Below are 60948 nucleotides of genomic sequence, written 5' to 3'. Positions count from 1 at the left end.
TACTATAAGTTCATTTAACATTAATTTGTTTGGATGGTGTAAAAGTCAGAATCAGTTAATTACTTTGATTCGTTTATAGGCGTTTTGGAGATATTGTTTAATATTTGCTATCTTAGTTCTTGTTATGTATTAGTAGTAATAACAAAGTGAGCAACAAGACAATTATAAAAGAGAACAAAAGCGTGTGCGTGAACTTGTACATCCTGAGATGTATTAAAATGCATAAGAACAAATAATATAACAAATTTATTACTTATACTACTTTGAATTTTTTAATAGAACTTTAATTAGAAATATAATGGTAACTAAAATAATTAAATGATGTTTTTATAAAAAATAATAATGCATAAATTACAGATATTTTAAGCATTGGATTTGGAAATTTGTGGTCTGTGGCGTTAGCGACTGACTTAGATTTAATTAATACCCACTCCACTCACTGTCATGGTGAGCTGTAATTTATAAGCAACCATTTTAATAGTCGATTTAATAATAATCCATAAATAAAAAAAAAAAAAAAAAAAAAAAGGAAGACTTCAAAGTCGTCGCCCTGCAAATTGTATTATTGCTTCTCTTTTCTCCTCCAAGCTAGCTATTGTTATTAGCCAGATCCAAACCAAACAACTTCTGCATCCTTCATCCGGAGCTATGGAAGCAGCTTTGGTAGGTGCTGCGTCTCGCTTCATGGTCGATAAGGTGGCAGTTCTCCTCAAACTCGACGAGAAACTCAAGACCATAACTGGTACCAAAAGGAAGATGGAGAAACTCAAGGAGCTGGCCCCGATCATTGACACGGTGATCCAACACATCGAGTCCCGCCCTTTGATGGAAGATGCTGTGAAGGAGTTGCTGAAGAAGCTCAAATACTTGGCCTACGATCTCGAGGATGTTGTGGATTACTATGACACCAAAGTCTTCCAGAAGAAGCAGAGATCAAAGTCTCTTTTAAGGCCGGTGAGTGATTTCTTCTCCGCTGATAATCAAGTTGCGTTTAAGAGTAGGGTAGGTGGCATGATAAAAGCTATAACAGACAGCCTGGATTCTATTTTGCTGCAAAACTCCATTCTTTCCAATTTGCTACAAGAACAAGGCAGCATCCCCATGTCGGAACCAAGTCTCAACAACAGAGAGACCCACTCCCGCAATGGCTTTGTTGTTATAGGGAGAGAACCAGAGAAGAATAAGATTGTCAACATGTTAACAAAGGATGATGACGATGATGATGAAAGCAACCATGGAATAGTGAAGGTCATTGCCATCGTTGGGACGGGTGGCCTAGGGAAGACTACACTTGCTCAACATGTTTACAATGATGCTAGGGTGCAAGACCATTTTGCAAGTCCAACAATGTGGAAAGTTGTTGGGGCTGAATTTAATCCCACAAAGATAATGAAGTCTTTATTAGAACTGGCTACTGGAGGTTCATCAGTCAACATCTCAGAAATTGATTTAGTGAAGCGGAAGCTAGAAGAAGCATTATCTGGGAAGAGATTTCTGCTGGTTCTTGACGATGTGTGGAACGAGGATGAGCTACAGTGGGGTGTACTGAAAGCAGCCCTAACATGTGGGGCGAGAGGAAGTAAAATTTTAGTGACAACCCGTAGTAAACGGGTCTCTTCAATTATGAGCTCATCCAATACCACTCACCAAATACAACAGTTGTCCAGAGGTGATTGTTTGTTCTTGTTTCAACAATTTGCATTTGGAGATCAAACAGTGGATCAAAACTTAATGGCAATTGGTGCAAAGATTGTTGAGAAATGTGGCGGTGTTCCCTTGGCTGCCATATCTCTCGGTAGCATGCTCCGTAGCACTCGAGAGGAAAATTACTGGTCCTCGGTGTTGAACAGTGAAATATGGAAGCTGGGAAATCAGGAAGATAAAGTGTTAGCTGTATTAAAGTTGAGCTATGACGCTCTCCCTCTACGGTCAAAGAAGTGTTTTGCATTTGCTTCCCTATTCTCAAAAGATGTTACGATGAAAAAGTATGAACTGATAAAACTGTGGATAGCAAATGGTTTCGTACGTTCAGAAGGAAATTTTGATGCTGAAACAGTGGGCGAGCATGTCTTTGATGATCTTGTGCTGAGATCATTCTTTCTCTTGGTACCTTCTCGATATGTAACCGAGTGCACGATGCATGATTTAATGCGTGATCTGGCACGATCAGTCTCTGCAGATGTATATTGGAATTCCTATCAAGACTCGGTGGAAAATTTTGGAAACAGAACATATCATTTGCAAATAGATGGAAGAAAGTTTCCAAACATGACTCAGGACTTAGGCAAGAAACCTTTGTACTTGCGCACCTTTATGCAGATATATACATTTTCACATTTGAGTATCAATCTGCTTGAACTCTTCTCAGAACTTAAACCATTGTACTTGCGGGCGTTAGATTTAACTAACGGTGGCATCAGGGAGGTGCCGACGTCAATAGGAATTCTGATACATTTGAGGTACCTCAACTTATCACAGAATCATATTGAAGTTCTACCGGACTCCATAACTCTTCTCCCTAATTTACAGTATCTCAATCTCAGATGTAATTACGAACTTCGAGAGCTACCAAAAGAGTTAGGGGAAATGAAAAACCTTCGGGATCTTGATTTACTAAGTAATTCTAGATTGACACACATGCCCTGTGGATTATCTCGACTAACTAATCTTCGAAGTTTACCTCTCTTTATTGCCGGTGGCAAGACTGGTGCATGCTCAATTATAGAGCTTGAGAATTTGAAGCTTCATGGAAAAATGAGAATTGAATTTTTAAAAGATTTTAAGAATTATTCTTGTGGTGGCAGAAAAATCTTGAAGAATAAAAATCTTAATGAACTGTGCATAGTGTTTAATGAAAGTTATGACAAGGACATGTTTGTTGATCTTTGCCCCAACACGAGCTTGAAGAGGTTAGAACTATGGGGCTATAGTAGCCCACAATTTCCAGTATGGTTGATGGAGTCACAGTTGCCAAATTTGGTTGAAGTTAGTCTTCGAAACTGCAGGGACTGTGAGCTTATTCCTCCGTTTGGAAATCTACAGTTTCTTAAGAAGCTTAACTTATACTCTATGAATGGCATTACACACTTGGGTGATGAGTTCCATGGTTACAGAGGCTTTCCTTCCCTTCGAGAACTCAGCTTGAATTGGATGTCTAATTTAGAGGAATGGTCAGAGTCTCATGTTGTCGATCAGTTGTTTCCTTTACTGCAAAAGTTGTTGATTTTCTGGTGTCCTAAATTAAAAAGTACACCGAGACTTCCTAGAATCCGAAGGCTTGAGATATCAAGCAGCGAGAGCATACTATCATGTATCGGAAGATTCACTTCTCTTTCTCTTCTCCAACTAACGGGGATGCCTGACATAGCATCTCTTCCAAGTGGCTGCATCAGAAACCTTACATCCTTGACAAACTTACAAATTATAAGTTGCAGACGACTCCAATCTCTTCCTAGGGATGAAATGCAATACCTAGAAATGCTTCGTTCATTGACCATTGACGAGTGTGATAATTTGGTATTCTTCCCGTCGGAAGTGGGGAGTCTCAGTTCTCTTTGTTTTCGACAGAATGGTGTGATATCGCAGCCAAAAGAACTCGTACAAATCTTGAATTCAGTAGATGAGTTCCGAATAGAGATTTGTGGCAACAAGGTCGATTTACGTGGGCAACTGCAATACTTACACACGCTCAAAATATTATCTCTATTTGGTTCACATCTTAACAATCAATTAATGTTTAAGTACGAAATCAGAGCATTAAGTATTTGTTGTTGTGATGAATTGGAGTCGTTCATGGCAGCAGAAGCAACAAACAGTACTAAACTAGAACAACTATACATAAATGGATTTTCCAATCTCACGACCATGCCTGACTGGCTGCAGCATCTCAAGTCTCTTCGTAGACTATCAATCCGGAACTGCCCACGATTAGAAAGGGTGCCAAGGGATTTGAAGAATTTACATATGTTGAAAACGTTGAAGATTGTCGGTTGCCCACGATTGAAAAGTAGATGCGCAAGGGAGACTGGTGAAGATTGGCCGATCATCTCAAATGTTCCAAATGTTGATATTGAATAGGCTCCGAAAGGTAAGTTAGAAAATCATTTGAGTTGAATAAAATAACAGATCATTATATGTATTTCTATAGTTGCACAGCTAAACTATGTCTTTGTTGGGATATAATATGATTTCTTTTTTTTTTTTGTAAAAAAGTTTATTTATTTTTATTTAATTTAGCTAATTATTGAAAAGTGATAGTGTTTATGAAACTCATCCACTTTATGCTAACCTTGATATTCTAATTTAGTAAGCAAGTTGTTCAATCCCATCATATACTCATTTTCAAAAAGATTTTCCATATATGGAATCCTTAGAGCTTTCAGAATTCTCATGAAAAAAAATTCTTGACAAAATTTAGACATTTAATATATATATTTCTTGATTAAGTGTATACTATCGAAAGGCCACATATATGCTTTGTTTGCAGCAACGGTTTTATAAGCAACACAATTGTATTTGTAATTCAAATGTGATAATAGTGATTGGAATACTTCTAAAATAACTGGTAATATTGAATTCTTTAATCTCTTGATTGTAGGATGAAAGTCGAGGGTGATGGCTGAGCATGCATAGATCATAGTTATTGTTTAAAGGTGCATCTCTCATGCCTTATGAAGTTCTTCACATATATGTGATTTATTTTATGTCACACCGCGATTTATTTTATTGTTGGATATACTATGATTTTTCTCTTTTTAAGGATTATTACTATGTTGTGTGAGAAATTTGTGTTGCTTTATGGTGTATATATAGTTTATGCAATAAATAAACAATTTGATATTGAGTGATAGTTGTAATATAAGTTTTCCTTCAATTTTTTTTTGTTATTGAGATTCTTGATACATCATGTACCTCCAAAAGTGAAAAGAAATATATTTTTTATTTCATCAAAAATCTTAAAAATGTATTGATTAATACACTTTAAAATAGTTCTATGTGAGTAATCTTTTAATTTTTTTGTGTCTGTCTATTTTATTTTCTTAATTTTTTTACATGTTTATTATTATCCATTATCCAATGAAAGTACTTAAAATTTTATATGGAATGTTATGCTTAAAAGAACTGCCTATATCTCTATATTGTCACTAGCTCTTAGCAATTATTATACTGACACTTTTTGCCGAGGCAGCTACATGCTTGGACAATAATGGGTCATTTGCAGTATCTTGTTCCTGTTGTCAAACTTATAATTTCTTAGATTTATGCACTCAATGGCTATGACAATACTTGGTTGTTTAACTGAACCATTGATCTTAACCTGGCTGGCTTATATGAGTCTCTTCAACTTATTGAACTATTTGATATTTGGAAACACCATAAACTCTCAGTCATCGTGCCGTACCATCCATTTGTTTGCTGAAATTCTTCAAATTCTGGCATCCTGCAATCTTGTTATGCGACTCTGACAGTGACTAGAATTCGTCTGTTTAAGTCTGGTTTGATACTGGTATTGACACTTTTCTCTGAATCCTAATTGTGGTCTTGTGCAATAGAAATGTCACCTTGTGAGCCGATTAAGTGAGGTTTAAGGCATCGAAGTAGCCTCATTACTCATGCTGGATTCTACTTGTATTTATCTTCATCATTCCCCATGGGTTGAAATGAATTGAAATTCCTGAGTTTCTCAAATCCATATCACACAGGAGCAGGATGGACGAGAAAGACTGATCTTAGTGATAGCACCAACACTAGATTTCTGGCACTATTCATCTTTGTGGCTGTTTGCATTTGATCAACTTCTATTTGCAATATATTAACTTAATCATTGTCCAATTCCCTCTGGTGCTGTGTCTAGAAGCTTACTAGAAGTCGCACCTTAGTGTATAATAATATTTATAATTATAGCAATGAATATGATAAATTTAAAAATATTGTCTTATGTTATTGACTCCCGCCGAATTTGATTATGATACCTGATATGGTTGAAATCAATTTAAGATTATTATCTATTATTATCTTCTTTGTTGTCATTACCCCTCGACAAATTCAATGGGAGTTCTTGGACATTAAGTTTGATTGCCAATTTGGTAAAGCATTGTCTGGACAATAGTTTGATGAATATATCAATAATTTGATCTTAAGTAGAGATGTAAAAAATAAAAAGTTGTGAGTTGTTACACGTTCACGATAAAATAAAAATCAATCTCAATATGCTTGGAATGAGCATGAAAATAGGATTTACAGTAAGGTATGCCCATTTAATATTGTCACACTATAATATAGGAGAAGCACAGTAGAAAGATGGAGTTCAGAGAGAATGGAGTTCAAGAGCTATTACCGTAATTTGTTGGAGGATATGAGCAAGATAGAAGTGGGACGGTTTCGTGTCCTGGCTATGATTCTTCTTCTTTTTGTGTGGAGTGGGATAGCGATTATGGCTATGAAACTATGAAGCAACCTTATTGCATCGGTAGGAAGAGGTCAGGGGCATGTGCATCGGATCAAGAAAGAAAAAAAAAGGAGTCCCTTGGACTGAAGAAGAGATACTATGTTCATTCAGTTTCATAAGATTAATTTGATTCACTAGCTTATTGTCATCTATGTGAGATATCAGAAAATTTAAATAATAGGGTTATTTGAGAAATAGCCTTATAAAATTTTTTCGGAATTTTTAGAGGTTTTCTGGGAATTTTTTGGAGCTCGTATGACGGGTTTTGAGGGGATTAATTTCGAGTACGGATAAAGCCTGTTTGGGATACCCGTTTAAGTGAGGAAATGTTTAATATACAAATTCATTTCCTTTATTTAATTCTTCCCCCAACCCTAAAACGTCGATTCTCCTTCCCCGATCTCCCCTCTACTCACGCGCTCTCGCTTTCTGTCGCGGACAGATCTGCGGCGATCGTCATCTTCGCCAGAGGAGCTCGTCGCCGAAACCTTGCCAGAGGTCGAACAAGGAGGCGGATCCTCCTGATCTCCTGTTATCAGGTCTTCCCCGAGCCTTCTTTCCGATACTACTGACTCTTTCTTTCCCGAACAACGCCACTGGTCGAGCGAGATCCACTCGATCGCCGGCGTGAAGGGTCAATTAGGGTTTCAAGGGTATGTATCTGAACCTTATTCTTCTATTTCTCTGATCTGTACCCTAGCTTCGGGCCTTGCTCTTCGATTCTTCCTTAGACATCTTGATTCCTCTGCCGGTGCTAGGTCTTGGCAGACGCTGGCTAGTTGAGGGTCAGTAGGTTCGGTACGTTGCATCATGGATCGGATTGGGAGACACCTTCTAGAGGTAACCGATTGTGGTAAGCTTAGGCTGTTAATTAGGTTGGTGTTTAGATCTATGATTCCCATGGCTTGATCTCTGTTTTTGTTCTGATCATTGATATTCCTGCTTGATATCATTTTGATCTGTTTCGTGGGAAGAATTCCAGTAGGTGATGTTCTGTGGATTGATTGGTTCCAGCATCAATAATAGGTTGGTCTGTTCTATGGGGTATTCTTGTTTCGGCAGGATCTCCTTCCAGCAGTTGAGAATCAAGGTAAGGAGTAGAGTAATTGTTACATGTTGATGAATTAGATTCATGTATTGGATTAGGAATACATTGGATTAATCCATGATTAGTTGATACATGATGTGTAGATTTGAATTAGGGTTATGTTGATTGTGATTAGATTAATTGCTTAGATTAATCTAATGGAATAATAGGGTTAAGACAATTAACCCTAGTCAACTATTAGATTTAATCTAAGTTTAGATTTCTAATCTATTGGTGATTAGGGATTAGGTAGCTAACCCTAATTGACCGTTAGATTTAATTATGTAGGTTGAGATTGTATTGATTAGGGTTTTGTCCTAATTTAGTTTTAGGGATTTTATTTAGCTATTCATTTGGATTTAACTAAATAAACTATATATATTGTTGTGTGATGCATGACTCTGATTCGAGATGGGCGTCTTGACTTAGGATTATTTGATTGTACCTTCTATTTGAGCCGGGTACCCTTTGACTTATCTTTTCGATATTGTCTTATGATATGTATAGTTTATATATAATTACTAGTGATTGGTAGAATTATCACTTCCCTGGGTATAGTTTATTCGATACCTCTAGGCGATTACTAGTGATTGGTAGTATAGCACTTTCCCTGGATTTAGTGTAGTTGATACCTGATACATGCTTCTACTGTTAGCTGCTATACATTAGTCTGACATGTTTTTATTTCTGGCTATGTTTATTGGTGTTCATAGAGATAGAGGTATTCATTGTGCTTCTTTCTATACTAGATTAGTTGCTATGCATGTTGTATATGTGTTCTTGGATGTATATTGTTTATATCATGGTTATATATTTGTTTACCTTTCTAGCACCGATGTATGGAGGAGGATATGTTCAGGTATGATATACTGTAGCCGCATGCACCATATTGCATGATTGCATGCTGGGCGATTGACGACTCCATTATTGTTGAGCTCGTCAGCCAGCTACATCGGCCTGCACACAACGTGATCATTGCATGGGCAATGGCACAGCACTCAGGGTGTGTATGGTAGGTTGCTCGGTGGTGCTCCTGTAAAATACCGAAAAATGGCGAATAATGATAAGTGAATTTTCTGGAATTTTTAGAAATTTTTATGGAATTTTTCGGAGCTCGTAAGACGGGTTTTGAGGGGATCAATTTCGGATTCGGATTAAGCCTATTTGGGATACCCGTTTAATGAAGGAAATGTTTTATTTATAAAACCTTTTCCTTTTCTTTTTATTTCCCCCAAACCGCCGATCCCGACTCTTCTTCCTCTCTTCCCCGACGCGACCTCTCTTCTTCCTCTTCTATACTTCTCCCTCGCCAAGCCTTTCCTTCTTCCCCACCGAATTTGTGCCCTAGCCGTCAGCCACCCGAGCCTAACACCGCCGGGAGCCACCCCTTCTATAGTCATCACCTGTGCCCTAGCGCCGGCAGCCGGCCTTTCCTTCTCCTCTTCTCCTCTCCTCGCCCGCCACCACAGCGACGCCGTGCCCTAATTGGGTTGTGCCGCCGCCGAGAATTTCTTCACCGCCACCGACCTAGTGCTGCCGCCGGCCTTCCTTCGCCCTACAGCCGACTTCCACTGGTGTCCTGGCCACCTTCTTCCCTTCACTGTCGCCGGCCATCAGGTACAGCCGAGCCTTAGTTGGTTTTGGAGGTAAGTTGTGTGGTGTGGAATTTGGGTTATGGCTTGATCTGTGTTCATAATCTCAGTTTTTGATCTTGCTTGGACCAGTTGGTGGATTTCTTCTCTCTGTGTTGCTGCTGTGCCCTGGTTCACCACTGCTGGTGTCACTCTGTTCTTTACAGCAGAGTGGTGATTTTAGTTAGGGGTAAGGGGAATAGGGAGGACTTGCTGTGGTTTTCTTGGTTACGGCAGAAATTCCAACTAGTAGCACTCCTGTTTCAACAATCAACAGGGCTGTGACTTCAAGGTATGTTGTAGGAATTTAGCTACGTGTGGTAGTTAAATAATGAATCATGTGTTGATGGGTTATATGAATCTGGAATTCGTTAATGTTAACAAGAGGTGCTAATTTAGTGGATTAACTGTGTTTAGTTGTAGATCAAGGATTAAATTGGATATTGTGGTTAGTTGTTTATTTATGGTTGGGTTATCTGGTGGTAAGTTGAAGATTGAATTGCCACTAGAATTGATTTAAGTATAGACTTAGATTTAAATGGAATTGATACTCTAGCTTCCTAATCGGATCAGGATTTAGTTTAGCTATTTTTGTTTATAATAAAAATTAGCTAAATTGTACGATTTATCACAGGACCTTGACGCGAGACGAGTATCTCGACGTCGGATTTGGACTGATTGGACTTTTCCTATTGGAGGCGGGTACTTTTGACTTTTTTGTCTTTGATATGCTTAGTAATGAAATTAACATGTTGCATTAATTGTGTTTCTTATCTGTTTCGGTTAATCACTACCCAAATCTTGGTACATGCTTGATTGATTGATTGGTTTGCATCTCATGTATATTTTACCTGTTTATACATGCTTATAGGGGGTAGTGATATACCATGCTTCACCGTGTTCAGGACCTAGGTTTTTATACCTTCTGTGTACCTTTGATTCGATATGATTCGTTGACCTAGGGTGCACTTTTCTATATATATGGATTAGGTCAGGATGTTTATATGGTTATTGCCATGCATCATTTGCATGATTGCATGCTGTGCGATAGTCCGCTCCATTATTGTTGAGCACATCGCCATGATTACATGGATCTGCACACCACCACTCATGGGTTAGTGGTCGATTTAGGCGAGAATGTGTTGCGGCGAGGGACTCTGCTAGCACCGTTGGTCCGCATGGGTAGTGTGACCAACGTGTTATCCGTGATTCCTCCCGTCATCGTGTCTGGGAGTTGAGCATTGTGCTCCCCATCTATGATTTGGGGTAGGAGGATAGGTGTACTCGACATCATCCGCCCACTCGGTCACTCATCGGGAGTAGTGACGTCCGAGTGCACGGTTGTCACTACCCACTAGGCCTCACTTTTGTATGAGATGATCGGTGGCGTCGGGGTGACCAGGACCATTCATATGCATGATGCATTTATTGCTGTGTTTGCTGCATTTATTTATATCTGCGTATTGTTTGGATACCTATGTTTGACATGCATACGAGATTTCTATACCCGGACTGTTTGACCTTATACTCGGGACCTGTTTAGTACAACTTTCTGTTTACTTGAAATGCATTTTATCTTTCTTATCAGATGATGCATGATTAGTGCTAGGTGTTGTTTCTTTACTTTGCATATCAATTGTACCTGCTGAGTGTTGGACTCACCCCGCCTCCATTGTTGTTATTTTCAGGTTGATGCTGTCAGGAGAGAGTTCCAGTCGCTAGTTCCCACAGCACGTAGTGCTACTCCTCTGCTGGTTTTTGAGTTGTTGTTTCATTTTAGCTTTTCGCTATCAGACTTTGTTTTAGTTTTGTTTTGGACTTACATATGGATATTGTATGGAATCTTTCCGTTGGATGGACTTTTAGTATGTTTTGGATTTACTCTACTACATGCCTGCCTGGACGGCAGAAGAGGTAAGAAAAAAATCGGATTTGGGCTTTACGAGTGTAGTTGAGTAGGGTTGATTTCGAGTCAGAGTATTACTATGTTGTTTATTTTTATTAATTGCGTGGTTGTGACAGCCAGAGGCTGAATACATATATAAACTGCGTGGTGATTGATTTTATTTACTGTTGTTATTCCAGGTATTTGTGAGATGTAGAAAAGTTTCAGATTGTCCACCGTACAGGGGAGATGTTGCCGAAATTTTCTCGGACAGGGACTCCTCTGGGGCGTGACAATTTAGTGGTATCAGAGCCAAGTTACGATACTTGCTATGTGTTTTGGATTTTCGAGATTTATCTGATATCAATTTATTTGGTATCAGAGATCGGCTTACGAGTCTTATTTTCTCGGTGTTTCGGATTTTCTGTTTTGGTCTTCTCGAGGTGACTTTTCGGGTTTTGGGACCTGGCAGCAGCAGGACATATCCAAGCTATAGGAGGTATGTTGGTATACTGTTATCCTACATTTTTGTTAGTATATGCACCGTTGACTATTATGGTTTATAACATGTATTAGCACTCTTTACTAGTACCTGTCTAGTTGAGATAGTAGATATTTTGTGTATTAGGTAAAACCCTGATGATGATCGACCTTGATAGAGATTAAGGGTTACAGTTTCTGGTGATTTATCATATCATACACCAGTAATTTTTAGCTTATGTTATTACTAGTTGGTAAGAAGATTGAGGCACATACCAGCCTCTGCTTTTATTAGCTGGGTAGTGGATAGTATCTATATCTTTATGTTGACCTAGCCAGTAATATACCAGGTTATCTTAGTTAATTTCATCCGTAGATAATTGATTTACTCTAGTTAGATCGGTCAGTAGAAGATAGATTGATGTTTGTTGACTTGGGTAGTCGTGATCGATTTACCTTAGATGCTTGTAGAGGCTTTATTTATTCTTGATTAGTTAGTAGATGACCGATTAGTTTTGTTGATCCGATCAGTAGGGGATTGACCTACTTTACTTTTAGATGTTTGAATCTTGGGTTATTCGTGCTTAGTTGGATATCTTGAGCACATCGAGTACCTAGCTTATACTGACGTGGGAAAGGACTGAATTAGCCATATACTATTGTCGTTTTGGTCAGTCGATAGAGGATCGATGTATCTTATTCCATGGGTACTTTAAATTTTGACTGTATGTACCTTGTAGGATAACTTAAAAGGTGGCGTAGGGTTTGTGTGGTAGATTGGATTTAAAATATGTTGATTATGCATGTTTATGTGGTGTGTAGATATGATTATTATGTGTTGTAGGAGTCCTGTGGTAGACTGGCCGATTGCATCATTGAGATTATGCTGATTGTAATATGGAAGGTATCATGTTGATTAAACCGGTGTTATGGTAGATGCAGATGTGTTCGATGTAATATTCGAGGTATCTTGTTGATTATATTTGATTTGTGAATACACTTGTGTCAATTAGACTTTATTGGAAGTATAAAAGTGATTATACTCATTTGGTATGTGTTAGGTGAGTATTATTGGAGGTGTATTGTTGATTATACTACGTTGATTATGCACACGTGTTCGGTATACATTGTTGGAGGTATCACGGTGATTTATACCTATGATGTGAGTATTTTTGGTGTGCACTAATTGGAGGATTATGTCGATCATACATATGTTGTGTGTACACGTGTGTCAGATGTATGGTTGGTAGCATCATGATGATTCTACGTATGTTAAATGTAGAATATTAAATGTCTACATTATGATATTGGTTGTTTTACCTTGTCAACTAATTCTCCCATTAGTGGGTGACCGACCCACTAGGAGGATGATAGAGTTGACTATGGATTTGATTTGCTTACTGGGTGGTTATACCCTAGGCTTACCCACAGTGATTTGTGGTAGAGAGATGTCTTGTGCAGTCTCTAGCTAGATAGTTAGGTGCCTTGGACACTTATGAATCGTTTGTGGTGGAGCGGAGCTCCCACATATACATATTTCGGATTGCTTGTAGCGGAGCATTGCTCCCATATCTATTGCAGATACATGTTATGGATTATTTGTAGTGGAGTGTTACTCCTACATATTGAGGATTTCTTGTGGTAGAGCGTTGCTCCCACATATGTGGTGTTTCTCTGTGATGGAGCGTTGCTCTCACCCTGGAGGATTTATTCTTTGGTGATTTATGTTATTGATGATCAGATTTTTCGATTTATTATTGGAGATCTTATGGATAGGAATGTCTGTGATACGGACATTATGTGTATTGGTTTTTGCCATATAGGCTTACAGTGCCTTAGATGTTTTCAGGGACTCGATGATCCTGGTATGTCGAGGATGTTTGGATAGGTGTCCATTATCTTTGTGGACGATGTTGTGATCTATTACGGATCCGAGGTGAGTCACATACACTACCTTTGCATAGATCTAGAGATGATTCGACGAGAACATCTATATGTGATTATCAGTAGTGCTGGTTTGGATTGTCTTTTATTATGATGTTTGGGACACACGGTCACTAGTAGGAGTGTACCGTGGTTCCACAGGAGATAGAGGTTGTTACCGTTGGGAGCAGCCGAAATCAGTGTAGGAGATCCGCAGTCTTTTGTGACTCGCAGGATATTACAGACTTTCGTCGAGGGTTTCTTCCGCATAGCTATGCTACTTTCACGCGTGACCATGAAAGGCGTGAAATTTACTTGGACTGAGGATTGCAAGATCAGCTTCTAGGAGCTGAAGGGGAGACTAGTGTCGGCTTTGATTTTTGGTTTTTACCATTTGGAGAGGACGGATATGTCCTCTACACCGACGCATCTATTCAGGGTTTGAGCGCTGTTCTGATGCAGCACGATATGGTAGTCTCTTATGTTTCTCGTCGGTTGAAGGAGCATGAGAAGGTCTACCCTGTACATGATCTGTAGATGACCGCTATTATTTTTTTCCTAAAGATTTGGCGGCATTACCTTTATGATATTACATTGAGATTCTCACTGACCATCAGAGTCTCAAATATATGTTCACTCAGAAGGAACTTAATCTTCGATAGAGGAGATGGATGAAGTTCCTGAAGGATTATGATTGTACCATTAGCTATCACCCGGGAAAAGCTAATGTGGTTGCTGATGCACTTAGCCGGAAGTCTAGAGGGACTTTAGCCTGCCATCGAGTTGTGGTCACAGACTTGATTCAGGGTTTCTCCGAGTTAGACCTTGAGGAGCAGCGACAGACCGAGCAGGGTATTCTTGTTACCATAGTTGCTCAGTCGTCGATCAGGACGAGAATCCGTGAGGCCCAGTTGTTGGGACCTCATAGAGCTCAGCATGAGGCAGAGTTGATCCGTATTATCAGACGGAGGATGTTAGAGGCATAGGATCGCCAGAAGTGTTATGCTGGTCGGAGACGCAGACTCTTAGCGTTCTCCATTTGCGACCATGTATTTCTGCGAGTTTCACCCATGGAAGTGGTGAAGAGATTGGCCTCAGAGGTAAGCTAGCTCCGCGGTACATTGGACTTTTCTGGATCTCGTGAAAAAAATTTTTTTTTTTTTTTATTAGAGCAGTAGCTTACAGTCTGGCACTACCACCAATCCGGACAGGTGTTTACGACATATTTCGTGTATCTATACTGAGGAGATACATATCAGACCTAGCTCACGTGTTGCCTGATAAACTCAGTTCCCATTTAGTCTGACGTCACCTATGAGGAGGTTCCGGTATGGATTGTAGACCGGAAAGAGCGTCAGATGCGGAACAAGACTATTTGGCTGGTTAATGTCGGATGACAGTATCATTCGGACGAGGAAGTTACTTGGGGAGCTCGAGAATACTATCCGAGCTCGATACCCCATCTTTTCCCTTGAGGTATGTGATTTAATTTACTATTCAGCATTTATACGCTTTACCTGTTGTTAGTGTTTGCTGATGGTAGATAACGAAATTTGGGGACCAAATTTTTATTAGTGGGGGAGAATGTAAAATACCGAAAAATGGCGAATAATGATAAGTGAATTTTCTGGAATTTTTAGAAATTTTTATGGAATTTTTCGGAGCTCGTAAGACGGGTTTTGAGGGGATCAATTTCGGATTCGGATTAAGCCTATTTGGGATACCCGTTTAATGAAGGAAATGTTTTATTTATAAAACCTTTTCCTTTTCTTTTTATTTCCCCCAAACCGCCGATCCCGACTCTTCTTCCTCTCTTCCCCGACGCGACCTCTCTTCTTCCTCTTCTATACTTCTCCCTCGCCAAGCCTTTCCTTCTTCCCCACCGAATTTGTGCCCTAGCCGTCAGCCACCCGAGCCTAACACCGCCGGGAGCCACCCCTTCTATAGTCATCACCTGTGCCCTAGCGCCGGCAGCCGGCCTTTCCTTCTCCTCTTCTCCTCTCCTCGGCCGCCACCACAGCGACGCCGTGCCCTAATTGGGTTGTGCCGCCGCCGAGAATTTCTTCACCGCCACCGACCTAGTGCTGCCGCCGGCCTTCCTTCGCCCTACAGCCGACTTCCACTGGTGTCCTGGCCACCTGCCGCGTGCCCTAGGCGACACCTTCTTCCCTTCACCGACGCCGATCCAGCCGAGCCCTAGGGCCGGCTGCCACCACTGTGCCGAGCCTTAGTTGGTTTTGGAGGTAAGTTGTGTGGTGTGGAATTTGGGTTATGGCTTGATCTGTGTTCATAATCTCAGTTTTTGATCTTGCTTGGACCAGTTGGTGGATTTCTTCTCTCTGTGTTGCTGCTGTGCCCTGGTTCACCACTGCTGGTGTCACTCTGTTCTTTACAGCAGAGTGGTGATTTTAGTTAGGGGTAAGGGGAATAGGGAGGACTTGTTGTGGTTTTCTTGGTTACGACAGAAATTTCAACTAGTAGCACTCCTGTTTCAACAATCAACAGGGCTGTGACTTCAAGGTATGTTGTAGGAATTTAGCTACGTGTGGTAGTTAAATAATGAATCATGTGTTGATGGGTTATATGAATCTGGAATTCGTTAATGTTAACAAGAGGTGCTAATTTAGTGGATTAACTATGTTTAGTTGTAGATCAAGGATTAAATTGGATATTGTGGTTAGTTGTTTATTTATGGTTGGGTTATCTGGTGGTAAGTTGAAGATTGAATTGCCACTAGAATTGATTTAAGTATAGACTTAGATTTAAATGGAATTGATACTCTAGCTTCCTAATCGGATCAGGATTTAGTTTAGCTATTTTTGTTTATAATAAAAATTAGCTAAATTGTACGATTTATCACAGGACCTTGACGCGAGACGAGTATCTCGACGTCGGATTTGGACTGATTGGACTTTTCCTATTGGAGGCGGGTACTTTTGACTTTTTTGTCTTTGATATGCTTAGTAATGAAATTAACATGTTGTATTAATTGTGTTTCTTATCTGTTTCGGTTAATCACTACCCAAATCTTGGTACATGCTTGATTGATTGATTGGTTTGCATCTCATGTATATTTTACCTGTTTATACATGCTTATAGGGGGTAGTGATATACCATGCTTCACCGTGTTCAGGACCTAGGTTTTTATACATTCTGTGTACCTTTGATTCGATATGATTCGTTGACCTAGGGTGCACTTTTCTATATATATATGGATTAGGTCAGGATGTTTATATGGTTATTGCCATGCATCATTTGCATGATTGCATGCTGTGCGATAGTCCGCTCCATTATTGTTGAGCACATCGCCAGTTACATGGATCTGCACACACCACCACTCATGGGTTAGTGGTCGATTTAGGCAGAATGTGTTGCAGCAGGGACTCTGTTAGGCACCGTTGGTCCGCTCATGGGTAGTGTGACACAACGTGTTATCCGGCAGGGATTCCTCCCCGTCATCGTGTACCGGGAGTTGAGAGCATTGTGCTCCCCCATCTATGATTTGGGGTAGGAGGATAGGTGTACTCAAACATCCCGCCCACTCGGTCACTCATCGGGAGTAGTGACGTCGAGTGCATGGTTGTCACACCCTACCCACTCGGCCTCACTTTTGTATGAGATGATCGACTGGCGTCAGGGTGACCAGGCATTGGCATCGTATGCATGATGCATTTATTGCTTGTGTTTGTGGTTCCTGCATTTATATCTGCGTATTATTAGGATACCTATGTTTGACATGCATAGGATTCCTATACCACCGGACTGTTTGACCTTATACTCGGGACCGGTTAGTACAGATTCTCCTGTTTACTTCAGATGCATTTTTATCTTTCTTATCAGGAGACTGTACGCATGATTAGTGCTAGGTGTTGTTTCTTTACTTTGCATATCAATTGTACCTGCTGAGTGTTGGACTCACCCCGCCTCCATTGTTGTTATTTTCAGGTTGATGCTGTCAGGAGGGAGTTCCAGTCGCTAGTTCCCACAGCACGTAGTGCTACTCCTCTGCTGGTTTTTGAGTTGTTGTTTCATTCTAGCTTTTCGCTATCAGACTTTGTTTTAGTTTTGTTTTGGACTTACATATGGATATTGTATGGAATCTTTCCGTTGGATGGACTTTTAGTATGTTTTGGATTTACTCTACTACATGCCTGCCTGGACGGCAGAAGAGGTAAGAAAAAAAATCGGATTTGGGCTTTACGAGTGTAGTTGAGTAGGGTTGATTTCGAGTCAGAGTATTACTATGTTGTTTATTTTTATTAACTGTGTGGTTGTGACAGCAGAGGCTGAATACATATATAAACTGCGTGGTGATTGATTTTATTTACTGTTGTTATTCCAGCCGCCTGTGGCTGAGGTATTTGTGAGATGTAGAAAAGTTTCAGATTGTCCACCGTACAGGGGAGATGCTGCCGAAATTTTCTCGGACAGGGACTCCTCTGGGGCGTGACAGCTCCGCTAGGACGCTCATGAGTAGCGTGACAGGAGCGTGGTAGCACGCCGGGGTCCCTCCCCGTCATTGCGTACCGGGAGATGAGAACATTGCGCTCCCTCACTATGTTTGAGGTAGGAGGATAGGTGTACTCCGACAGCATCCCGTCCACTCGGTCACTCTTCAGGGGTAGTGACGGAAGAGTGCACGGTGTCACATCCCTACCCACTCGGTCTCACCATTGTGTGTGAGATGGCTGACTGACGTCAGGGGTGATCAGGTTGCATTTATTGTGATTGTTGCATATCGGATGATGCATTTTGGTGACTGCATATGATTGACATGCATACAGGCTATATACTTATTTGCTCTGACTATTTTTATCTGTGTATGTTCACAGTCAGTTGCACAAGTCTCGCAGGTGAGTACAGTTTATTTCAGTTATGCATTTCTTATTATTCTTGCAGTAGACTGTATTACATGCTTATTGTTGGTTACTGCAGTTTATTCAGTTATGCATACCTGTTATACTGTTAAGAGATTGTACTATATGTTGTACTGTTAGGATAATGTACCGTAGGATTATTGCTGGTAGTTATATGTTGTTGTACATATCTATTGGATTACCCGCTGAGTTCTTTGGACTCACACCGTTATATTGCTATTTTTCAGGTTGAGGCCGTCAGGAGAGATTTCAGTCGCTAGCCTCCTTGTCGCGAGGATTTTCTGTAGTCGATCTCTATTTTCGTTAATACATTTTTACACTTGTGATATGAGTTTTGTATTGTGGACTTTATGTTAAACCTTTGGGTTTGCTACTTTTATTTTCCGCTGTGGATATTTTCATTACTTCGTGGATTTCGTTTTCTTCGTTGTAGTGGAGTAGGATGTTATACATATATTTGCGATGATTTATATATCGTCTTTTCTTCATATTAAATTGCGTGGATTGTTATATAAACTGCGTGGATTGTTATAGTGTTTGTATTGTATTGTTCCGGCCGTGTGGGCCGATGGATGGATGGATATATGTATTCTGAGATTCATATTGTCACCCGTACAGAGATGATGCTGCCGAAATTTCTTCTGGCAGGGACTACCTGGGGCGTGACAATATTTTTGGTATCAGAGCAGGTTACGATACTTGCTAGACATTCTGGATTTTCGGGATTTTATCTGATACCAATTTATTTGGTATCAAAGCAGGTTTGCGATACCTGTTCCGGATTTTTGAGTTTATTTGATACCAATTTATTTGGTATCAGAGCTAGGCTCCAATTTCGGATTTTTGTGTTCTGGAGTTTGTGAGCGTATTTGGATATTTTCGGATTGTATGGATTTCCATCGATTTTTCGATTCGGAATTCCGAGGTATGTTTTGTCGAGGTTTTATTTGGGAGACTAAGCAGCGACAGGACATCTCCAGACGGCAAACAGGTAAACTTAGGTAATTTTATAGTTATTATACCTGTAGTGATATCTCGGTAAAATTTTGTTTACATATATGACACATACACGTGTTCCGGTACCGAGACGTGGTCGTCCACGTAAGAGGGCGATAGATTCTCCGGAGACAGAGTCTCCAGAGATATCTGCTAGGGTCGAGCCTGCCCGTCAGGGACAGACTCGTCAGGATATTATAGGCACGTCGGATTATAAGATCCCGACGGTTCCGACTTCAGAGGTACATACCTCGACTGTACCACTAGTGGTATCACCTTCAGTATACCCGGTACCCCATCCAGTCATGCCTACTACTGCGTACTTGAGGTACGAGATGAGGCAGATCTAGTGGGACACGCAGCGCTCGATTATAGACGAGCAGCATATTACCTGGACGAGATTTAGGGAGGCATTCGAGAGTCAGTATTTTTCCTGGGCATATCAGATGACACGTCGGCAAGATTTCCTGAGTCTTCGACAAAGTAATCGCTCAGTGATGGAGTATAATGGCGAATTTAATCGGTTGACCAGATTCTGTCTTGAGTTAGTTGCCGAGGATAGATCTCGTATGCTTCAGTTTGTCCAAGGACTGGACGGGCATCTTCAGGTGAAGATTGCCGGTTTTGGTAGTTCATCATACACAGAGGCACTGGATAGAGCTCTTATGATTGAGTCTGCTCATTAGAGAGTGAACACAGACAAGAAGAGGAAGTCTGATCGGACTTCCGGACAGATCCAATAACTGCAGACTACGGGACAGCAGCAGAGCAATTGTATTCAGTCGGGTCAGGGTATTTCTGGGTTATTTGGACGACCCCAGAAGTCAGGGCGATATTCATCTGGATGTTTCCGGTCTGCTCAGCAGAATCGGAAACAGTCCACTGGTGACCTTTACTGCACCCGATGCGGATCCCGAGATCATATCACCTCTACATGCTCCTTGGGACAATCAGTTTGCTATTATTGCAAATTACCTGGACACATGAGCCGAGATTGTTCGCTGAAGGCTCAACATGTAGCTTCCAGAGTTTCTATTTCGGGAGGACCATTTGGTCAGACTGGGACTCAGCGAGGAGGGTCGAAAGCCCAATCTTCGCATCGTCAGCAGAGAACAACTCCTCCTGCAGAAGCTGCATATGGCATGCACAGGCAGGAGTATTCCTGTGTCCTTGTGGAGAACCCCACGGTATTACGCCTTAGTGTTCTCCTGTACTATTTGTCAAGAAGAAGGATGATACTCTGAGGTTGTGCATCGATTATAGGCAACTGAATGCAGTGACTATCAGAAATAAGTACCCATTGCCACGGATCGAGGATTTATTTGATTAACTCAGAGATACATCAGTATATTCTAAGATTGATTTGCGGTCTAGATATCATCAGCTGAGAGTCAAAGATTCTGATATTCAGAAGACATCATTTCGCACTAGATACGAACATTATGAGTTTTTGGTGATGCCATTTGGGCTTACCAATGCTCCCGTAGTATTTATGGATCTGATGAACTGTATCTTTCTGGAGTACCTAGATCAGTTTGTTATTGTGTTTATCAATGATATATTGATCTATTCGCGTTCTGAGGAGGAGCACGCGCAGCATCTTCGCATAGTCTCGGAGACTCTGCGACGACATCATCTGTATGCGAAGTTCAGTAAGTGTGCATTTTGGCTATCTTCAGTTGGTTTTCTGGGACAAGTGGTGTTAAGCTGAGGTATTTCAGTAGATCCTCAGAAGATCGAGGCTATCACTAGCTGGGAGTAGCCGAAGTTAGTCCAGGAGATCCGCAGTTTCTTGGGACTGGCTGGATATTACAGACGATTCGTTGAGGGTTTCTCCAGTATTGTTATGCCGTTGACACGTCTGACTAGGAAAGACGTGAAGTTCACGTGGTCAGAGGCTTGCGAGACCAGCTTTCAGGAGCTAAAGCGGAGATTAGTATCAGCACCAGTTTTGGTTTTACCTTCTGTGATGATGGATTCGTACTTTACACAGACGCATCTCTTCAGGGCTTGGGTGCTGTTTTGATGCAGCACGGTAGGGTAGTCTCCTATGTTTCTCGTCAGTTGAAGGAGCATGAGAAGAACTACCCAGTACATGATTTAGAGCTAGCTGCTATTATCTTTGCTTTGAAGATTTGGCGACATCATCTTTATGGTATTACTTTTGAGATTCTTACTGATCATAAGAGTCTCAAATATATTTTCACACAGAAGGAACTCAATCTCCGACAGAGGAGATGGATGGAGTTCCTGAAGGATTATGATTGTACTATTAGCTACCATCCGGGTAAAGCTAATGTGGTTGCTGATGCACTTAGCAGGAAGTCCAGAGGGACTTTAGCTTGTCACCGAGTTTTAGTCACGGACTTGATTCAGGGATTCTCCGAGTTGGGCCTTGAGGAGCAGGGACGGACAGAGCAGGGTATTCTTGTTACCATGGTTGCTCAATCGTCGATCAGGATGAGGATTCGAGATGCCCAGGTCGGAGATCAACATTTACAGTTCATTGGCAGTCAGATAGCTTCCGGACAGCAGACCGAGTTTACACGAGATGATGAGGGTATTGTTTATTTCTGAGACAGATTATGTGTACCTCAGTCTCACCCGGTCATGGAGGAGTTACTTCAGGAGGCTCATCGTTCTAGATTTGCTATCCACCCAGGTGGGACCCGTATGTATCGTGATTTGAGGCATTCCTATTGGTGGAACAGTATGAAGAAAGACATCGTGGAGTTTGTAGCTAGATGTCTTATCTGTCAGCAGGTGAAGGCTGAGCACTAGAGATCTGCTGATTTACTTCAGAGGATCCCTATTCCAGAGTGGAAGTGGGAGCACATTACTATGGCTTTTGTGGTAGGATTGCCTAGGACTCAACGAGGCCATGATGCGATTTGCGTAATCGTTGACCGATTAACCAAATCTGCACATTTTATAGCGATCCGGAAGACTGATTCTTTGGATCGATTAGCAGAGCTATACTGTTGTGAGATTATCAGGTTGCATGGTGTTCCTTTGAGCATTATATCGGATAGAGACCCACGGTTTACGTCCCGATTATAGCAGAGTCTGCAGCAAGCCTTGGGCACACAATTTCGTTTCAGTACATCATTCCATCCGCAGACAGATGGGCAGTCAGAGTGGACCATTCAGACTTTGGAGGACTTGCTGAGGTCTTGTGTTATGGACTTCGGAGGCAGTCGGGAGGACCACCTGCCCTTGGTGGAGTTCGCCTACAACAACAGCTATCATTCGGCTATCCAGATGACACCGTTTGAGGCGTTGTATGGTAGACCTTGTCGGACACCCACCCTCTGGGAGGAGGTTGGGGAGGCCTAGCTGATAGGATCTCAGAGAGCTCAGCAGGAGGCAGAGTTGGTTCGTACTATCAGATGGAGGATGTCAGAAGCTCAGGACCGTTAGAAGAGTTATGTTGATCGGCGACAGAGACCCCTGGAGTTCTCTATTGGTGATCATGTATTTTTGAGAGTTTCACCCACGAAAGGGATGAAGAGATTTGGACTTCGAGGTAAGTTAGTTTCACGATATATTGGGTCATTTCAGATCTTGGAGAGGATTAGAACAGTAGCTTACTGTCTGGCGCTACCACCATCTCTAGCTGGCATTTACGATGTATTCCATGTATCTATGCTGAGGAGATACGTATCCGACCCAGTACATGTTTTGTCAGATATATCAGTTCCCATTAAGCCTGACGTTACATATGAGGAGGTTCTTGTACGGATTTTGGACCACAGAGAGCGTCAACTGCGGAACAAGACGGTCCGGTTGGTTAAAGTCGGACGACAGCATCATTCTGACGAGGATGCTACTTGGGAGCTGGAGGATACGATCCGAGCTCGATACCCTCATATGTTTACTTGAGGTATGTGGGTTAGAGTTTCTTTCGGCATTTATACTATTTAGTTATATTCTAGTGTTTGCTGTTGGTTATAACGAAATTTGGGGACCAAATTTTTATTAGTAGGGGAGAATGTGAGATATCGGAAAATTTAAATAATAGGGTTATTTGAGAAATAGCCTTATAAAATTTTTTCAGAATTTTTAGAGGTTTTCTGGGAAATTTTCGGAGCTCATACAACGGGTTTTGAGGGGATTAATTTCGGGTACAGATAAAGCCTGTTTGGGATACCCGTTTAAGTGAAGAAATGTTTAATATATAAATTCATTTCCTTTATTTAATTCTTCCCCCAACCCTAAAACGCCGATTCTCCTTCCCCGATCTCCCCTCTGCTCACACGCTCTCTTTCTGTCGTGGACAGATCTGCGGCGATCGTCATCTTCGCCAGAGGAGCTCGTCGCCGGAACCTTGCCAGAGGTCGAACAAGGAGGCGGATCCTCCTGATCTCCTGTTATCATGTCTTCCCCGAGCCTTTTTTCGATTCTGCTGACGCTTTCTTTCTTGAACAACGCCACTGGTCGAGCGAGATCCACTCGATCGTCGACGTGAAGGGTCAATTAGGGTTTCAAGGGTATGTATCTGAACCTTATTCTTCTATTTCTCTGATCTGTACCCTAGCTTCGGGCCTTGCTCTTCGATTCTTCCTTAGACATCTTGATTCCTCTGCGGGTGCTAGGTCTTGGCAGACGCTGGCTAGTTGAGGGTCAGTAGGTTCGGTACGTTGCATCTTTGATCGGATTGGGCGACACCTTCTAGAGGTAACCGATTGTGGTAAGCTTAGGCTGTTAATTAGGTTGGTGTTTAGATCTATGATTCCCATGGCTTGATCTCTATTCTTGTTCTGATCAGTGATATTCCTTCTTGATATCATTTTGATCTGTTTCGTGGGAAGAATTCCAGCAAGGTGATGTTCTGTGGATTGATTGGTTCCAGCATCAACAGTAGGTTGGTCCGTTCTGTGGGGTATTCTTGTTTTGGCAGGATCTCCTTCCAGCAGTTGAGAATCAAGGTAAGGAGTAGAGTAATTGTTACATGTTGATGAATTAGATTCATGTATTGGATTAGGAATACATTGGATTAATCCATGATTAGTTGATACATGATGTGTAGATTTGAATTAGGGTTATGTTGATTGTGATTAGATTTAATTGCTTAGATTAATCTAATGGAATAATTAGGGTTAAGACAATTAACCCTAGTCAACTATTAGATTTAATCTAAGTTTAGATTTCTAATCTATTGGTGATTAGGGATTAGGTAGCTAACCCTAATTGACTGTTAGATTTAATTAGGTAGGTTGAGATTGTATTGATTAGGGTTTTGCCCTAATTTAGTTTTAGGGATTTTATTTAGCTATTCATTTGGATTTAACTAAATAAACTATATATATTGTTGTGTGATGCAGGACTCTGATTCAAGACGGGCGTCTTGACTTGGATTGTTTGATTGTACATTCTATTTGAGGCGGGTACCCTTTGACTTATCTTTTCGATATTGTCTTATGATATGTATAGTTTCTATATAATTACTAGTGATTGGTAGAATTATCACTTCCCTGGGTATAGTTTATTCGATACCTCTAGGCGATTACTAGTGATTGGTAGTATAACACTTTCCCTGGGTTTAGTGTAGTTGATACTTGATACATGCTTCTACTGTTAGCTGCTATACATTAGTCTGACATGTTTTTCTTTCTGGCTATTTTTATTGGTGTTCATAGAGACAGAGGTATTCATTGTGCTTCTTTCTATACTGGATTAGTTGTTATACATGTATTGCATGATTGCATGCTGGGCGATTGACGACTCCATTATTGTTGAGCTCGTTGGCCGGCTACATGCGCCTGCACACAACGTGATCACTGCATGGGTTGTGGCACAGCACTAAGGGTGTGTATGGTAGGTTGCTCGGTGGTGCTCCACTAAGACGCTCATGGGTAGCGTGACAGGAGCGTGGTAGCACGCCGGGGTCCCTCCCCGTCATTGCGTACCGGGAGATGAGAGCATTGCGCTCCCTCACTATGTTTGAGGTAGGAGGATAGGTGTACTCCGACAGCATCCCGTCCACTCGGTCACTCTTCAGGGGTAGTGACGGCAGAGTGCACGGTGTCACATCCCTACCCACTCGGTCTCACCATTGTGTGTGAGATGTTGGTTGCTACTCGGAAAACCTATAGGTTCCACTGTACAAAAATTTTGTACAAAGGTCTGAACCTTTTCCTAGCTACCATGTGTTCTTTTAAATTAAATTTTGGATCGCCTGCGGAACTTAACACGTTTGATCCAAAACTTAATCTATTTGTTCTTTTAGGTTTTGACTTGGATCTCCTGCGGAACTTAACACGTTCGACCCAAGTCTCCTTAAGTTATTAATTCCATTAAATATTAATTTCCATAAAAGGTTCCCAGTATTGACGTGGCGAGGCACATGACCTTCTTGGATATGGGAGCAACCACCACCGACTAGACAAAACCTTTAATAGAAAGCTAATATTTAATTTCCTAAAATAACTTTAGGTTAACCAAAGAGAACAATCAAATCACAAGGAAAAGAAAGAAACAAAAGAACACAACTTCGAAAAAACATATTCGAAATTCTAGAACGTAAGCCTCTTGTATTTGGTATTATTTCCATAAATAACTAGCATGATGCGGAAATAAAATTTACTAGTTATACCTTGTAGAAAAACCTCTTGATCTTCTACCGTATTCCTCTTCTAACCTCGGACGTTGTGTGGGCAACGATCTTCCGAGATGAGAAACCACCAACCACCTTCTTCTCCTCCAAGCAAGGTTCGGCCACAAAGGAAAAACTTCACCAAGGAGAAAAACCAAAATACTAACCAAGCTCCAAGAGATGCTAGCTTCCTCTCCTTCTTCTTCTTCTCCTAGTAGTATCCGGCCACCACAAGAGCTCCAAGGGAAGAGAGAGGTTCGGCCACCACAAGAGGAAGAGAAGGAGATGATGGCCGGCCACACCAAGGAACAAAAGAGGGAGAGAAATAATAGATGTTGTGTCTCATGAAGGCACCCTCACCCCTTCTTTTATATTCCTTGGCCTAGGCAAATTAGGAAATTTAATTACAATAAAATTTCCTTAATTTTCCTTGACATGAATTAATTGAGAAAATAAAATAAAATTTCCCAATCAACTTGTAATGGCGGCCACAATCAAAAGGAGCAAATTAGAGAGTTTCAATCAACAAATTAAAACTTCCTAATTTGTTTCCGGAAATTTTAAAAAATAAAATTTCTCTTTAAAAATCTCTTCATGGTTAATAAAAGGAAATTTCTATAACTTTAATTTTATTAACATGTGAATAATTTTAAAGAGAAAATAAAACATCTCTCCAATCTACAAATAAGGAAAGAGATCTAATCTCTTTCTTTAATCTTTTGTAGATCTTTTACAAGAGAGATATTTTAATTTTAATTCTCTTTAAATTATATCTTCCACATAATAATAAAAATTAAAATTAAATTTCTTTTTTAATTTAATTTGGCCGGCCCCCACTAGCTTGGGTTCAAGCTAGGGCCGACCACCCCTAGGCCGGCCCTAGCTTGATCCCAAGCTAGCTTGGCGGCCCCCTATGGGTGGGTATAGAAGGTGGGTATAGGTGGGTATAGAACTCTATAAATAAGAGGCTACGATAGGGACCGAGAGGAGGAATTGGTTTTGGTCTCCCGATAAAATTAAGCATCCCGTGTTCGCCCCGAACACACAACTTAATTTTATCAATAATAATTCATTCCACTAGAGAACTATTATTGAACTACCGCACCAATCCCAAATTACATTTTTGGGCTCCTTCTTATTATGAGTGTGTTAGTCTCCCTGTGTTTAAGATATCGAATGTCCACTAATTAAGTGAGTTACTGACAACTCATTTAATTAATATCTAAGTCCAAGAGTAGTACCACTCAACCTTATTATCATGTCGGACTAAGTCCACCTGCAGGGTTTAACATGACAATCTTTATGAGCTCCTCTTGAGGACATTATCAACCTAGTATCACTAGGACACAGTTTCCTTCTATAATCAACAACACACACTATAAGCGATATCATTTCCCAACTTATCGGGCTTATTGATTTATCGAACTAAATCTCACCCATTGATAAATTAAAGAAATAAATATCAAATATATGTGCTTGTTATTATATTAGGATTAAGAGTACACACTTCCATAATAACCGAGGTCTTTGTTTCTTTATAAAGCCAGTATAAAAGAAACGACCTCAAATGGTCCTACTCAATACACTCTAAGTGTACTAGTGTAATTATATAGTTAAGATAAACTAATACCTAATTACACTACGACCTTCCAATGGTTTGTTCCTTTCCATTATGGTCGTGAGTTACTGTTTATAATTTATAAGGTACTGATAACATGATCCTCTGTGTGTGACACCACACACCATGTTATCTACAATATAAATTAATTGAACAACTACATTTATCATAAATGTAGACATTTGACCAATGTGATTCTTATTTCTAGATAAATGTTTATACCAAAAGCTAGGCTTTTAGTATACACTCTAACATGAGATGGCTGACTGACGTCAGGGGTGATCAGGTCATATTGCATCATATGCACAGATTGCATTTATTGTGATTGTTGAATATCGGATGATGCATTTTGGTGACTCCATATGATTGACATGCATACATGCTACATACTTATTTGCTCTAACTATTTTTATCTGTGTATGTTCACAGTTAGTTGCACAAGCCTCGCAGGTGAGTACAATTTATTTCAGTTATGCATATCTTATTATTCTTGCAGTAGACTGTATTACATGCTTATTGTTGGTTACTGCAGTTTATTTAGTTATGCATACCTGTTATACTGTTAGGAGACTGTACTATATGTTGTACTGTTAGGATACTGTACCGTAGGATTGTTGCTGGTAGTTATATGTTGCTGTACATATCTATTGGATTATCTGCTGAGTTCTTTGGACTCACACCGTTATATTACTATTTTTCAGGTTGAGGCTGTCAGGAGAGATTCCAGTCGCTAGCCCCCTTATCGTGAGGATTTTCTGTAGTCGATCTCTATTTTCGTTAATATATTTTTACACTTGTGATGTGGGTTTTGTATTGTGGACTTTATGTTGAACCTTTGGGTTTGCCACTTTTATTTTCCGCTGCGGATATTTTCATTACTTCGTGGATTTCGTTTTCTTCGTTGTAGTTGAGTAGGATGTTATACATGTATCTGTGATGATTTCTATATCGTCTTTTCTTCATATTAAACTGCGTGGATTGTTATATAAACTGCGTGGATTGTTATAGTGTTTGTATTGTATTGTTCCGGCCGTGTGGGCCGATGGATGGATGGATATATGTATTCTGAGATTCATATTGTCACCCGTACAGGGGAGATGTTGCCCAAATTTTTTTCTGGCAGGGACTACCTGGGGCGTGACAATATTTTTGGTATAAGAGCAGGTTACGATACTTGCTAAGCATTTTGGATTTTTGGGATTTTATGTGATGCCAATTTATTTGGTATCAGAGCAGGTTTGCGATACCTGTTCCGGATTTTTGAGTTTATTTGATACCAATTTATTTGGTATCAGAGCTAGGCTCCGATTTCGGATTTTTGTGTTCTGGAGTTTGTGAGCGTATTTGGATATTTTCAGATTGTATGGATTTCCATCGATTTTTCAATTCGGAATTCCGAGGTATGTTTTGACGAGGTTTTATTTGGGAGACTAAGCAGCGACAGGACATCTCCAGAAGACAAACAGATAAAATTAGATAATTTTATAGGTCTTATACCTGTAGTGATATATAGGTAAAATTTTGTTTACATATGTGACACATACATGTGTTCCGGTACCGAGACGGTAAAATTAGTATGATACTGTTGTTTGTGGTGACTTAAAAAAGGATGAAAGTGAACAGACGGACTGACAAACAATGAACCACAAAAGGTTAGTCCACAAGAAAAAAAAAATGGCCATGTAATCATGTTCTTGCAACCAACGATAAGGGAGCAACTTTGTAATCATGTATTGCAACGATAGTCATGAAAACTCACTCCAATTGGAGCAATAAATTCATGAAAACCGCTCCAATTGGAGCAACTTTGTAAAATTGTTGCAACGATGTTGGACAAAGTGTGGTACACTTTTGATAATAATGATAATAAGGACGTCCTTTTAAATTTCTACCTTTTATATAAAAAAAATTCACACTTTCATAAGTATTAATATCTACACTTTTGTTATCATGTTATCCCATATTTTTAACAATTAAGGGGAGAATTAATAAAACTCATCTATGAAAGTGATCCTACCAAAGTATAAAGGTAAAATAATAATAGTGAACCTATTTTAAAAGGTAGTTAAAATACAAGAATAAGGGGGCGTTTGGTTCTTTCCTAGGAATAGGAATTGAAATGGAAATCATTGTAGTGTGGAATGGAAATTGGTATGAGCATGGATATCACTCTTAAAAGTAATGTTTGGTTAGTTGCATATTTTCTATCGGAATAAATCAAAATTTCCTTTTTTACCCTTAAAGGAAAATAAAAGAAAAAATTAGATGAGAGAGAAAGATGAATGAGAGAGAAAAATATGATGAAAGAGAATGATGAGAGAGAAAGTGTGATTAGAGAGAATGAGAAAAGAGAGTGTGATAGAAGAGAGCATGAGAGAAGCTGAGAGAGAAAATATAATGTGAGAGAAAGTATGATGGGAGAGGATGAAGAGAGAGAAAATGTAATGAGAAAAAATGAGGAGAGAGAACGTGATGAGAGAGATTGAGGAGAGAGAATGTATGGTGAGAGAGAAAGTGTGATGAGTAAAAAAAGAGAACAATGAGTGTGATGGGAGAAATTGAGGAAAGAGAATGTATGATGAGAGAGAAAGTATGATGAGAGATAAAGTGTGTTAAGGAAAAAAAAGGAGGGAGTGTGACAAGAGAGATTGAGGAGAGAGAATGTGTGATGAGAAAAAAAGATAAAAGAGTATATGATGGTAGAGGTTGAGGAGAGAGAAAGTATGATGAGAAAAAAGAAGGAAGAGAGTGCGATGGAAGAGATTGAGGAGAGAGAAAGTATGATGAGAGAGAAAGTGTAATGAGAAAAAAAGAGGAAAGAGAGTGTGATAGGAGAGATTAAGGAGAGAGAAAGTGTGTGATAAAATGATGAGAGAGAACAAGAAGAGAGAAGTGATATGAAAGAAAAAATAAATAAATAAATTTTGATATTTGATATTAAGGGAGAAAATTTAAATTTTAGGTCAAGGGTATTTTTGTAATAAGGGAATATTTTGATTGATGAAAATAGGGTAATGACTCATTGAAGGAGAGGTACATGAGAATGAATTATTATCCAATTTCAAGGATTCATACCCTTATTTGTATTCCTATTCCTATAATCCAAACATTAACAATGACAATCAATGATTCTCATTCCCATTCCTACTCTTATTCCCCTAAACCAAACACCCCCTAAAATGAAAATTTTCTCTTCGCTAAATGGCATCTGTATGAAAACTTACATTCTTGTGTTCCCAATTTATTAAAGTTAACTCTGACTTTCTAAACTTCCTTTGCAAGAAAATCTATGAGGTAGATCTCATGACTTTAGGTCTTAACAAAGTCAACTCTCTCCTTTCAATTTGACGCCAAGAATCTTGTTCAAAACCAATGGATTTGCCTTGCCCTTGGATTCCTTCATCACCTACAGAACCAAAAATCAGAGTTTCAGACTGCAGTAAAATCATCACTTTTCGACATTGTTGCTGTTTCATGCACCTGGCCGGCGAAAACCCCCTGCAACCTGGTTTTTCCTGCACGGTATTGTTCGAGCTGCTTGGGATTCGCAGCAAGGACTTTATCAACTACTGCTTCTATGGCTGCTGGATCTACAATCTGAAATTTCGCATATAAAGCGAGTTATACATTGTGGAAAACAAATTTACTGGATAACCAGCAACAAGCTCGATAATCAGTATCGATTTTCATGGTTGGAAAAGGAGCACAAACATAGAAAGCTTGGTCTCGTAAATTTTATGATACAAAAGCCTAAAATTGATGTTGCTCACTCCTGTTTAGATGAGTCAGAAGCTATCATGTCTCTTTCATTATGAATTGTTCTTCTGAGACTTCGAAATGGAGTTCTTTCAGCCGTAAGAATTGTCAGAAGATCCTTACGACTTATGCTGCTACTGCTGTTGTTATAATTTGTTGTAAAATAAAATAAAAAATGAGCAGAACAGTACATCTTCTTCTGCTTTAGATACAAATAAAAAGAATTAAGAAAATAACTTCCTAAGGAAATAACTTCCACTAACTGCTATAAACTACTATAACTTCCACTAACTGCAATAAACAGTTATGAACTACTTCTAAAGCATAGTTTTAACACTCCTCCTTGTTTTAGGAGCTACAAACATCAATTTCTTGTCTCAGAAACTCAAACTTGTTGACAGGAAGAGACTTTGTGAAAAGATCCGCCAACTGATCTTCAGATTTGCAATAAATTAACGTCACCGATTCTTCTTTCTGCACTTCTCTTAAAAAAAAAATAGCTTTATATTGAAATGCTTAGTTTTCCCATGAAACACAGGATTGTGGGAAATGGCAATAGCAGCTTGATTATCAACAAATATTTGAGTGCTTCCTTTTTTTTATCAAACTTGAGATCCATTAAAATCTTCCTTAGCTACAAAGCTTGATTAACAGAAGCTGTTGCAGCAACAAACTCTGCTTCTGCAGTAGATTGAGCCACTGTTTCTTGCTTCTTCGAACTCCAAGAGAAAACACCAGATCTGAGAGTAAAACAGTAGCCTGAAGTGCTCCTCATATCATCAATGGAACCTCCCCAATCACTGTCTGAAAAGCCAATAAGCTTGAATTCTTTGCTTCTTCTGAATTTGACTCCAAAGTCACTTGTCCCTTTGACATAACGAATTACTCTTTTGGCAGCCTTGAGATGCAATTCACTTGCACAATGCATGAACCGAGACAAAATGCTTGCAGCATTTAAAATATCAGGCCTTGTTGCTGTGAGATACATTAAGCAACCAATTAGGCTTCTGAAATACCCTTCATCAACCTTTTCAGCACCATCTTCTTTACACAGCTTCTCCTTTTGATTCATAGGAGTGCTTACTTCCTTGCATTCTTCAAGCTTAAACTTCTTTAATATCTCCTTTGCATACTTCTTCTGACAGATAAAAACTTCATGCTCAGCTTGTTTAATTTCCAATCCAAGAAAGGAAGTCATCAATCCAAGATCTGTCATCTCAAAAACTTTCATCATTTCAAGTTTGAACTCCTCAACCAGCTTTGCATCATTTCCTGTCAGTAGAAGATCATCAACATAGAGAGAAACTATGAGAAGATTACTGCTTTCATGTTTGACATAAAGAGTGGCCTCAGATAAGCTTTTCTCAAAGCCTAAACTTAGCAGATGATCATCAATCTTGCTATACCAAGCTCTTGGAGCTTGCTTCAAACCATAAAGAGCTTTCTTGAGAAGAAACACATTGTCTTCCTTCCCTTTCCTTTTAAAACCTTCACGCTGCTCAACATAGATTTCTTCTTGCAGAACACCATTTAAAAAGGCTGATTTTACATCAAGCTGATATACTCTCCAATTCTTGTGAGCAGCAACAACAAGCAACAATCTAATGGTGTCCAATCGAGCAACTGGTGCGAATGTGTCAGAGTAATCCACACCAAATGTTTGAGCATAGCCTTTCACCACAAGTCTTGCTTTGTGTCTGTTGACAGAGCCATCAGCATTGAGCTTGGTTCTGTACACCCACTTGACTCCAATTACTTTTCTATCTTGAGGCCTTTCCACTAGGATCCATGTCTTGTTCTTCTCAATCATGAACAGCTCCTCCTTCATTGCAACTATCCACTTTTGATCATTTTTAGCTTCCTCATAGTTTGCAGGTTCACACACGGCAATGTTACATTTTTCATAGATGTCAGAGAGCAGCCTAGTTCCTCTTACAGGAACATCATCTACTGCTTCATCCTGCAAACCTTCTTCATCTTCAGTGTTTAAACTAGAAAACTTGAATTTCAAGTCTGTCACAGTCTGATTTTTCTTCTTTGTATCCTCCCAGTTCCATGCTTCATTCTCGATGAAGTAAACATCCCTGCTTACTATAATATTTCCAGTCTGTGGCTAGAAAACTTTATAGGCTTTGCTGACATTACTATATCCTATAAAAATACCAGGTGCAGCTTTTCTATCCAGCTTATCACGCTTGTTTTGTGGAATATAAGTAAAGCATAAACAACCAAAGATTCTAAGAAATTTCAGAGTTGGTTTATAACCATACCAAGCTTCAAATGGTGTTTGATCTTTCACTGCTTTTGTGGGAAGTCTATTTTGAAGAAACACAGTCGTGTTTGCTGCTTCTGCCCAAAAACTTTTTGGCAAATTCTTCTCATGCAGCATACACCTTGACATTTCCATGATATATCTATTTCTCCTTTCACTAACTCCATTTTGCTGAGGAGTGTAGGGAGCTATAAGTTGATGTTCTATGCCTGCATCTTCACAAAACTTGTTAAATTCTGTAGAAGTATATTCTTTCCCATTATCAGATCTTATAGTCTGAATTTTGCAGCCACATTCATTTTCAACTCTTGCCTTAAATTTCAAAAAAACTTGAGCTACTTCTGATTTGAATTTCAAGAAGAAAATCCAGCACATTCTAGTGAAGTCATCAATAAAGGCAATCTAATAGAGACTACCCTTTAAAGAAGGTGTTCTTTGAGGCCCTGAAACATCCGTGTGAATCAATTGCAACTTCCTTGAAGTTCTTCCAGTTGACTTGGAGAATGGTTTTCTATTGAGCTTGCCGAATTGACATGCCCAACAATATGAAATCTGATCAGCAAATTATGGAAGCTCTTCTTGAATCATCTTGGATTTCATTTGCAGCATTCCTTGGTGATGATAATGCCCGAGTCTCTTGTGCCAAATCTCAGTGACATTTTCATGAATTGAGAAAGCAGTTTGCTCCTCCTCTAATGGTTTTAGAGCAAAGCTTTTGCCTTTCATCTTTATCTTAAAGATATCTTGATTGGCTGCATCTTTAATGAGGCAAAAATTGTTTTCGAAAACAACTTTAAATCCCTTTTCAATCAACTGACCAACACTCAACAAGTTTTGATGAATTTCAGGAACAAAAAGAACCTCAGAGATTAGTTTTGTACCTGAACAACTGGTTATGGCAACCGTTCCCTTTCCTTTGACTGAAATATAATCACCATTTCCTATTCTTACTTTGGTGATTTTAGTTGGGTGCAAGTCTTTGAACAGTTCCTTGTCATTGGTCATATGATTGGTGCAACCACTGTCAATTAGCCAACTCTCAGTTTCTACATTGCTTGCAAAACAAGTTGCTACAAAAAGTTGATCCTCGTCTTGATCACCAACTTCGTCTTGATCAGTAACTTTAGCCTCTTCTTCTTGCTGTGGATTCTTATTTTTGCAAATGATAGCTTCATGTCCCATTTGATTACATTTTCTGCATTTTGCATTGGGTCTTCTCCAACATTTGAAAGGTGGATGACCTTTTTTGCCACAATGATGATATGGAGGATAATTCACTTTTGCACCAGCTTTCTTGTCTCCTGCCTTGTTCTTATTGCCCATTAATGAACCTTCTCCTATTGCTTGAGGATTCTTGTTTTTCTATTTTCTGAAATTGCCAACATCATTATGCCTGGCTGGTAAAGCTCCTTCAATTTCTCCCTCTCGCCTCATTGCACGCCTCTGTTCTTGTGCTTGTAAGGCATTCAAGAGTTCTGCCAGTGTAATTTTGGTCAGATCCTTCGTATTTTCGAAAGTAGTGATGGTAGCCTCAAACCTTTCGGGCAGAGTTACAAGAATTTTCTCAACAATTCTTGAGTCTGTCAATGAAGAACCTAGTAATCGAACTCGATTTGCTATCCCAAGAAGTCTGTCAGCATACTCCTTGATGGTCTCTGTTTTCTTCATTTTCTGCATCTCAAAATCACGAATTAGATTCAACACCTGCATTCCACGAATTCTTTCATCTCCTTCATATTCTGACTTGAGATAATCCCAGATCTCCTTTGTCGTCTGAAGAGACATGATTCGAGAAAATATAGTGGCTGAAACTGCAGCAAACAAACAAGCTTTAGCCTTTGACTTCTTCGTCTTCTTCTCCTTATGTACTTTGATCTGAGCCATGGTAGGATTTGCAGGAAGTACAGGAATTTCGTAATCAACATCGAGTGCTTCCCAAAGATCCAAAGCATCCAAGTATGTCTCCATGCGTACTGCCCATATCTGGTAATTATCTCCATCGAACACTGGTGGAGAAATAGTAGAGAAACTTGCTTCTGCTTCCATGGTGTATTAAAGTTACACAGGTCCCTTAAGAAGAATGCTCTGATACCATCTGTTGTAAAATAAAATAAAAAATTAGCAGAACAGTACATCTTCTTCTGCTTTAGAAACAAATAAAAAGAACTAAGGAAATAACTTCCACTAACTGCTATAACTTCCACTAACTGCAATAAACAGTTATGAACTACTTCTAAAGCATAGTTTTAACATAATTCAAAGCCATGCTCAACATATTAACAACTACAACAAATGTTAATCTACTCTATTCACGGTTAACAGTTTACGAGTTTATCAGCTGCACTATAGTTAACATTTAGGTAGTTAGAAATCTGAAGATATTACTAAGAATTCACTTGGATACCATCGATCGATAAACAGAAGAATCCATGCATCAAATCATCACAATTCAATGTTCAGATCAACAATTATAAATTAAAATCCTTTGAGGACCGGAAGTATTAGACTTGCCTGAACTAGATCCTTTTCTTCTATCAGTGACTGGACAGTTTCACCTTTGGCCAGAAGATCAAAAAGTATCTGTCACAAAAGGGAAAAAAATGAGAATATAATGTCGAACCTCTGGTAGGGATGTTTAAGCATATGGTCTATAGCCTTTTCCAAACATTCTGCATAGAAGAACTATTAGTTCGTATAGTTTTCAAGTGACTCAGTAAGACAAAGAAGAGAGAAGAGAATAAAATGCTTTGCTTAGCTAAATAGAATTAACGACGTAACCCTGAGCTTTTAGAGTATACTTACAATGATGGCATATCGTATCATAATGAAAAAAAAACATAGTAATTGCCATTTATGATACCGTCAATTCCTAGGAAATTTATGACTTCATGATTGTTTCCCTGAAGTAGACTGAAGAATATGCTAACAAATAATAAGTTCAGCATGACATGTTGAGAGTTCGACAATTTCTTGATCGCAAAAAATGAGTTGGTTAATTTTACAGGTCAACAAATTTAATATTACCAAAACAACCATAACCAGATTATAGAAAGAAATTATCCGACACACGAAATCCAAACATTGACATACCTCCTTCCCAATCTTCCCACTGATGGTTCCATTTTTTATTGAAGCTATTAATTCAGAAAGCTCAAATGGTGTTAGTTTTATTTCAGTTATCGAAAGTCGCTCATTTTTCAGAAAAGCTGAAATATCTCCCATAATCCAGTTGGCCGATAATTTTGGATCAGCGCCGTTCTCAAAAGATGCATCAAAAAATTCAGCAACCTGCAAAATTCATCAGTTGTTACTGTTCCTGCAATGAAAGACATCTGTTTATCTCTGAAGTAACCTGAGATTTTGGCTATTTCCTACATGATTGTCATTAGCTAGAAAGAGGGCATCTTGCATTGCGAGACCCATTTTCTCATATCGTCTGCGCTTTGCTTCGGGAAGCTCAGGCAACCCTTGACTAAGTTTGTCGACGAATTCCTTTGTGAGAACAACTTCTGGTAGGTCAGGCTCCGGAAAATATCTATAATCTGCTAGCCCTTCCTTTTTCCTCATTGTAAAAGTTTTCTGGTCCATAAACAGGCAGAATGAAAAAAGAAAAATGAAGACTCATAATCTGAACTACATGGAGAATGGCAAACCTGAGCACCTTCTTCCCATAGACGAGTTTCTTGGAAAATCTGATCGTTTTGACCTTGACTATGTAGAAGAACCTGTCTCGAGATCTCGTAATCTATGGCTTTATTCATTGCAGAAAACGAATTCATATTCTTTATTTCTACATGTCGACAAAGCAAGTAAAAGCAGGAGCAACAATCACTATAAATGAAAAAGGTCTAACTTCTAATCGCTAAATTAATTCATCCAAAGTAATCCTGTAATGAATGCAGAAGAAAACACAATAAGGTGATCAATCATGACCACAATCAATTTAGCTATAGATATGTAGAAATTGATATGAGGAAAAGGTTGGCGTCTTGATTAATCCAAAAAGTGTGTCAGGAACATAGAGTACAAAACTTTATATAGTTAGATTAATAAAATATAAATCCTAAATTGAAAAGTTAAAAAACTAAATTACCTTAAAGGCTATTGATATGGTGCATAATGATAGGGTTTGGTCAAGGAGACGGGGCAGTCAGAAGTCAAGGAGATGGGACAGTCAGAAGTCAAGAGTACCTGGCAGTCAGAAGTTAAGGATACGTGGTAGTCAGAAGTTAAGGATACGTGACAGTCAGTAATCAAGGGTACGTGACAGTCAGAAGTTAAGGGGATAGGGTAGTCAGAAGGCCAAGAGATATGAGGAGAGAGCCTACACTGGGGCCATCTGATGTATATGACCAGGGCAGGGTCTTCTGAAATAGAGCTGAGGCAGGGGCGTGGTCAGGACCAAACTTGACTGGGATTTACCAAGCAAAAGTTGTCGGTCTGACATACATGGCAGGGGGTGTGGTCAGGACCAAACCTGACCGAGATTTATCGAGCAGGAGTTGTCGGGTTGACATACATGGCAGAAGATGCGGTCAGGACCAAACCCGACCGGGATTTACCAAGCAGGAGCTGTCAAGTTGACATACATGGCAGAAGACGTGGTCAGGACCAAACCTGATCGGGAAGGAGTTGTCAGACTGACATGCATGGCAGAGGACACGGTCAGGATCAACACCGACCTGGATTTACCGATCAGGAATTGTTAGGCTAACATATAGGAGCAAACTTATCACTTTCGATGAGATTAGAGGCATAAAGACCGACAGAAGTGGCCAGATCAGTTCACTCACCAGAACTCAACAAGCTAACCAGGGTCATTTCCATCACACCCGGGCGGGATGAAAGGCACTACACGACAACAGGTCAGGGAATCGTAACTACCTGTCAGAGAATATCTGCTGTAAGGCAGGGAATATTCTAGCGGTTGGGATCACTTATGAGAAAGAACCGTCTTCCCATTTATAGAGGAATGCCACGTGTCCTCCACCGCTTGACAAGCCCTGACACCCAACAACCTCTAACAAGGGTTAGCCTCTAGAAGGTACGTATTGTCATATAAAAAGGGGCGTTCTCTCCCTTGCGCAGGTACGTTTAAGAACTTTTTCGCATCTGTCTTTTACTTGGTTTTTTCTACTTTACTGTTCTTCTGGGGAAAAGTACTTGACTTGAGCGTCGGACGGCCTGCTCCGGGGACTTTTTCCCTAGTTCTTGGTCTCTAACGTTCCATGTGCTTGTCTGAGTGTGCGCAGAGAGCTCTCGCATCGTCATCCCTGTCATCACCTCCTGTTAGTGGTTCGTGAGTATAGGACCGTGATCGTTCGATAGAGGGGGGGGGTGAATATCGATTCGAGAATATCGAGTATAAGCGCAGCGGAAAAGTAAATGAACACAGTTGTTTTTACTTCGTTCGGAGCCTGTGACGACTCCTACTCGAAGGCCCGTGGTCCTTGACCACTTTCGTTGGGCAATCACTAGCAATTCGAATATAATTACAAGATAAATACAGGAAATGCTAATGAAACAAAGTAATACCGACAAAGAAATAAACTAAAAATCGAAGGAGCACTTTGTCGGAGCTTTGTCGGCGTCGCAGGAACGTAGAGCAGCAGGACCAGCAGTAGAAGAGTTCTCAGATTGATGATTGATTCTGAAGCTCCTGCCTGGGGCTTCTTTTATATGTTACTCCGGGCGCCTGGAATGCGACGTAGCTGCTCAAACCGAGATGCTCCACGTGGCGACGACTTGGCTGGATATAATTTACTTTCCGGGCGCCCGGACCACCTTGTTCCAGAAAACTCCCTTTTCCTGGAAAACAAAGTTAGTCCGAGGCAATATATATCCTGCAAAATATATTGTTAGCACATTTTATAATAGTATGAATTAGCACAAATAGTATGACTTAGATTCCGTCTTTCCAAGACCGGAATCTAGTCACGATCTCGACTTAGATATCCAAAATGGATCTAAGCCGGATCGACGCCTAATGTTCCCTTCCCGGGAACGCGTCCTCACAGTCACTCCCTTCCAGTGACTTACCTTTACTCACCTGTCAGACGTCCGGTCAGCCCTTCGACCCGTCTGGACTTCTCGCCAGCTATCCGGTCAGCCCATCGACCTAGCTGGACTTCTCGCCAAGCGTTCGGTCAGCCCGTCGACCCGCTTGGACTTCTCACCAGCTATCCGGTCAGCCCATCGACCTAGCTGGACTTCTCGCCAAGCGTCCGGTCAGCCCGTTGACCCGCTTGGACTTCTCGCCAGCTATCCAGTCAGCCCGTCGACCTAGCTGGGCTTCGTGCCAGATATCCGGTCAGCCCGTCGACCTGTCTGGACTTCTCCTGCACACTTGATCAAAGTGTCAGACAACAACAAAACTAACTTAACCTATTTGTCATTCATCAAAACCTAGGTTAGACCGTTAGTGCTACCCGCACCAACAATCTCCCCCTTTTTGATGGAATGACAACTTGGTTAAGTTAGTGAAAGAACGCAAAAAACAGGTACATTGGTTTTAAAGTTAGTTTCAGTGTTTTCAATTTGGTTTATCTAACTTATCCACCTAACCCTCCCCCTTTGGCATTCATCAAAAAAATAAGCAAGGGTAAACAATCATAGTGTAGAGTTACTGTAAAAAAAAATCACAGCTAATCTTGAAAAATATCTGAGTTTGGTTCAAAATTCAAAGATAAAAGTACAATTTTTAAATCCAAGTAAAAAAAATCAAGTTGACTTGGGGGAGACAAGTTGAATTTTGAAAAGTATAAATTTAAAGTTAATCCAGGTTTAACTTTTTAAGCGTGGAAAATTTTTAAATCAGGTTTTTCAACTTTTCAAAAGGTAAATTTTCTTTTCAGGTTTGAGTAATATTTACTTTCAAAAGGTAAATTTTTAACTTCAATTTTTCAAAACAAAGCAAAAATTAAACAAGTAAGATTAAATTTGCCAAAATAAATTTTTAAGGCTAATTTGATAAAAGCTAAATTTGGAAAGTTTAATTTTCAATAGTCAACTTTTTAAATCAGGTTTGAAAATTAGGTGGGATTAAACTTCCAAGTTTTTCAAACACTTAGTTAATTTTAACTTTTTGTAAACTAATGTTCAAACATAAGTTAGTTTTAAAAAGCATTTTTCAAACACACAAAATTTTAATTAATTTCTCCCCCTGAACTTGATACTTAAATTTAAACTGCTGTCTAACCAATTAGGTACTAACTAACTATCAGAAGATAGTAGCTTTCACTTGGTTAGTCAGATTAAGTTGATTATAAGGAGTCAGTGTTTGACTTGACTGATGAACTTAATCTGATTAATATCTGAGTTGTATTTAACATCCAGACTTATGCTGATGCACTGAAATAAGCATCTTAAGTCCAGACAGTTGGCCTATGCATCTCACCCCTTTCTATGTTTGTCAAACACAGGAAAGGTAAACCTAAGGTGTTGGTGAGATGCTCAAAAACTAGTCCTATGGGTACATGCTTTCTAAGGATTCAAAACTAGTCTAAGGCCAAAACTGTTTTTGAAAATCTAAAAATGGAAAGTTTTGAAAACAAACAAGTTTAACTTATAATTTGATAAAACCATTTTTGAAAGTATTTTTGAAAAATCCTAGTTTATTGAGCACATTCCTAATTTTCGACGTAAGTTGCTAAACTCACTTTCAGGGAGTGGTTTTATGAAAATGTCAGCTAAATTTGATTTGGACTCAATGTATTTGAGTTCAATATCACCTTTAGTAACATGATCCCTGATAAAGTGGTGCCTGATTTCAATATGTTTGGTTCTTGAATGATGCACAGGGTTTTTGGTTAAGTTGATTGAACTTATATTGTCAATTAATACTTTTACATTTGTAATGTTTAAGTTGAAATCTTTTAGAGTATGCATCATCTATAATAATTGTGCAACACATTCACCTATAGCTATGTATTCTGACTCAGTTGTAGATAGAGCAACACAATGTTGCTTTCTACTAAACCAGCTAACAAGTGATGAACCTAATAATTGGCATCCACCACTTGTGATTTTGCGGTCTAATTTACATCCAACATAATCTGAGTTAGAATACCCTATTAGTTCAAAATTATTGGTCCTAGGATGCCAAATTCCTACATTTGTTGTTCCTTTAAGATATCTAAAAATTCTTTTAACTTGTGTCAAATGAGATTCCTTAGCACAAGTTTGGTATCTAGCACACATACTAACCGCAAATAAAATATCTAGTCGGCTTGCAGTTAAGTACAGTAGGCTACCTATTGCACTCCTATAATATTTTAAGTCAACTGATTTTCCATTTGGGTCATTATCTAAGATTGTGTTTACTGCCATAGGTATTTTTATTTCTTTTGTATTTTCCATTCCGAATTTTTTAAGTAATTCTTTAGTGTATTTGTGTTGATAAATATAATTCCCTTCATTTGTTTGTTTAATTTGTAATCCTAAGAAATAAGTTAATTTTCCTACTAGGCTCATTTCAAATTCTTTTTCCATTAGATTAATAAATTCCTCTAAAAATCTGAATTTGTTGAACCAAATATTATATCATCTACATATATTTGTGCAATAAATATGTCTGTATTTAATGATTTAACAAACAAGGTTGGATCAATTTGACCTTGGTTGAATCCTTTAGATGTTAAGTAGGATGTTAGCCTTTCATACCATGCCCTGGGTGCTTGTTTAAGTCCATATAACGCTTTTTTTTAACTTAAATACATAATTAGGGTGTTCTAGACTTTCAAACCCAGGAGGTTGACCTACATAAACTTCTTCTTTAATTAGTCCATTAAGGAAGGCAGACTTAACATCCATTTGGTATAGTTTGAATCCCTTATGGGCTGCATAACTTAGTAACATTCTAATGGATTCTAATCTGGCTACTGGGGCATAGGTCTCATCATAGTCAAGTCCTTCAACCTGACTAAACCCTTTGGCAACTAGCCTAGCCTTATTTCTAGTAATTTCCCCAGTTCCACTTAATTTGTTTCTAAATACCCATTTTGTTTCTATTATTTTCTTATTCTTAGGTGGTGGTACTAGATCCCAAACTTCATTAAGCTCAAATTGGGTTAGTTCTTCTTGCATGGCTATAATCCAGTCTGGGTCTAGTAGGGATTCATCCACAGTTTTGGGTTCTATTTTTGAAATCAGGGAGATTTGACTCAAGTTCCTAAAAGATGATCTGGTTTGAACCCTTAGGTCTGGGTCACCAATTATTTGATCAGTTGGATGGTTGGGATTCACTCTTATAGTTCTAGGGGGTTCATTTTCTTGATATTGTTCCTCTTCTTCATGACTTAGAGTTTGATTGGTTTCTGGAACAAATTCAGGTGGTTGTGTAAGTTCTAAGTTTTGTTTAGTTTCTTCAAATTTTACATTAGTAGTTTCTTCAATTTTTAAGGTAACCTTATTGTAAATTCTATAGCCCCTACTATTTAGGGAATATCCTACAAAGATTTCATTTTCAATTTTAGAGGAGAATTTTCCTAAGTGTTCTCTTGTATTTAAGATGAAAACTGGGCACCCAAACACTTTAAAATATTTTATATTGGGTTGTTTATTATAAAATATTTCGAAGAAGGTTTTGTTATGGGTTTTATTTATTGTTGTTCTGTTCTGTACATAGCAGGCTGTACTAACAGCTTCTGCCCAAAAGTATTTAGGTAGGTTATACTCATTTAACATTGTTCTAGAGGCTTCAAGTAAGGTTCTATTTTTTCTTTCTACAATCCCATTCTGTTGGGGGGTTTTAGGGCATGAAAATTCATGATGGTAACCATTTTCAAGACAAAAACTGTTAAAGTTGTGATTTTTAAATTCTCCCCCGTTGTCACTCCTGATTCTTTTGATTTTAATATCTTTTTCATTTTCAATTTGTTTGCAGAAATTTATAAAAATTTCAAAAGTTTCATCTTTATGTTTTAAGAATTTTACCCAAGTAAACCTAGAATAATCATCTATAATTACTAAACAATATAAGTTTCCATTTATAGATTTGACTCCATGGGAGTCAAAAAGGTCTAAATGTAGAAGTTCTAATATTGAGTTAGTTTGTGGTTGATTTGTTTGTTTGTGAGTGGATTTAGTTTGTTTACCTTGTTGACAAGCATTACATAAGGTTGAATCTAAGTTAGGTAATTTTGGTAAGCCTTTCACAAATCCATTTAGTTTACTTATATTTCAAAAGTTGGTGTGAGACATTCTTCTATGCCATAACCATGTTTCTTCTTTTTGTGTTAAGTAACACTTAATGGAAGAAGTGGTTAAGTTGATGGCATAGATGTTGTCTTTTCTAAAACCTTTTAGGCTTATAGTGGGAGTATCTAGATGTTTGATTAAACACTCTGTGGATAGAAATTTAACCTTATACCTAGTATCACATAATTGACTTATACTCAGAAGATTGTATTTAAAATTTTCAACAAGTAAAACATTTGTAATTATAAAGTCTATTTTTAATTCAATATTACCTATACCAATTACCTTGAGTTTGCCGTTGTTTCCAAAGGCAACTGTTCCTAAGCTTTTGTAAGTGAGTTGAGTGAACTTGATGTGATCTCCAGTCATATGTTTGGAGCAACCACTGTCCAAAATCCACTTGGTTTCCTACAGTAAGTAGGATTTAACGTTAGTCTTTTTATTTATGACCAGACAAAATTTTAAGTTTAAAATTGGAGTTTTGACATTAATTTTTAGGTTTAAAATTAAAGTTTTGAAATTAATTTTTAAGTTTAAGATTAAAATTTTGAAATTAATTTTTAAGTTTAAAATTAGAATTTTGAAATTAATTTTTAAGTTTAAAATTGAAAATTTGAAATTAATTTTTAAGTTTAAAATTAAAATTTTGAAATTAATTTTTTAGTTTAAAATTAAAATTTTGAAATTAATTTTTAAGTTTAAAATTAAAATTTTGAAATTAATTTTTAAGTTTAAAATTAAAATTTTGAAAATAATTTTTTAAGTTTAAAATTGAAAATTTGAAATTAATTTTTAAGTTTAAAATTAAAATTTTGAAAATAATTTTTTTTTAGGTTTAAAATTAAAATTTGAAATTAATTTTTAAGTTTAAAATTAAAATTTTGAAATTAATTTTTAAGTTTAAAATTAGAATTTTGAAATTAATTTGTAAGTTTAAAATTAGAATTTTGAAATTAATTTTTAAGTTTAAAATTGAAATTTTGAAATTAATTTTTAAGTTTAAAATTAGAATTTTGAAATTAATTTGTAAGTTTAAAATTAGAATTTTGAAATTAATTTTTAAGTTTAAAATTGAAATTTTGAAATTAATTTTTAAGTTTAAAATTAAAATTTTGAAAATAATTTTTTAAGTTTAAAATTGAAATTAATTATTAAGTTTAAAATTAGAATTTTGAAATTAATTTTTAAGTTTAAAATTTTAAGCCTTATTCATCTCACCCGATCTATATTATCAATCAGGGAATCCTATGATTTTGTGAGATGAAATTGATTTGGTTACAGAGTTTGGTTTAACTAGCATTAGATTCAGGTTTAGTTTTGGTTTCCACAAATAGGCATTCTTCGGATAAACTTCTAAGCTTGGTGAGTCACATGAACATCATTAGAAGTAACCAACCTTTCAAGGTTTTCCGAATAGTCCTATCCACGGAACTTAGTGCTAAATCTTGGTCTAACTGGTTAGGATTCGTTTAAGGGTAGCTTCGGTCAGTTCTACTTGGCCAAATGCACCAGATCGAAACCATATCTTTCTAGACATGCGATGCCCAAGTTTCCCTAACGTACTATCATCCAAAAACTTCACCAGTACCATGATTCAAGTTAAACTTGGTCTCTTTTTAACTAGTCCTAATTACCCTGCCGAGTTGGTAAATTTTGGGTTACCCTGTCGGGTAAGTTAGTTTTTTTTGGAGGTGCCAGCTATTCTGGAGCCTCCCCTTGAATTATTGGCCATTCATTTAAATTTTGGTTTTAGGTTTGTGTCGATTCCTTTTATAGTTATGGTTAACTTGATGATAATTTTGTTGATTTTTAAGGTGTTCAAATTTTGAACTTGATTTAGTTTTGTATTTTGGATTTTAGTTTGGTTTATTCGATTTTATATAATGTATTTTTTCTTTAGGTATATAATATTGATTAAGTCCTATTTGCGTGGTTAAGCACGCTTTCGGAACCCAAGCTAGATTGGTTGATTTGTATTGGGTTATTAATGATTTGAAGGTTTTATTTGAATTTGACTTATATCCTAGTCCGGTTTTATTATAGCATGCTTTTTGATTATTTAGGATTAAGTCTAGATTTTTTGATCTTGTTGTGAATTTTTCTAACATTTCTTTTAAATTCTTGATCTCATTTTTTAATGACAAATTTTCCTCCTCAAGTGTTAGATCTTGAGTTGGATTTGAATTTTTTATTTGTTCCTTGAGGTCTTGATTTTTCTCAAGAAGTGATTTGTTTTCATTTTCTATTTTAATTAATTTACTATTTAAACAGGAAATAATTCTAAAAATTTTTTTGTTTAAATTAAAATATACCTCATTCGGGCCTTCGGAAACGAGTACGGACTCGTGGCTTGTTTCGGGTTCAGACCCGTCTTCATCTTCCGACTCGTTTTCTGTTTCGGGGCCATCAGTGCGAGGTGGCTCTGATGTTTCTGCTCTTCTTCCTCCGATTCGTCCGAGGAGTCGTCCCACGTTGCTTTGAGGGCCTTCTTTTTGGTTGGCTTCGGTTTGTCGAACTTCAGTTTTGGGCATTCGTTCTTGTAGTGTCCCTTTTTGTTGCAGCCGTAGCAAGTCACGTTCTTTTGTTCTGATGGAGAACTGATCTTTTGAAGGTCCTTTTTGCTGAAGCTCCTTTTTCTCCTGGTGAACATTTTTCTTACCAAGTTCACCAGGTGTTCTTCGTCTTCAGAATCTTGGTCGGAATTTTCTTCAAATTCAGGCTTGCTTTTCTTTTCTTTGGTGGAACCTGCAAATAAAGCTATACCTTTCTCGGCTCCAGCATTAGTTTGTTCATGTAATTCTAATTCACAGAAAAGCTCATCTAACTTTAACTTAGAAAGATTTTTAGAAATTTTGTAGGCATCCACTATTGATGCCCACAAACAATTACGTGGAAAAGCATTTAATGCTTACCTTATTAAGTCTCTATTTTCCATCTGGTGGCCTATCGCATGAAGCCCATTAAGGATGTCCTTGATTCTTGCGTGGAGCTGATTCGCCGTTTCACCTTCCTGCATTTTTATATTAAAAATTTTATTTAAAAGCAGGTCTCGTTTTGTTACCTTGGTGTCGCTCGTTCCTTCGTGCAGTTCGATCAATTTGTCCCATAGCTCTTTAGCGTTTTTGTGTGGACCGACTCTGTTCAGTTCTTCTCTTGTCAATCCGCACTGTAGAGTGTTGATCGCTTTATTTTCTGTTGATGCCTTCTTCTTCAAATCAGCTGTCCAGTCTTCAGGATCCAGTATATTCCCGGAAGTGTCTGTTGGAATTTTGTAGGGTCTCGTAACGCTCATCCATTGGTCGAAGTCTGTTTTGAGGTAGACCTCCATGCGCTTCTTCCAGTACGGAAAATCATCCCCGTTGAAGAGTGGAGGTCGTACTGTGCTGAAGCCTTCTTGTTGGACATCCTGTACACAGGTAAATAACCGAAAATATCCCAAGACTTGGTCTTGGATTAGTAGTGCGGGAAGAGAAAATAGAAGAAAAATCTAGATTGATGTTGCACCAATTTAGATTTAATTGCAACAAAAAAATATTAAAAAAATGATAAACCAGTTTGGAGTTTAAGTGTAAAACTGAAGACCGGAAAAAAAAAGAGAAAAAAAAATTTCACCCCCAGTCTGATTAGTGGTTGCACCAAATCAGAGCGGTACCTGCTCTGATACCACTTGTAGGACCGTGATCGTTCGATAGAGGGGGGGAGGGTGAATATCGATTCGAGAATATCGAGTATAAGCGCAGCGGAAAAGTAAATGAACACAGTTGTTTTTACTTCGTTTGGAGCCTGTGACGACTCCTACTCAAAGGCCCGTGGTCCTTGACCACTTTCGTTGGGCAATCACTAGCAATTCGAATATAATTACAAGATAAATACAGGAAATGCTAATGAAACAAAGTAATACCGACAAAGAAATAAACTAAAAACCGAAGGAGCACTTTGTCGGAGCTTTGTCGGCGTCGTAGGAACGTAGAGCAGCAGGACCAGCAGTAGAAGAGTTCTCAGATTGATGATTGATTCTGAAGCTCCTACCTGGGGCTTCTTTTATATGTTACTCCGGGCGCCTGGATTCCTTCCGGGCGCCTGGAATGCGACGTAGCTGCTCAAACCGAGATGCTCCACGTGGCGACGACTTGGCTGGATATAATTTGCTTTCTGGGCGCCCGGACTTCCGGGCGCCCGGACCACCTTGTTCCAGAAAACTCCATTTTCCTGCAAAATAAAGTTAGTCCGAGGCAATATATATCCTGCAAAATAGATTGTTAGCACATTTTATAATAGTATGAATTAGCACAAATAGTATGACTTAGATTCCGTCTTTCCAAGACCGGAATCTAGTCACGATCTCGACTTAGATATCCAAAATGGATCTAAGCCGGATCGACGCCTAATGTTCCCTTCCCGGGAACGCGTCCTCACAGTCACTCCCTTCCAGTGACTTACCTTTACTCACCTGCCAGACGTCCGGTCAGCCCTTCGACCCGTCTGGACTTCTCGCCAGCTATCCGGTCAGCCCATCGACCTAGCTGGACTTCTCGCCAAGCGTCCGGTCAGCCCGTCGACCCGCTTGGACTTCTCGCCAGCTATCCGGTCAGCCCATCGACCTAGCTGGACTTCTCGCCAAGCGTCCGGTCAGCCCGTCGACCCGCTTGGACTTCTCGCCAGCTGTCCAGTCAGCCCGTCGACCTAGCTGGGCTTCGTGCCAGACATCCGGTCAGCCCGTCGACCTGCCTGGACTTCTCCTGCACACTTGATCAAAGTGTCAGACAACAACAAAACTAACTTAACCTATTTGTCATTCATCAAAACCTAGGTTAGACCGTTAGTGCTACCCACACCAATAGTGAGAACTCCTCCCGAAGTACTGTGCCAGCGCAGGGTCTTAGTCACCCTCCGTCAACGCCAGCGTCAGCGTAGCCCGCCTTCGTCGGACTCAGATTCCGGACGGGATCAATTTGGCGCCATCTGTGGGAACACACTTACCTGTTTCGGAGTGTGAAGATGGAGGATACTATCAAAATCAACGTCACCATGATAGCCGGAGAGTACGAGCTCTTCAAGGAATCCAAGAGGCGGGCAGCCTCAGCAAAACAAACTACCGTTTCTCAACCACACAAGTTGCCTGAAGTTTCCAAAGACCCGATGAATATTTTCGACCGGGGATCGAAGAGGAAGCAGCTTGAGGAGTTTCCCCCGGCCTTCTATAGGGAGTCAGTTTTGGGTTATTATCCGCAGGACCCTGGGTGCTATAACAATAAGAAAGAACAACCGCAGGCTTCTATGGCGAAAAGTTCCCCTCCCAGGGACTCTAAGAAAGGAAAGGCTATTGTCCTCAGGGAAGAGCCTAGGATAGAGCTTAAAGAGCAAGTGCGCTTCTCCCTAAGGGTACTAGAAGAGCAGCTGCCTAAAGGGTACAAGCCCCCTGCTATCGGGGAATATGACGGCAGCAAGGATCCTTAAGATCATCTTCGTAAATTTAGTGATGCGGCGTTGTTGCATCAATATAGTGATGCCGTCAAGTGTCGAGTATTCCTGAACACTTTATCTGGCTCAGCACAGAAATAGTTTAATGGATTGCCACCTGGGTCCATCACCTGTTTCCTAGACTTCAAGACCGTTTTCCTGCGCCACTTCGCTAGTAGAAGGAAATATCAAAAGACTGACCATTGTTTCTTTGCCCTCAAGTTGGGGCCCACTGAACCCTTAAGGAGTTATATTAAGCACTTTAACCAAGTAGCTCAGGATGTGCCATCTGCCACTTCAGAGATATTGATAAGTGCCTTCTCCCATGGATTGGTAGAAGGGGAATTCTTCAGAGACCTCATCAGAAGTCCCATGAAGAATTTTGATGAGATGTTAGAGAAGGTTGCCAGTTATATCAATGTGGAGGAAGCGCAGGCGGCGCGAAGGAAGGCTGATAGAATGCCTTCCTTCATCAACAAGCCGGAGAAAAGAACACCCCAGCCACCGGCTCAACTTCTTCCGCGTGCCTGGGAAATCCGACCTCCCTTTCCGCCTAGTCAGGATTCCTGGCCGACCCCACGGGTAGCCACAGTCCATGCTCCTAGACCTGGTCTGTGGGTCCACGTTATTGTACCTACCATCTGTCACATATGCATGCCACCAATGATTGTTTTCAATTCGCCCGTGACTCTCGACGCGTTGCTGAGTTGGGCCTGCCGGCGCCCGAGCTGGCTCCCCAAGTGTAGAAGATGATGGATGACCAACGTATCACGGCGGGTCAAGCAAGCAGGCCCCGATCAGATCAGGTGGGGCCAAATGTGCAGCAGCATGGATGTGTTCGGGAGCAAGGAGAAGTCCGAGAGGAGGAGAATAGAGGTAATGCGACCATTCGAGAGATAGGCATGATCTCTGGAGGGCCTATAGACTGAGATTCGGGCAGGGTGAGGAAATCTCATGAACGACGTTTAGAAATCTCATGCCCTGTCATCAGCTTCGGACCACAGGATCTAGAAGGATTGGAGCTGCCCCATGATGATGCCCTCATCATCAAAGCTGTTATAGCCAACAGTCGCGTGGCCAGGGTTTTCGTCGACACCGGAAGCTCTGTCAACGTGATATTTAGAACTGCGTTTGAAGGAATGCAGATAGACACCAGCGAGCTTCAACCAGTGGCTACTTCTTTGTACGACTTCACAGGCAATGAAGTAAAGGCCATGGGCCAGATCAAGTTGGTGTTGGTGCGGGAAGCATCCGACGATCGAACCTTAGCTTTGATAATGGAAAAGGATTCAAAGTTAAGTTAGTGGTGATCTAACGTGTTGAATAAGTGTTTCAGGAAAGTCCTAGTTGCGGTTAGGCAAAGGGAAAATCCTAAGGGGTGGTAACCTTAGGTCCTAGGGGGCGGTAACCCTAGGTGAGGGAAAACCCTAAGGGGTGGTAACCTTAGGTCCTAGGGGACGGTAACCCTAGGTGGAGGAAAACCCTAAGGGGCGGCAACCTTAGGTCCTAGGGGGCGGTAATCCTAGGTGGAGGAAAACCCTAAGGGGCGGTAACCTTAGGTCCTAGGGGGCGGTAACCCTAGGTGGAGAAAAACCCTAGGGGGCGGTAACCCTAGGTCCTAGGGGGTGGTAACCCTAGGCGGAAAAGTCCAGTCGGTCTGGAGGACCGGACTGGCATCAGGTAATCTCTCCTGAGGGGAGTAGGTGAGGACGCGTTCCCCGTAGAGGGAACAGTACGCGTCGGGTCGACCTAGGGTTTCCGGTTGGGAATCCGAAGTCAGACTCGGACAGTCCGAAGACTGTCAGTTATTCCTTACTGTGTTTTATCAGATTCTAACACTGTCTTGCAGGGGATTTTGCTCGGAATAACCTTGTTTTGCAGGTGAGGAACCTGCTGGAAAAAGGTGGTCTGGGCGCCCGGAGGTCCGGGCGCCCGGAACAGGTCCAGGCGCCCGGGACCAAACTCTATCCCTGCCGCGACTTCGCCATGTGGAGCATCCTGGTTGGTTGGCCACGTCACACTCCAGGCGCCCGGAAGGGATCCAGGCGCCCGGAACCGCATATAAAAGGAGGGTTGAGGTGCAGCTTCAAAGAACAACGAATGCTAAGCTTTCTTCTGTGAAGTGCTGCCAACGAGACGACCTTGAAGTGCTACGACTTGACGTCGACAACCCGAAGCTCAGACTCTTCGATCTTTTGTTGTCGGTATCAGTTTACTTATTGCATTAATTGTAATTCAAATTATAATCTTTCCGATATATAGTTGTTGCCCACCGAAAGCGGTCAAGGACCGCAGGCTTTCGAGTAGGAGTTGCCATAGGCTCCGAACGAAGTAAAACACCTGCGTCTCTGTGTGTTTTGCTTTTACTTTCCGCTGCGTTGAAACTCTGCATTTTAAAATCGTTAAAATAGCCACGAGCGCTATTCACCCCCCCTCTAGCGCTTTCGATCCATCAGTTGGCCATATCCCTGGGCAGCGAGCCCCTGGTGTGAACAAGGAGAAGCACCTTCATCGTGGTGGATTCGCCCTCGTCTTACAACGTCATCCTAGGTAGACCGGCATTGCATGAGTTCCGAGTGGAGGTCTCCACCTTTCATCAGAAAATCAAATTCCCCGTGGGAGACTAGGTCGGGGAGGTCAAAGGGGAGCAGCGGGTCTCTCGTTGGTGCTATATCGATATGGTTAGAGTGAAGGCTCGTAAAGCACAGAAAACTCAGGACGGTGGCATCAACGCCATCCAAGAAGAGCCTCTCTCTGTAGCAGAAGAGCCCATTCCTTGGGAGGAGGTTCAGCTTTATCCTGAGCGTCCGAAAAGCGTCACCCGCATAGTGAGTGACCTACCCACCGAGCTTAAGGCGGATCTGATCCAATGTTTGACGTGCAACAAAGATGTCTTCGCTTGGTCCCCAGAGGAGCTACCAGGGGTTAAACCTGAAGTGGCGGAGCATAAGCTACACCTCTTACCTGATTCTCGGTCGGTCAAATAGAAGAAGAGGAACTTTTCTGCCGAGCAGAATAAAATCATTCGAGTTAAGATGGATCAGCTCAGGAAAGCTGGGCATATTAGAGAAGTACAATTCTCGTCCTGGCTTTCTAACGTAGTTCTTGTAACTAAACTCAACAATAAGTGGAGAGTTTGCATTGACTTCCGGGATCTTAATCGCGCCAGCCCTAAAGACTGTTACCCACTGTCGAGGATCGACCAAATGGTGGATTCAACAGCCGGTTGTGAAAGAATTTGCATGTTGGATGCTTATCAAGGATATCATCAGATTTCCTTGGCCCTAGAGAATCAAGAAAAGGTCAGCTTCATCACAGCAGACGGTACGTTCTGTTATACGGTCATGCCTTTTGGGTTAAGGAATGCGGGAGCTACATAACAAAAGATGATGAAAAAGATCTTTCGGGAGTAGATAGGGAGAAATGTGGAGGTCTACGTGGACGATATTCTCATCAAGTCCAATTTGGCCATAAATTTGATTACTGATGTGGAAGAAACGTGCCGCACTCTCAGACAATATGGATTGAAGTTAAATCCATTGAAATGCTTGTTCGGAGCTCGAGGAGGAAAATTTCTGGGGTATCTTGTGACCGAGCGGGGAATTGAGGCTAATTCTGAGAAAGTTCAGGCACTCCGAGACATGAGGGCTCCTCAAAATCTGAAGGAGGCGCAGAAGTTAGTAGGTAGAATAACAGCTCTGTCCAAATTTGTTTCCCGGTCTACGGATCGAGCGACACCTTTCTTTAAAGTTCTCAGGAAAGCTGCCAAGTTTCAATGGGACGAGAAGTGTACTCAAGTCTTCAAAGAACTAAAGAAGTATCTGGAGACCTTGTCTTCCTTGTTCAAACCCGTGGCATGAGAGACGCTCTGGGTATACCTTTCAGCCACCCCTGAGGCCGTGGGGGCGGTGTTGGTGAAAGAGCAAGACAATGTACAACGACCGGTGTACTTTTTCAGTCACTTATTGAAGGGGGCTGAGTCTTAGTACACAACCCTAGAAAAGTTAGTTTACGGATTAGTGCTCATGGCTCATCGCTTGAGGCCTTATTTTCTGGCGCATCCCATCATAGTCTTAACTAACAGCACCATGGGGAAAGCTCTTACCCAGAGCAGAAAATAGCCGGGCTGATGAGTTAGCTAAGATGACTAGTTCTCTGACCACTTGGGCGTTGGACAGGTCGATAGCGCAGACCTTCCTTATAGCTCGAATCAATCTGCAAAATAACATGGAGGAGTTAATTGATTAGAGGGCGCCAATGATTAGCTATCTTCAGCAAAGCATCTTGCCATCAGATCCGGAGGAAGCACAACTGGTCAGGAAAAGAGTCCATGCTTATGCAATGATCGGAGACCAATTGTACAAGCGAGCCTTCTCTAGGCCACTGCTCAAATGCTTAGGAATGGAAGAGCCAAAGCATGTTTTACAAGAAATATACCTGGGTTGCTGCGGAAATCATGCCGGGGATAGGACGTTGGCCCAAAAGGTATTACTGGTATGCTTTCCAAATGTATGTCACGAATACACTCCCAAATTAATGTTATAATCGAAAACCCAAACTACACAAGGAAATATTTTAGTATAAGGCCCGAGTCGAATTTTCTGAGGATTATGCTAGAAACGTGCTTGTCTTGGATTTAGAACACTCTTTTTGGGTTTTCAAGTTATAAAATTGGATTTGGTATTGAAATGAAATATAAACCAGAAATAATTTGCAACACTTCAGCTACCTACTGCAAAAGTAAAACCTAGAAATCAAATACCTCAATCCACGTTTGCACAGAATAATGCTCAACCATATACGACAATCAACCTTAAAAATACCAAATATAATTGAAGCAAACTAGAGTTCTAATCTAAAGCTACCTGGAATTAATGTAGAACTAAAGCTACTAAACTAATTGAATTTACCTACGTCCAACAAAAATGCAGAATTTCAGCTCGGTGCATTGCAAAATAGAACTTCAAGACATAAAACTAGGCACACTAGAGATTAAATACTCAATTAAACTAACTAATCTATCAGCTCATGAATAATTCAAACAAAGTTGCAACAGAAATTATGAAACCAAATAGAAGTTGAACCAGAACACACAAGAACAGAACTAAAAGAATAGATTGATGTAGAAAATGAAACGACAAACGAATCTAAGCTATGAACTAATTGATGTGCATAAATAGTATGATTATTTATGCATGTTTTAACGCACATTCACTTACGTTATGCGTGCATATTCTTTACATAATCGTCTCTTTATTCATATGCTCATCGTAAATACTATTTTGTTTGGAGATCTGCTCTTTTGTGTATTTTCTTGTTGACAGGATGTTATTTGGAGCGAAAATGGAGCAAAAGCGCTTGGGCCGTATATGCCACACGACCGTGTGGCCATTTCTTGCTTTGGCCGTGCTAAATGGCACGACCATGCATATGTTCCAGATTTGAAGAGGGCCTTGGCCGTGCCAATCATCCCATGGCTAAGCAACACACGGCCGTGCCAACATTCCAGTGGCGAGGAAGGTCACGGCCGTATGAATCCACATGGTCGTGTGACCTCGGCAGAGACGAAGAAGTCCACGGCCGTGTTGTTGGTTGCTACTCGGAAAACCTAATGGTTCCACTGTACAAAAATTTTGTACAAAGGCCTGAACCTTTCCTAGCTACCATGTGTCCTTTTAAATTAAACTTGGATCGCCTGCGGAACTTAAGACGTTTGATCCAAAGTTTAATCTATTTGTTCTTTTAGGTTTAGACTTGGATCTCCTGCGGAACTTAACACGTTCAATCCAAATCACCTAGGTTATTAATTCCATTAAATATTAATTTCCAAAATTGGCTTCCAGGACTGCATGGCGAGGCACATGACCTTCTTGGATATGGGAACAACCATCATCGCCTAGACAAAGCCTTTTAAGGAAAGCTAATATTTAATTTCCTTAAATAACTTTAGGTCAACCGAAAAGAACAATCAAATCATAAGGAAAAGAAAAACAAAAGAACACAACATCGAAAACAAATTTGAAATACTAGAATCACATGCCTCTTGTATTTGGTATTTTTACATGAAGATAGAACTAGTATGATGCGGAAATTAAATACTAGTATACCTTTTCTTTTGCAAGCAAAAACCTCTAGGTCTTCTATCGTATTCCTCTTCTAACCTCGGACGTTGTGTGGGCAACGATCTTCCGAGATGAGAAACCACCAAAGCACCTTCTTCTCCTCCTTGCAAGGTTCGGCCACAACAAGAGTTTCTCCAAGGATGAAGAGAAAACACCACCAATGCTCCAAGGGATACAAGCTTTCTCTCCTTCTTCTCCAAGCTAGAATCCGGCCACCACTTGATCTCCAAGAAGATGTGAGGTTCGGCCACAAGGATGGAGAGAAGAGAAAAGAGAAGGGCCGACCACACCAAGGAAGAAAAGAGGGAGAAAAATAATAGAGGTTGTTCACTATGAAGGCACCTCTACCCCCTCTTTTATAATCCTTGGTCTTGGCAAATAAAGAAATTTAAATAAAAACTTCCTTAATTCTTTTGCCATGAAAAGGGAAATTTATTTAATTAAAAATAATTTTCTCTTCTCCAATTTATTTGGCCGGCCACTCTTCTCCCCAAATCAAGGAAAGTTTTAATTAAAACAAGAATTAAAACTTCCTAATTTGTTTCCGGAAATTTATAAAAATTTCTCCAATAATTTTTATCCCTTCATGATTGGTTAATAAAAAGGAAATTTTATAAATTAAAATATTTCTTTTAAACATGTGGATAAAAAGAAAATTATCTCTAAAAATTAAAATCTCTTTTAATCTACAAATAAGGAAAGATATCAAATCTTTTCTTAATCTTTTGTAGAAACTTATAAAAGAGAATATTTAATTTTTTAAACTCTCTTTTAAATCATGAACATGGTTAAAAAGGAAAGTTTTCTTAAAATTTAAAATCCACCTTTTAATCAACAAATAAGGAAAGATTTCAAATTTTAAACTCTCTTTTAAACATGTAGATGATTTACAAATAAGGAAAGTTTTTACCAAAAATTAAAACCATCCTTTTTAATCTACAAATAAGGAAAGAGATTAATCTCTTCTCTTAATCTTTTGTAGAAAGCTATAAAAGGAAATTTTTAATTTTTAAACTCTCTTTTAAAACCATGATATCCACATAAGAAATAATTTTAATAAAAATCATTTTTAATATTCTAGTGGCCGGCCACCTAAGCTTGGGACCCAAGCTTTGGCCGGCCACCAACTTGGCTCATCCACTTGGTCTTGGCCGGCCCTAGCTTGGGTTCCAAGCTAGCTTGGCCGACCCCATTGGATGGGTAAGAAGGTGGGTATGTGGTGGGTATAAATCTCTATATAAAGAGGCTACGATAGGGACCGAGAGGAGGAATTGGTTTTGGTCTCCCGATAAAATTAAGCATCCCGTGTTCGCCCCGAACACACAACTTAATTTTATCAATAATAATTCATTCCACTAGAGAACTATTATTGAACTACCGCACTAATCCCAAATTACATTTTGGGCTCCTTCTTATTATAAGTGTGTTAGTCTCCCTGTGTTTAAGATGTCGAATGTCCACTAATTAAGTGAGTTATTGACAACTAATTTAATTAATATCTTAGTCCAAGAGTAGTACCACTCAACCTTATCGTCATGTCGGACTAAGTCCACCTGCAGGGTTTAACATGACAATCCTTATGAGCTCCTCTTGGGGACATTCTCAACCTAGATTACTAGGACACAGTTTCCTTCTATAATCAACAACACACACTATACGTGATATCATTTCCCAACTTATCAGGCTTATTGATTTATCGAACTAATTCTCACCCATTGATAAATTAAAAAAATAAATATCAAATATATGTGTTTGTTATTATATTAGGATTAAGAGCACACACTTCCATAATAACTGAGGTCTTTGTTCCTTTATAAAGTCAGTATAAAATAAACGACCTCTAATGGTCCTACTCAATACACTCTAAGTGTACTAGTGTAATTATATAGTTAAGATAAACTAATACCTAATTACACTGCGACCTTCCAATGGTTTGTTCCTTTCCATCTTGGTCGTGAGCTACTGTTTATAATTTATAAGGTACTGATAACATGATCCTCTGTGTGTGACACCACACACCATGTTATCTATAATATAAATTAATTGAACAACTACATTTATCATAAATGTAGACATTTGACCAATGTGATTCTTATTTCTAGATAAATGTTTATACCAAAAGCTAGGCTTTTAGTATACATCCTAACACGTGTGACCCCACACGACCGTGTGACTCAATCAGAGAGGAAGCCGTGTGGATTCCACACGGCCGTGCGATGAAGAACACGGGCTGTGCCACGCCAAAACAGAGCTGTGCTGAATTCTGAGCATACAGACCGATCGTAATTCGGCCATAACTTTGTACTTCGTTGGAGTTTCGGGTTGTTCTTTATACCGAAACGTAGCTGACTTCAAGATCTACAACTTTTCTTTAGATCCAACAAGAGAATGAATTGTTTTCCCATGCTAAATGGCACGGCCGTACCTCCCAACCGTGGGTTCAACTGGACCTTCGGCCAGACTGCAGACCAAACTTTGAACCGTCATAACTTTCGGCTCAGTTGGAGCCAGGGCTCGATCCAAGTATCAAATTGAAGATAATTCCAAGGGATACAACTTTGGTTCAGGGTAAATCACGAGAAAACCTAGTTTAATGGGTGAATAACCTGGTTTATCGGACGCCTGTAATCTTGGTTTTCCTGGGCAGCGTGGACGAGGTATAAAAGGGTCAAGAACCCTATTATTTGCAGATCTTTGGTTCGGGACTTCATCCTTCCCCTCGGGGAAAGCCATCGAGCTTCATCCACCGCTGTCTCTTCATGATCCATCCATCTCCGGAGAAAGGAAGCATCCCCAAGACATCGGAATCATCAAGCATCTCTTCTTCCTTTCCTTCTAGGGTTGTAAGTATGCTTTTCTTTATGTTCTGGGGTTGTTATTCCCCCACAATGGAGTAGACGTCCTCTTCTAGGATTAGAGAGTATTTGTAATGTGATGGAGATGTAGAACTATGTAGATTCATCCTGTTTCTATTCGATAACTTGTCAATGTCTTGTTCATGCTTGTGTGACATGTTTATATTTCTATGCTTTGATTGATTGATGTGGAGGATTGTTGATTTCGCAAAGGAGATACCTTAGAGCATATTGACCAAGGTACCCTAGTGACAGTGGTAACCCTTTCCGGACGCCTAAGATGTTCTCTCAAAAGGATAAATAATCCCTTAGGAACTGCTGCTCTCATAAAGAGAGTGCTCTAGATTATATACCTGAGGGGCCCTAGTGAAAAGGGTAATTTGTTCACGGACATCTAGGACATTCTCTTGAAAGGAGAGGTAATTCCTCCATAAGGAAGTAGGCAACCGTACCGAACCTCTACCCTTATTCTTATTGTTCTTTACTAGATATGTATCTAAGTGATCTACCGAGGCACCCTCGTGACAGGGGGGTTAATCGTTACAGGATTTCACAGGGATCATCTCTACGTGATACTTAGGGATACTGGCCAATCTAACTTCCTACAAGAGCATTGACATAGAGGATGGAAACTAAGCAATCTACGTAGTATCTCCCAGTATTATAATGAAATCGAAATCCTAGAAACCATTTCCCAAAGCTCATTCCCTCCAAGATCAGTACTCTCTTTTCTCTCTTCTCACTTCCCTCTTCTCTCTCTCTTACTCTCTTTTCTCACCAATCTTAGGTTAGTCTAGATAACGTACTTTGTGATATCTCTAGTGCTTAATCACAGTCCCTGTGGTTCGACAATCTTTTGTATTTCTGACGACAAAACCGTACACTTGCGGTTCCGTAACACTAATCAATTCAGAAACAAAAGAGTAGAAATAAGAAAGATCTATACTAGAAAGCAAATTGCAAAGAAAACCTAACATCCCTACAATCCAACTCTTAAATCAGTTTGTCTTCTCTTTGCCGTCGCACAAAGAATTCGCAGAGAACACTCCAACAAAAATCAGGATGGTGCCCACGAGCTTCAAGATGAACTCAGATTCACCTGAATTAGCTCACAAATCTTCAGCGAGTTCAAGATTTGAAGCTGTTCACTGTCGCGCACAGGATTCACTAGCGCTGGAATCGCGAGTTGGACGAAGAGCCACGAAGAATGGAGTGCTGTCAGAAATGGATCAGAAGCACCGGAGGAATGTCGTCGATGGTTCTGGAGTGGAATGGAAACTCAAACCAGAGGAACGCTGCCGGACTGAGGAGAAAGTCACGATCCACAGCTACAGTGTTTCGTCCGCCAAATTCACTTGCTGAAGACTAACAGTGATCGGAAACTGGTCGCCTGAAGCTGAAAACCTCACCGCTGATGAGGACAAGCTGCTCGCAGATCTAGATGCAGGGAGGAGCCGCGGTCGCGCGTTGAGGAAACGACACGATGAACAATAGTGCAAGCTCACTATTCACCGTGCCAAATTCCAGCTTTTAATCTTAGGGTTAGGTTCAGCTGGGGTTTGATCTGAGTCCAGGCTCAATTGAGGTCAGTTAGGGTTTTGGACTCCATTTGGTTGAGTGAACCAAACCCCCACTTGAATCTTGAATCCATTAGTACCCTAGAAGAGCAAATTCATATAATGAGGAATAAATCATGTATTAGAAAGAAAAACGTCATAAAGCTCATAAAAACCTTGTTTGGGGAATATGATTAAAATTGGAAATTAAAGTGTGCAAATATATAAAGATTACCACAAATTGACCCTAAAGTAATGTATCAATTCATAGCTTATCAAATCCCCCACACTTATTCTTGCACGCCTCGTGCAAATGATCTAACTAAAGTAACAACTAAGATCGTACCTCCTTCTAACTATTCTAGATCATGTTCAAAAGATAGTAAAAGGTAAAAGGAAGTTACCTGAAATTATTAAGTTTTATAAACTCAAACATTCTTGCACTTTACTCTTACCTTGGTTCAACACTTAATAATTTCATCCATCATGAATGAAATAAGAATGATAACATTTCTAATTCTCACAAGGTAATTTGAAATGGCTCTCATCCTAATCTCAATTCTTGCAAAGGTGGAGATCACTCAAGCTTCTCATAGCAAATCCACTACCATAAGCTTGCTTTTCATCTAATTTTTACCTCCATCTTAGAAATTAAGATACAAAGTCATGAAAATTTACAACCATTGGAAAGGAGAGAAAATTCAGATGTAAATGAAAGAATCAATTCTGGTCAAGCAAAGAAGAAGACAAGTTCAACTTGAAGTAGAAGACATGGAACTAGAATGCTATGTGATGTTAAATTCCGGCCATGACATAAAATTCTGCATTTCTCCTTCACTGCATCTAATTACTGATATGATCTGAAAAACACACCAATCTGCACTCATCCTTTTATTCCCACTTCATTTACAACCATACATTTTTTTTTCTTTCTTCACATCTTTCTCTTGTTCTAGTTGACACTAAATTCTGTTTATGCAAATCCTTAGCGGCAAATTCTTCAAAATCCTCAATCAAATATGAAATTCTTTGATTTGGTTCATCACATTGCTCTGAATTACATCCATTCCTCATCAACACATTGAAATTCTGATACTTATTAGCTTCAGCACTATAAAAACATGAATCTGTCTTTTAGTTTGTTGATTTTGTTTCAACAACTTCCATCCAAATTTTCCTAGCAAATAAGC

The 60948-nt window shown here is 39.7% G+C and overlaps 2 protein-coding genes and 1 long non-coding RNA gene across 7 annotated transcripts; 2 read left to right on the top strand and 1 right to left on the bottom strand.

Annotated features, from left to right (window-relative positions):
- Nucleotides 1-553: 553 nt before the first annotated feature.
- Nucleotides 554-17459, top strand: LOC121976244 (putative disease resistance protein RGA1). Of its 3 annotated transcripts, none has more exons than XM_042528335.1 (3): nucleotides 554-4087; nucleotides 4598-4652; nucleotides 17400-17459. In XM_042528335.1, the coding sequence occupies exon 1, from the start codon at nucleotides 649-651 to the stop codon at nucleotides 4075-4077; it is 3429 nt and encodes a 1142-aa protein (XP_042384269.1). In that variant the 5' UTR covers nucleotides 554-648; the 3' UTR covers nucleotides 4078-4087; nucleotides 4598-4652; nucleotides 17400-17459. The 3 variants fall into 3 exon arrangements, with proteins under 3 accessions (XP_042384269.1, XP_042384267.1, XP_042384268.1); XM_042528333.1 differs by lacking the exon at nucleotides 17400-17459 and adding an exon at nucleotides 10855-10915; XM_042528334.1 differs by lacking the exon at nucleotides 17400-17459 and adding an exon at nucleotides 9801-9857.
- A 6088-nt stretch (nucleotides 17460-23547) lies between these two features.
- On the top strand, nucleotides 23548-24715 carry LOC121977887. Of its 3 annotated transcripts, none has more exons than XR_006111080.1 (4): nucleotides 23548-23817; nucleotides 23923-24004; nucleotides 24096-24255; nucleotides 24652-24715. It is a non-coding gene; the product is annotated as an uncharacterized LOC121977887 (long non-coding RNA). The 3 variants fall into 3 exon arrangements; XR_006111079.1 differs by having other exon boundaries at nucleotides 23923-24017; nucleotides 24139-24255; XR_006111078.1 differs by having other exon boundaries at nucleotides 23923-24017.
- A 10215-nt stretch (nucleotides 24716-34930) lies between these two features.
- Nucleotides 34931-35614, bottom strand: LOC121978598. The gene has a single exon (XM_042530925.1). The coding sequence runs from the start codon at nucleotides 35612-35614 to the stop codon at nucleotides 34931-34933; it is 684 nt and encodes a 227-aa protein (XP_042386859.1).
- Nucleotides 35615-60948: the final 25334 nt, after the last annotated feature.

This window comes from Zingiber officinale, chromosome 4B, assembly GCF_018446385.1.
Source record: "Zingiber officinale cultivar Zhangliang chromosome 4B, Zo_v1.1, whole genome shotgun sequence".
Lineage (NCBI taxonomy): Eukaryota > Viridiplantae > Streptophyta > Magnoliopsida > Zingiberales > Zingiberaceae > Zingiber > Zingiber officinale.
This window is presented reverse-complemented; position numbering and strand designations above follow the sequence as displayed.

Excerpts from the sequence above, each read along its gene's own strand:
- LOC121976244 (XM_042528335.1), top strand. The coding sequence starts at position 649 with ATGGAAGCAGCTTTGGTAGGTGCTGCGTCTCGCTTCATGGTCGATAAG.
- LOC121978598 (XM_042530925.1), bottom strand. The coding sequence starts at position 35,614 with ATGGAAGCAGAAGCAAGTTTCTCTACTATTTCTCCACCAGTGTTCGAT.